The sequence below is a fragment of the Mustela lutreola genome, chromosome 6, assembly GCF_030435805.1.
Source record: "Mustela lutreola isolate mMusLut2 chromosome 6, mMusLut2.pri, whole genome shotgun sequence".
In the NCBI taxonomy this organism is placed as follows: Eukaryota; Metazoa; Chordata; class Mammalia; order Carnivora; family Mustelidae; genus Mustela; species Mustela lutreola.
In genome coordinates, this window is record NC_081295.1 from 123,939,930 (window position 1) to 124,012,018 (window position 72,089).

At 45.5% G+C, this 72,089-nt stretch overlaps 2 pseudogenes; both read right to left on the reverse strand.

Annotated features, from left to right (window-relative positions):
• Positions 1–6,791: 6,791 nt before the first annotated feature.
• Positions 6,792–10,810, reverse strand: LOC131834387 (twinfilin-1-like; annotated as a pseudogene).
• On the reverse strand, positions 9,160–17,177 carry LOC131834382 (DLA class I histocompatibility antigen, A9/A9 alpha chain-like; annotated as a pseudogene).
• Positions 17,178–72,089: the final 54,912 nt, after the last annotated feature.

Genomic DNA, 72,089 nt, shown 5'->3' on the forward strand with positions numbered 1-72,089 from the left:
GCTCTCTGTTCTGTTCCACTGCTCTATGTGTCTGTTTTTGTGCCAGTACCAAACTGCCTTGATGATGACAGCTTTGACATAGAGCTTGCAGTCCAGAATTGAGACCCCACCAGCTTTGTTTTTCTTTTTAACATTCCTTTGGCTATTTGGAGACTTTTCTGGTTCCATACAAATTTTAGGATTATTTGTTCCATTTCTGTGAAAAAAGTGGATGGTATTTTGATAGGAATTGCATTGAATGTGTAGATTGCTCTAGGTAGCATAGACACTTTAACAATATTTATTCTTCCAATCCTTGAGCATGGAACTTTTTTCCATTTCTTTGGATCCTCCTCAATTTCAATAATGAGTGTTCTAGTTTTCAGAGTACAGATACATTACCTCTTTGGTTAGGTTTATTCCTAGGTATCTTATGGTTTGGGAGGCAATTGTAAATGGTACTTATTCCTTAATTTCTCTTTCTTCTGTCTCATTATTGGTGTATAGAAATGTAACTGATTTCTGTGCATTGATTTTATATCTCGCCACCTTACTGAATTCCTGTATCAGTTCTAGCAATGTTGGGGTGGATTACTTTGAATTTTAAAAATAGAGTACCATGTCATCTGTGAAGATTGAGAATTTGACTTTGTGATTGCTTTGTGATTTGGATTTTTTTTATATATATCTTTTTGTTGTCTGATTGTCGAGGTTAGGGCTTCTATTACCACAGTTATGAGAGGGAACATCCCTGTCATGTTGCTGACCTTAGGGGAAAAGTTCTTCCTATTGAGAATGGCATTCACTGTGGGCTTTTCATGGATGGCTTTTATCATATTGAGGTATGTTCCCTCTATCCCTACAGTGCAGAGAATTTTAATCAACAAAGGATGCTGTACTTTGTCACATGCTTTTTCTGTACCTATTGTGAGGATTATATGGCTCCCATCCTTTCTTTTATTAATGTGGTGTATCACATTGATTGGTTTGCAGATGTTGAACTGTCCTTGCAGCCCAGGAATAAATCTCATTTGGTTTTGGTGAATAATTCTTTTAATGTTCCAGTGGACCCTATTGGCTTGGTAAGAATTTTGGCATCCATGTTCATCAGGGACATTGGTCAGTAATTCTCCTTTTTGGTGAGGTCTTTATCTGGTTTTGGGATCAAGATAAGGCTGGCCTCATAGAATGAGTTTGGAAGTTTTCCTCTGGTTTCTATTTTTTGGAACAGTTTCAGAAGAATATGTATTAATTCTGCTTTTAATGTTTTGTAGAATTCCCCTGGGAAGCCATCTCTTGTTTGTCAGGAGATTTTTGATTACTGCTTCAATTTCTTTCCTGGATATAGGTCTGGTCTTTTCAGGTATTCAATTTCTTCTTGTTTCAGTTTTGGTAGTTTGCAAGTTTCTAGGAGTGCATCCATTTCTTCCAGATTGTTCAACTTGTTGGCATATAGTTGTTCATAATATGTTCTTATAACTGTTCATAATATGTTCTTATAACTGTTTGTATTTCACAACTGTTGGTTGTGATCTCTCCTCTTTTATTCATGGTTTTATTTATTTAGGTCCTTTTCCTATTCTTCTTGATAAGTCTGGGTAAGGGCTTCTTGACTATTGTTAATTCTTTCAAATAACCAGCTCCTAGTTTCATTGATCTTTTCTACTGTTCTTTTGGTTTCTATGTCATTGTTGTCTGCTCTAATCTTTATTATTTCTCTTCCCCTACTGGAATCAGTCTTTAATTGCTCTTCTTTTTCCAGCTCCTTTAGGTTTAATGTGAGGTTGTGTATTTGAGACCATTATTGTTTCTTTTTTAATTTTTGTGTATGTGTGATTTTGCTTGTTTTGTTTTGTTTTGTTTCATTTTTTCAGTATTCCAAGATTCATTGTTTATGCACCACATCTGATACTCCATGCAACATGTGCCCTCCTCAATAACCACCACCAGGCTCACCTAACCCCTCCTCTCCTCCCCTCCAAAACCTCAGTTTCTTTCTCAGAGTCCACAGTCTCTCATGGTTTCTCTCCGCCTCTGATTCCCCCAACTCACTTCTCTCCATCTCCCCATGTCCTCCATGTTATTCCTTATGCTCCACAAGTAAGTGAAACCATATGATAATTGACTCTCTCTGCTTGACTTATTCAACTCTGCATAATCTCCCCTAATCCCAACCATGTTGATACAAAAGTTCAGTATTCATCCATTCTGATGGGAGCATAATATTCCATTGTATATATGGACCATATCTTCTTTATCCATTTGTCTGTAGAAGGGCATCTTGGCTCTTTCCACAGTTTGATGATTGTGGCCATTGCTGCTGTGAACATTGGGGTACAGATGGCCCTTCTTTTCTCTACATCTGTATCTTTAGGGTAAATACACAGTAATGTAATTGCAGGGTCATAGGGTAGCTATATTTTTAATTTCTTAAGTAATCTCCACACGTTGAGATACCACCTTACGCCAGTTGGAATGACCAAAATTAACAAGACAGTAAACAAGTGTTGGAGAGGATGTGGAGAAAGGGGAACCCTCTTACACTGTTGGTGAGAATGCAAGTTGGTGCAACCACCTTTCTTGTTTCTTTTCTCTCTCTTTTTTTTTTTTTTTTTTTTTGACAGACAGGATTACAAGTAGGCAGAGAAGCAGGCTCCCCACAGAGCAGAGAGCCTGATGTGGGGCTCGATCCCAGGACCCTGGGATCATGACCTGAGCTGAAAGCAGAGGCTTAACCCACTGAGCCACCCAGGCACCCCCTTTCTTGTTTCTTGAGAAAGGTTTGTATTGACATATATTTCCTCTTAGGATTGCCTTTGCTTTAACACAAAAGTTTTGAACTGTTGTTTCCATTTTCATTTGTTTCCACGAATTTTTAAAGTTCTTTTTAATTTCCTGGTTGTCCCATTCATTCTTTAGTAGGATGCTCTTTTTCCTCCATGTATTTGTGTTCCTTCCAGATTATCTTTTATGATTCAGTTCCAGGTTTAAAGCAGTGTGGTCTGAAGATATGCAGGGAATAATCTTAATCTTTTGCTACTGGTTAAGACCTAATTTTGTATCTATTCTGGATAACATATTATGGACATCTGAAAAGAAGGTGTATTCTGCTGCTTTGGGATGAAATGTTCTGAATATAACTGTTTAGTCCTTCTGGTGCCATGTGTCAAGGAAAGTCATTGTTGTCTTATTGACTTTCTGCTTAGATGATCTGTCCCTTGGTGTGAGGGAGATGTTAAAGTCCCCCAGTATGACTGTATTATTATCAATTTGTTTCTTTACTTTGGTTATTAATTGCTTTACATAATTGTCTCCTTCTATATTAGGGGTATAAATATTTACAATTGTTAGGGATTTTGTTGTATAGACCCCCTTATTATGGTATAGTATCCTTCCTTGTATCTTATTACAGTCTTTGGCTTAAGGTCTAATTTGTCTGATAGAAGGATTACTACCCCAGCTTTCTCGTGCTATTCATTAGCATGATAAATGATTCTCCCCCGCTCACTTTCAATCTGTGGTGTCTTTGGGTCTAAAATGACTCTCTCGTAGACAGCATATCAATGGGTCTTACTGTTGACCCAATCTGATTCCCTGTGTCTTTTGACTGGGGCATTTAACCCATTTATATTCAGAGTTATTATTGATATTTATGAATTTAATACCATTGTATTACTTTTAAATTCACTGTTTCTGTATATTGTCTCTGTTCCTTCTTTGTCTTTTTTACTTTTGAGCTCTCTCTTCACTCAAAAGATCCCCTTTAATAATTCTTCCATGGCTGGTTTGGCTATCACAAATTCTTTTATTTTCTCTTTGTCCAGGAAGCTCTTTATCTCTCTTATTCTGAATGACAGCCTGCTTGATAAAGCATTGTTCGCTGCATATCTGTCCCATTTCGCATGTGTAATATATCATGTCAGTCCTTTCTGGGTGCCAGGAGCCTGTGGACAGGTCAGCTGCCAACCTTGTGTTTCTACCTATTTAGTTTAAGGACCTCAGGTTCTGAGCTGCTTTCAGGATTTTTCTTTATCTCTGAAATTTGCAAGCTTCACTATTATATGTCAGGGTGTTGGCCTATTTTTACGGATTTTCAGGGGGTTCTCTGTGCCTCCTGGACTTGAAAGCCTATTTCCTTCCCCAGATTAGGCATATTCTCAGCTATAATTTGTTCAAATAAACCTTCTGCCCCTTTCTTTTTCCTCTTCCTCTGGGATCCCCATTATTCTAATATTTTTTCACTTTATGGTAATGCTGATTTCTCAAATCCTACCCTAGTGATCCACTAGTTGTTTATCTCTCTTTTTCTCAGCTTTCTTATTCTCCATCACTTTGTCTTCTCTATCACTGACTCTTCTACCTCATTTATTCTAGCAGTTAGAGACTGCATTTTTATTGTGTCTCATTGATAGCCTTTTTTATTTCACCCTGACTCAGTTGTAGTTCTTTTATTTCTCTGGTAGAGATACTCTAGTGTCTTCTATGACTTTTCAAGTCCAGCTATTGTTTTTATAGTTATTGTTTTGAATTATAGTTCAGTTACCTTACTTATATCCATATTGATTAAATCTCTGGCAGTGAACACTGCCTCTTGTTCTCTTTTTTGGAGTGAGTTCCTCCATCTTCTCATTATTCTAGAAAAGAACAGATGAAAGATAGAGAAAATACAAAAATACCAACAACAACACCAGGAAAAATATACATTAAACAAATCAGAAAAGAACAGAAACCACAAGGGGGAAAAAAAGTGAGAATAAAATCAAACAAGAAGTTGAACAGAACAGAACAATAAACTAGATCCTGGGTTTACATTCATCTGTTTGTTAGAAAAAAACTAGATCCCAAAATAGGAAATAAAGAAAAAGTTATATGTATATACAAAAATAAGTTGAACGCGGGGCGCCTGGGTGACTCAGTGGGTTAAGCCTCTGCCTTCGGCTCAGATCATGATCTCAGGGTCCTGGGATAGAGCCCCACATTGGGCTCTCTGCTCAGCAGTGAGCCTGCTTCCCCCCTCTCTCTGCCTACCTCTCTGCCTACTTGTGATCTCTCTCTCTGTGTCAAGCAAATAAATAAAATCTTTAAAAAAAAAAATAAGATGAACGCAATGAAAGGAAGCCAAAAATGAAAAATATATATAAACATAAATGTAAAAATGAAAATTTTAAAAAGACTTAAAAATACAATTGGTAAGAAAATAGCTGAAAGGGAAATAAAATTTAAAACTGAAGGACTAAAGAATAAGGGGAAAAACCACAGATGGTATATATTTCTTTCTCCAAGGGCTGGAGTTTTGCAGTTCTGGATGATCAATAAACCCGGTATTCACCAGAAGTTCCTGCTGGTGTTCTGGGGGACGGGTCTACTGCACTGATTCTCAGGTGTCTTTCCCTAGATAAAACTGCATCCCCCCCCCCACCCTTTGCCAGGGGGCCAGGGCTCAGTGTAAGCAGTTCTGGAGCTGATGTGGGGGTATAAGTGGAGGCACTGTAATGTCTAGATCTGGAGCTGAAATTTTGTGTCCCTGCTCTTCAGTGAGTTCTCACAGAAAGGCAGTCTGTCATTCTTATCTCCCTGGTTTCCATCGGAACTCTGTGTTCACCCAGCCTGTGACTAGTCATTTCTATATCAGGCATATGACCCTGTTTTGTGCCTCCAAACTTTACAGATCCTTACAGAGCACACCAGCACTGCTCCTCCCAGGGAAGGGAGACTGGCCTCCATGGTCCTGCTGCTGGCTGGGCCCCTGCTCAGACACTATCACCCAACTGTGCCCAGGTGGGTGGTTTATGACAACACTCCTGGGCTTGCTGAGTGCAATGGGCTTCCCAGTTTAGTATCTGGGAACTCTGTTCCACTCAGGCACCCCCATTCTTTCTGTGTCCCTGAGATCCTGAGGCCACATTGTCCCACCTGGGATTCCACCCATCTTCGCTCCCTGAGCACCTTTCAAACAGGGATGTCCCTCATCAGAGCAGACTTTTCTGAAAGTTCTGATTTTACGATCTGCTGATATATCACTTTTCATTAGCCAGCTAATGGAGGCTCACTCCCCCAGTGGATTACCTTCCCATGTATTCCCTCAAAAAGTGATAACTTTTCTATGTGTAGACTTGTAGTAATTCTTTCTCGGATATCCAGTGGATTCCACAAATGTTCAGAATGATTTGTTAACTGTCTAGCCATTATAAAATGAGGCCCAATACTCTCTAACATTATTTACATATATGTTTCCCTATAAATATATATATTCATAATATATAAATACAATTTATATTTAATATTCCATATTACTTTAATCTTAAAATACATATTATTTATTTTATATGTAATTTATATTTTGTATTATATATTAAAATTTATATATATAATTCTCCTTGACTATATGTATGTACATATATATTTCCATATAAATATATATAGTTTCAATTAAAACAACTTGGATTCTGTTGTTGAAAACAAGGAGTGATAAATCCATGATGGAATACTTTTGAAGAGCATGGATTCAGAATTGTTTTCCAGTTTTATTGAGATATAGTTGAAATAACATTTTATAAAGTTAAGGGCACAACCTTTTGATTTGATATATTTATGTACTGCAAGCTGATTACCACTATAACAGCTAAGACCTGCATCAGTCATTTACGTGTGTGTGTGTGTGTGTGGTGGGAACTTTAAGGACTTCTTTTTAGCAATCAGACTTTTTTTTATGTTCATCTGATGATGACTTCCTTCATCTGCCACCTGGCTGTGCCCCACAGAGGAGAAAATATGTATCTCCCAGCTTACCTTGCATTTTTCTTCCTCAAAAAAAAAAAAAAAAAAACCAATAAATGTGTCTGTAAGATGTCTTCCCACAATGAGTGCTCTCCTCAAGGACTTCAGTGCTTCCCTACCTGTGGAACCACATGATGACTTGTGACTTTCTTACCAAACACTCAGGTCTCTCCACAGACCCACCACCTTAGAATGTTGGGCATGGGCCCAGGACTCACTGATGTGATAAGCCCTACAGGAGAGCTGATGCCCGGCCATGTAGGGATCCTGCTTCCTGTGCTCACTACTGTGGGATCTGAAGACCAGCAGCAGCAGCATCAACCGTTATCAATCCAGCACCTCATGCCCTACCCCTGACTGTCTAGATCTTTATAGCCCAGGAAATTCCCATGCATGCTGAAGGCTGGGTCTCCCCGGTCTCTGTGCCTTCTAGATGCAGAACCAGACTGTGCATTGCACTCTGGGTGTGCGCTCTGGTCAGCCTGCTTAGCCCTGAGCAGTCCAGGGATGGTCTTATTCATTTCTCTTCTATGGTTCTCACCCCCTGGTGACCTCATCTCTGATGAAGGCTCTAATCATCATGTATATGCTGTCGCCTCCCAAATCTATTTCTCCAACCCAGATATTTCTCCTCTCCTGCACTATCCAACTGCCACCTTGTTTGAATTTCCTTCCTTTTTCTTTTTAAGACTTTATTTATTTATTTAAAGAGTGAGCATGAGCAGGAATAAGGCAGAGTGAGTGGGAGACAGATTCTCCAGCACACTCCATGCTGAGTGGGGAGCCTGATGCAGGGCTCAATCTCAGGACCCCGAGATCATGACCTGAGCTGAAATCAAGACTCAAATGCTCTCTGGACTGAGCCACCCAAGCACCCTATTTCAATTTTTCTAATTACATCCATTTGTAGTTGTCTTTCAACAGTTTCAAGCAGAGAGCTCTTGCAGCTAAAATACAGCTTCCGTTCTCTTTACTGCATGTGTATCCCAGCATTGAATAAATAAAAACTACAGACTTCAAATCGTCTCCTTCATGGGAATCTTCCCACAGGAAGAAATGGTAGCGTGCTGAATCCTTGGGACTCCTCCTTGGCAAGTCTTTCAGTTCTGTCTTTGTTGTGTTGGCCAAAATTATAATTTCATCTTTCATATCTATTTCCAGTTGCACATAGTTGAGCTGTTACTTAATGTTTCCAAAGCTTGAAAAGCTTCTCAAGAAATAGGAAATGTTACTCCTTGTAGTGTTTGATGCTTCATGTCCACACCCATGTCAGTTTGTGCCTCATTAATTTTAATCTGTCGTGATTCTTCCTCAGCTGCAGTCAATGGGGCAGGAGAAGATTGTGACAGAAGACTGTTTTTTATATCCGTGTAATGATGCATCTTCCTTTACTGTTCCAAACACTTCATCTGTAATGTGGACCCCTCCAAACTCCTTTTTCAGAGTTGCACTAGTTCCTACATACAACATATATTGATGATCATGAGAATATTCTGGAGACCAGGAAGTGAATATCCATTCATATCCTTGGGCATTCTGAGAGTTTAAACTGAACACTATGTTGCATGGCTGTTTGTCCTCCAGGAGGGGTAAAACAAAGGAATCATAATCCTTACCCCAGGAACTGGAAGGCAGACTACATGATGCAATCACAAGTGTCTCTTTTTCAACAGATATTTTTAGAACTCAATATTTTTCATTTCTTCTCTGGCAAAAGTATCTTTAACATCTTCACTTGCTTGGAGGTGGGACTGATGGGATGTGGCAGCCGTGGGCTCCCAGATCTGGCACTAAGTCTGTGCAGAGACATTTCAGCTTGAGTGGCATGAGTGTCACCCAGGTGTCAGGAGCAGCAGAGACAACAGTTCCGACCAAGGCTCAGATGTCCTGCATCAGAGGAGTCATGACATTAGCACCCTCAACTGACAACTTCCCCAGTTTGCTGTTCAGGGAGACAGTGTTTTGGGAAATATCCTGGTGTTTTCCTTTACTTGTCAGTAGAACCCTTCATTTTCCTATTCTTTGGCTTCATTGATTTTTTGCTTTGAACCCACCAAGACGTGATCCCAGTTGTGGGTAACACAACTGTCAACCTGACAACCTCAATTGCATTTTTTTTAAGATTTTTATTTATTTATTCATGAGAGACAGAGAGAGAGAGAGAGGCAGAGGCAGAGGGAGAAGCAGGGAGTCTGATGTGGGACTTGATCCCAGGACCCTAGGATCATGACCTGAGCAGAAGGCAGATGCTTAACAATCTGAGCCACCCAGGCACCCCTCAACCACATTTTTAAATGACATCTCAGATTAAGCAGGTCTCTCTCTTTTTTTCTTTTTTGAGATAAAGAGCATGTGTGTGTGCAAGCTGGGGGGAGGAACAGAGAAGGAGAGGGAGAGAGAATCTTTTCTTTTTAAAGATTTTATTTATTTATTTGACAGAGGGAGAGAGAGCACAAGCAGGCTCCCCACTGATCAAGGAGCCTGATGTGGGGCTGGATCCCAGGACCCCAGGATCATGACCTGAGCCAGGCAGACCTGAATGGTCTCAGCTATCCAGGCGACACATGGGAGAGAGAATCTTAAGCATACTCCATGCTCAGTGAGATGCTGGATGAGGGGCTCGATCTCACAAACCTGAGATCATGACCTGAGTTGAAATCAAGAGTTCCATGCTTAATAAGTTACCCAGGTGCCCCTCAGCTTAAACATCTCTTAAACTGAAAGTCTATGGTGTCCCTTCTCACATATGCTCCTTCCTCTCAAGGACTGAGTGAGAAAGTCCCTCACAGTTCTCAAAGCCACTGACAATGAAGCAACAGGTACTTCCAGTTGGTTATTGCATGGATGGTCTCCCCTTCCATCCCTGGCTGACTGGATCCCTTAATAGTTTCTGAGAAAGGCTGGTCCCCTAGACCAGTCACTCTTCCTGTAGAGGATCTGAAGAGCCAAGATTTAATTAATCCCCTGTCTCCTGAGCCCTGGGAGAGACAGCAGGTATTCAGGAATCTATTCCATTTACCCCCCTCCTTATGGGAGTGCAGCCCCAGGCTGTGCAGAGATCTGGGAAGTGCTCAGGTGTCTCCTAACTGTGCACTGCAGCATCTCCTTCCGGTTCTCCAGGCACCTATGGGGCCACTCCATGCACCTGCCCTCCACGTAGTTCCTCTCATGCTCTGTTGCACCTGCCCAGTGATCTGCGCCACCGTGTCCACCACAGTCCAAGAGTGCAGGTCTTCTTCGGGGCGAGATAATCTGTGCCGTCATCAACCAACTGCCAGTGTCCACCAAGGAGAGGCCCTTGAGACCCCACAGCTCAACTATAGGTCAACTGGAAAGTAAGACCCTGGCCTTGCCCCAGAGGCAGCCCCAACCACACAGCCTCCCCACACCCCTCCCACTCCCCTCTGCTCCACACTTCTGGGTGGTGACTGGTCACAGCCAGTTTCCAAAGGTACAACAGAGAGAATTCCCTGGGTGGAGACTCCCGGTGGGTTCTGAGGCCTCCAGATGAAGCTCCAAACCACAGCCAGGGAGACCCGGCTGGCCGGTGGGAAATGGGGAGACTTGTGACCTGTGGTCTGCCCAGCCTCACTGGATTGGCCTCACTCTGGTTGTAACAGTTCCTGTGTGGCTTCAACCTACAGCAGGATGGTATATCCCATTCCTGCCTCTGTAGCCTCAAGCCTATTCTGTGGCCATCCCCTACATAATACCAAAACATAAAAAAGTTAGATTCCATTGTTTGCTCCAAAAAGTTGATTAGGGGAATAGTTCCACGAAGTAAGCATTCAGAGATGTTCCTTACACTAAACTAAGAACCACTTCCACTCCTCCCACCTGACTATATATACCTCAAGGTAAGAAAATGACATGTATCTCACATCACATGTCATATTGACAAAAAACATCCTCCCTTTTCTCTCCACGGCGGGAAAAAACCCACATTTAAATGTGATTTAAAATCCCACCCTGCCTTCTCTCCTCTCCAACCTCAGCAGTTCCAGATCCGGCTGAGCACCAGACTCGCTCCGAGGGACTTCTCAGAACACATGGCCCTCTCCACAGACCCACAGACTCTGAGGATTTGCACAAGGTCAGGGAATCACCTATTTAACAAGCTTTATGAGCAAGGTTGAGGCACAACCACGGGGTATCCTAATCTACATTCTTGCTGCTACAAGTGTGATGGGAAGACTAGCAGCAGCCACACCTTTGGAAAACACAGAATCTCATACTCTACTCCACACTTTGTGAGCCTTAATAGGATGCCTGGGAATTCTCTGAACAGGGAGGTTTGGGACTCCCTGGTCTATGCGTGGAGCCAGGACTATGCAGACTGCTCTGAGTGTGTGGTCTGATCAGATCTCTTAGCACCGGGGGGTCCAGGGTTTGGTCCTTGTCCCCTTCTCTTCTACGGCCCTTGCCCCCTTGGTGACTTCATCTATGCTAAAGACTAAATATCATTTACATGGTGTCACTTCAAAATCTATTTCCCAGCTCAGACCTTTCTCCTAAATTCCACCCTCATCCACATTTCTCTGATGGCCAAGCCAACTCCTTCACTTACATTTCTAATAGATATCTCACCTCATCATATCTTCATGGAATGCTTGTGACGTCCCCTCCTCAAAATGCTCCTTCCAGAGTCTTCCTCATCTCTGCTGACAACAGCTCCATCTTTCCACTTGCATAGTCCAGAATTTGGGGGGTCCTCCTTGACTCCTCTTTCTCATACCCAAGATTGTGCTGAAAAGCCCATCTACTGATTGTATCCAGAATCCCATAACCTCCCACTCTTTCCACTGCTCACACCCCAGTGGAAAGAACAGATCTCTCCAGCCTGGAACATTGTACCCTTTCCTACTGCTCTCCCCAGTGCCTCAGCTGCCCCCTTCCTCCCATTCTGTTCCTAACACTGCAGACAAAGTGATCCTTTCAAAGGACAAGTTGCACCATGTCCCTCTTTTGCTCAAACTGTATTGTAATTCCCATTAGAGCAAAGCACACTTAAGCAAAGCTTGACATCCTCTAAACTTAGTGTCTGGCCATGCCTGTATCTCGTCTTGGTTACTCTCTACTCCAGCCATACTGGCCTCCCTTCTCTTCCCAGAACACCCAGACACACCTGCCCTCATGCATTCACACTGGAATTTCCCCTGTCTAGAAAATCTTGTCCCAGACAATCTCATGGATAATTCCATCAAATCTTTTCTCAAAGCTCACCTTTTCAGGGACACCTACAGTGAGCCCCCAAGTGAAAACAGCCATCTTTTGATAGAAGATATTGTTCTAAAAAATAAAGACAGTCAACAGACACATGAAAAGATGCTCAATATCACTCATCATCAGGGAAATACAAATCAAAACCACAATGAGCTATTACTTACACCTGTCAGAATGGCTAAAACCAACAATGCAAGAAATAACAAGTGTGGAGATGATACGGAGAAAAGGAACTCTCATGCACAGTTGGTGGGAATGTAAATTGGTGCAGGCACTATGGAAAACAGTGTGGAGGATCCTCAAGGAGTTAAAACTAAAATTATCATATGACCTAGTAATCCCATTATTGGGTATTTACTCAAAAAAAATGAAAACACTAACTTGAAAAGATACATGCACCCCTATGTTTACTGCAGCATTATTTACAACAATAAGAAAGCAACCCAAGTGTCCACCGATAGTTGAATGCATAAAGAAGATGTGGCATATATACACAATGGAATATTATTCAGCCATCAAAAAGAATGAAATTTGGCCATTTGCAAAAACACAAATGGAGCTGGACAGTGTTATGCTAATTAAAGTAAGTCAGAGAAAGACAAATATCATACGATTTCATTCATATCTGAAACTTAAGAAGCAAAACAGATGAACAAAAGAAAAAGAGACATCCAAAAGAAGAGACTCTTAAATACAGAGAACTGGTGGTTGAGGGGAGGTGGCTGGGGGGAGGGGTGAAAGGTATGAAGGGGATTAAGAGGACACTTGTTATAGTGAGCACTGAGAAATGTATAGCACTGCTAAATCACTATATTGTTTACCTGATATTAATATAACAGTCTATATAAATTATACTTAAATAAATGCATAAAAGTTTTAAAATTTTTTTTAAATTTTTAAGTTTCTTTGTTCATGTACTACATTCCCATATATATTTTAAAAAACAAAAGCCATTTTTCCTGTCCCCACACCCCAACTCTGGATCACCTACCTTCTGCATTTTCTCATAGCATTTAGGACTTTCTGACCTAACTCCTCCCTCATTTTCTGCCTATGATGGATAGTCTGCCTCTTCCCGCTGGAAGAGGATCCCAGACTCTGAGACCATGAAATGAGCCAAAGGCAGACGCTTAACTGACTAAGGCACCCAGTCATCCCTTTGTAGTTTTTTTTAAAGAGATGCTTTTGCTTTCACCATTTTTCTACATTTTCAATTTTGTGATTTTTTTTCTTTATATGACATCCATAATATATATTCAATAATATATATTTCTATATTTATATGATATCCTGGTTATGTTATAGTTTATGTCTTATGATTCCAATACTGAATTTTATGAGCTTCTTTATACTCTCTATTCTTTCTAAAATGATTCGCTCGTGTATTTTTTCCATTTAATTTTTATCTTTTTCTTTCTGTAATTATTTGTGAAAATTTTTGGTACACAGGTTAAATACAGATTTCTGTAGAGAAATTTGTTTCTTTCCCTTTTTTAAACATTTATTTATTTGAGAGAGAGAGAGGGAAAGAAGGACAATGGGAGAGAATCTCAAGCTAACTTCCTGCTGAGCAGAGCCCTACAAGGGGCTCCATCTCAGGACCCATGAGATCATGACCTGAGCCAAACCCAAGAGTTGGACACTTAAATGACTGAGGCCCCCAGGTGCTCCTGCTTCTTTCTCTTTTAAAGGATTTCTTTTTTAAAAACTTACTCATTTTTGTTTGTTTATTTTCAGTAAGCTATATGTCCAACATGGGGCTTGAACTCAGGACCTCATATTCAAGAGTCACCTGCTCTACCAACTGAGCCAGTCAGCTGTCCTGAATTTGTTTCTTTCTTACAATTTTTGGATCATCACCAATCCAGGACAATTATAAACTAAACTAATGACTTGAAGTTATTTTGCCCCAAAATGGTAAAAAAATAAAATAAAATTTTGACTACAAATCACAAAAGGGTTAGTCTGTGACTGCAATTTTTTTGCAATAACTGTTTGCTCACTTTATGCTCTCAAAGGCAAATTTCCTTAGAATACTCTTGTACTTGAAAATAGAGAAGATTTTAATATGTTTCACCCTTTTCTGGTGATATGAACTTAGTTTTCCATATTTTCAGAGAGGCAGTGTTTCTCATGCTCCTTGCATGAATAAGCTCTGGGTGTCATTTCCTGTCTATTAAGGTCACGAAACTGAGAAACCAAGCTGAGACTTTCCAGATTTGAAAAATGTCCTAAGGATCAGAACAGTATTTCTCCCTGTCTTATCACCCACTTCAGGGTCTCCAGGGTCTCACCTTTAGGAGCCGTGAGAGACACATTAGAGCCCTGGGCACTTTCATCGCCTAGGAGAGAACAAACAGGATATGGTCAGAGACCACAGGTCAGGAGACTAAAGGAGGAGCTATGGGGTGAGTGGGCTCCCCATGGGGTCCTGTCTACACTATCCCAGGGTCTCAGGTATCACCCCCTTCATATTTACCTGCAGCATGAGAGTAGCCTGGTCTTCTTCTTTCTGTGGAAAGAAAATAATCATGTCAGAGGCCTGAAACAGGCCCGGGCCATGAGATCCTAGAGGAAGCTTCTGGCCCTGGTTCTAAATGAAGTTTGCAGAATTCTGGCTGAACACCCAGGACACAACATGAAACATGAAGAACAACATGTGGGCTCACTGGGTCTGGGGTCACAGAGACCTTCTTTTCTGTCCTGTGACTGCTGGGCATCAGGTCTCCATCACCAGAATTAACAAGATGAAAATGTGTTCTTCATTTTCAAAAGTGTTTGCTACACACTGAGTGTAGTGATCAGCTCCAGATTGGGCAAGTCCATGTGTGAGGACGGTACTTCCCAGTAACAAGGCAGGACAGTCTCCTACCTAGGAAACCACCCCCCCCCAGGGACAAGAAATCCCAGATCCCCTCACTCCATTCCCTACCTGAACACATCTTCCAGCAGATCACAGCTCCAACTCCAATCACTGCAATCACTGCAATCAGACCACCACTGATCCACGTGATGGGGTTGGTAGGAGGAGGTGGCTCTGGAAATGGAGGGAAGGTGAGGGGTCCAGAGCTCTGGTAAGTGTCCTGACCCTGCTGAAGTTCTCCAGAAGGCCTTCTGCTTTCCCTGAGAAGAGGCTCGACCCCAAACCCTCCTTACCCCATTTCTCGGTGATGGGTTTGGGCAGTCCCTCATGCTGCACATGGCATGTGTATGTCTGCTTCTCTCCAGAAGGCACCACCACAGCCGCCCACTTCTGGAAGGTTCCATCTCCTGCAGGCCTGGTCTCCACAAGCTCTGTGTCCTGAGTTAGGTCTTCCCCATCCCGCTGCCAGGTCAGGGTGATCTCCGCAGGGTAGAAGCCCAGGGCCCAGCACCTCAGGGTGACATCACGGTTAGAGATAGGGTGGTGTGTCACACGTATGTCAGGAGGTTCTGAGGAAGAGAATCAGAAAATCCACACTTGGGTTTACCTCTATATGCCACTAAAACGGCATTCATGTGACCATTCTGAGGGAGACTGGGCATTGGTTCAGATGGAAGAATAAAACCCAGTTACCAACCCAGCCTTTGGGATCTTCTAATCCTGGGAAGTTCTTGAGTAGGAAAACCCAGGATAGGAGGTTGTAGGTCTTAGGGGGAGAGCACACTAAATGGTCCTGACTGAGGTGGAGGGTGACTGAGTCAGAAAACCAGGATTCAGACCCGCAAAGGGCTTTTTAAAAAAAGTCCTTGAGAGGGAAAATCATGGTTCCCAAGGTGGCTGCCAGGGTCAAAGGGAACCAGTGATGGGTTATTGCAGGGATGGTCCCCACCTGCCTCCCAGGAGAGACTGGATTCCTCAGTTGTCCTTAGAGAAAAGCGGCCCTCTGGGTGAGTCACTCTCTAGTAGGAACCTGAACACCCAGGCGGACTTCCCTCTCCCCACCCATGGGAGAGCGGTGTTCTGCCACTAAGTCCATTTTCCCTTCCTGGTGAGAAGACAGCCCCAGGGGAGGGGAGATCAGGGAGGCCCCGAGGCCCCTCATACCTGCGTGGAGCAGCATCTCCTTCCCGTTCTCCAGGTACCTGCGGAGCCACTCCACGCACGTGACCTCCAGGTAGTTCCGGTCATGCTCAGTGTAACCTTTGGCCTCCCACTTGCGCCGGGTGATCTGCGCCGCGGTGTCCGCCCCGGTCCAGGAGCGCAGGTCCTCATTCAGGTCGATGTAATCCACACCATCGTAGGCGAACTGACTGTACCCGCGGAGGAGGCGCCCGTCGGGCCCCACGTCACAGCCATACATGCGCTGGATGGTGTGAGACCCTGGTCCCGCCCCGACGGGCAGGGGGTTAAATCCAAATGGAAAGTAAAACCCCCCAAAAGTTCCCTCGGGTTCCTCCCAGTTTGGGGATCTGGGGACGGGAATTTCCTCAAACTCGGGGTGATGCTCGCATCAGGACACTCGGGGAGATCCCGGACCGTCGGTGGGGATGGGGTTCGTGACCTGGACCCGGGCCCTGTCACTCACCGGCCTCGCTCTGGTTGTAGTGGTCCCGCAGGTTGTTCAGGCTCACCCGGTAATACATGCATTGTGCTTGGCGATTCGGGTCTCGTCGTCCCAATACTCCGGCCCCTCCTGCTCCACCCACGGTGCCCGCGGCTCCATCCTCCCACTCCCAGAGCGGCTGTCAAACCGCACGAACTGCGTGTCGTCCACGTAGCCAAGGGCGATGAAGCGTAGGGGCCGGGACGCGAAGGTGTAGAAATACCTCAGGGAGTGGGAGCCTGTGGGTGCGGAGGGGCTGAGACCCCGCCCGACCCTCCTCCCGGCGCGGGGTCGAGGACCAGTTGGAGGCGGCAGGGAGGGCAGCGGGAGGGGGCATCGAGTGGGGGGAGAGCAGGGCACAGGCGGGGAGGAACGGGGGAGCACAGGCTGGGGTGGGGCCGGGGCGGCTGGGGTCTGGGGCGGGGGCGGAGGAGAGGCGCCTTCCCCGGGGGTCCCGCGTCCCCGCCCGGCGGTCCCCTCGCTCCAGTCCCGCAGAGGCCCTTTCCTCCCGCCACGCACTCACCCGCCCAGGTCTCGGTCACGGCCAGGGCCCCCGACAGCAGCAGGAGGACGGTTTGGGGCATCACGACCTGCATTTCCGGGGTCTGGGCAAACGGCTGAGTCGCAGCTGGGCTCGGTGGCGGATGCGGAGACTTTATAACCCAGAATTTAAGTGCCGCTGATTGGTCACTCCAGAAACCTGATACCCAAGGGGAGTGCGAGCTAGGGCTGCGTCATGAGTATCTAGGCGGAAGCACCTGACACAGGTGTGAGAGCGAGAAGTGAAACCTGGGAAAATGGGAACTCCCCAACACAGGATTCTCTTCTCCAGTCACAGCCCTGGGGCCAGAGAGCCTAAGAGGCAGGCCTAGGGTCCTGGGACTTTGCCGCGACACGTCACATATGGCACAGAGCTCTCTTTGTCACACTGTCCCTGAGTCGTGGCCCAGGACCTATGTGTGTCAGTGATTCTCAGAAGTTTTGTTCACAGGGTATCTATACAGTCTCAGAGATGACTGAGGATTCCAAGGATAATCTTGTGTTTGTGGGTTATCTCTATCAGCATTTACCTAGTAAGGTAACAGATTAAAAGATTTATTAATTCGCTTAGAATCATATTAACCCATAGCATGAAAACAGAAATATTATTTTTATGAAAAATAACTATATCTGCAAATAAGCAGCATGGTGAGAAGAGTGATGTTGTTGCATTTTAAATTTTGCAAGTTTCTTTCTTGTCTGTCTCCTTAGAAAACCTCTGGATGTTCAGATTTATTTCTGCATTTACTGTGTTGTTTTGGCTGAAGTATATGAAAAAAATTTACAAAACTTGCACAAACAGGGGAGAATGCTATGTTTCATAACTTTCTAAGATAATTACAGATAGTCATCTTAGATACTATATTCAGACTACAAGGGTTGTACCTTCTCTAAGGTTATTTGCAAAGTGGAACCTGAAACAGTATCATCGACTCTGTTCTTCTCTGTTACATTAAAACCCACGGGCCCATCTTGCACACTGAACAGATCTTGTACTAATGCATGATTGTTTGTTTATTTATTCATTTTTTCTTTGAAGCATGATTGTTTTTAAAGTAATTGTTGTTTTACTAAGTTATCTAAGGCTTCCTGTGTTGATTAGACTAGAATGGAGTTATCAAAAAGTCGTATTTGTTTTACCATTACTGCAGATCCCAACAGGAAAGTTTACCAGTAGTGAGAAGCTATCAAGTTTATTGGTGGATCACAAGTTTTCCAAAATTCTGATTTTCTCTTCAAAGCTTATATTTGATTGATGTAACAAATACTATTTGCTGTTATATGTGAGTTGATTTTCATAAAAGGGTAGTTTCCTGTTCATTTTCCAGAAACTGTTGGCCAACTATCCTAGTGTAAATAATCCAAGTTTCTGTGTCATTCATTCCTTTAGGTAAAAATGGTATTCTGTTAAAAAAAAAAAGGAGGCCAGATAATTTCACACAAATTATTTTCCTTGGAGCTTATGCATGTAGTGGAATTGCTATACATCCCACGTTTTCATATAAGACATGTTTAATATGTGGATTTGAGAATAATTAATAGATATAATAATCTTGAATACCTTAACAAGGACATTTTAAAGTGTGACTAGTTTTCTTTTGTTCTGTTTTATGGTTTGGAGGCATTTTATTGGCACGTAGGTATTACATACCTAGAAAAAGAATCCCAGGATTTTCCCTTGTGTGTGATTTCATCTTGCTCCTTCATGGTCTATGGTGCCGGCTGACATTGTCAGGACAATGAAACCAAACTGGAGGGTTTGGATCAGAATTTTCTGCCAATTTTGGTAGATCTTTGAATTGTACACCAAATCTGGGGCTGGCCACTCCACACATGTTCCCAGCAATGTTCCCAGTTAGGTAATAAACAGTGATTTCAGATTCTTCAGTGTAACCGTGCTTCATCATCACAGTTAGAAATGGGACATGACTTTGGAGCATGGCCTGATAAGACCTGCCTTTTGCGTCTCTTTCTAGCATTGAGCATCTGCCAAGGTATTCATGTGACTGTTATGGTGGATCAGAAAGAAGACAGAAAGAGTGCTTCTGGTTTTTTATGTAAGTAGTGGTGAAGAATAACAGCTATTGCTGTTCACACCCATCACCTCCATTCTTGCTAAGTTTTACCTCAGTGTGAATGTCAATATGGTGAAAACACAAATAATGTCTCAGTGATGTTATGAAAATAGTTTAACCTCGTGGATTCTGCAAAGAGCCTCAGTGACATCGGCTGCTCCCCAGAACACACTTTGAGAGCGACTGCTCTGAATAATCCTGGGAGAGTCTCCTGCTGGTCCTGCCCTGGCCTCCTCCTCAGCAGAATCTCTTTCCCTGAGCTGCACTTCCTGCCTCTGAAAACCCAGCTCTGACTTGAGCCCCTGGGTGCATCTAGAAGAGACATCACCTCCTGGAAATGTGATGGCAGAGAGGGTCCCCAGTCTGGGAAGCAAGGTGCAGACACAGGGATTTCCCTTTTGTAAGTGGAGATAGTTTGCCCCTGAAGGTATCAGACTCATACAAGCAACTTTGATTTTGTGATGCATCAGCTTCACGTGTATTCCCCCACGACAGAAATCTGATGTCGTCTGTAAGAGAAATCACGTTGGTCTTCTCAGTTTACATGTGTCTCACGCATCTGACTCCAGATCCACAAAGCATGAAGCACAGCACCTTCCAGTGCAACAGTCTGTGCAGAAGGAATTGTTCTGTATCCGTGCTGTCCAGTATGGTGGCCACAAGATGCAGATGGTTCCTGAGATGCAGGTGGCACTTAAAATGGGGCTGGTGTGCTGAGCAGTTGCATTTTTAATTGTTTTAAATTAGTAGGAATTTAAGTAGCCACAGATGGCTCATAGCTACTATTCAGACAGTACATATGTAGAACGTAGAACGCTCTTAGTTGTCAGGATCCTCCTCAAAGAAGAGACTTTGTGACTCATGGGTGTTATGTGTATTAAATTTACCTTTAAATGGAAGTTATGAATTTGTCTACATGGGTCTGATACATATGCTTAAATATGCTTAAAATGCAGCATGAAAGTTTAATTAATTTGCATTATAACAGCTAAAGTGTATGGACATTAGCCAAAACATGATATATGATGTCTAGGTCATAGTGTTGGAAAATACCCATTACTGGAGCTAATTGATGTCTCTATAACTTTGGCTGTCTTCTTGGTGTTGTTTGCATTCAGCTGGTAAACATAAGCAAGCACATAAGTCTTCATTGAGCCCAAATGAGAGGATTTATTGAACACACATATATCAGATACCTCGTAGGCTCTGTAGGTACTTGTAAGAATCATAAAGCAGAAGATGGACATCTTAGATTCCACCACCTTAGAAACCTTATGCATTCTTCTATCTATATTTTTGCCCAAATTCAGACAATTCTCTGTGTTTCCCTTGTCCTCTGAAACCCTCTGCTCTTCATTTCCACTGAGGGGAAAATACACATGAAATGTTTACAAGGGTGGGATGAAGAATTCTCTAAGCATGGCCTAATGATGAAAACCCGTAAAGAAGTACATGAAATTTCGGCTTGTGATCCAAACACTCACAAAAATACAAACACATGTCCATGATCAGAGTAAAAAACAGAAAAACAATTGTGACACACAAAAGGGTAACATGGTTCAATGCTCTTCAGCTCAAAACCACCAGGAGCACCTGTGGGCAATTCAAGTTGGATCTATCACCTGTTGCAGTGAGAGAGAATGCACCCCTTTGGGGGCCACAGGACATCTTAATATGAAGGTGTTGGAACCTATGGAACATGGGCTTTGGATGGGAGTTTGGGAGAGGTTCCATGGAAGTGGGGCCCACTCCCGACTGCATGTTGTCAGGACGTATGGGTAATCCCATGGTTGAGCATCTCAGTGAGTCTGCTCTCCAGCAGGCCAGACCATATTGAAGAGAGAGCAGTTATGGTGAAGAAGCAGCAATTGCTCACATTGGCTGACACAGGGAGATGCGTGTTACTTTGTGGGGTATGCGGTGCCTTGTTTTTGTCTGTATTGACATAAAGTGAAGTCATGGTTTCAGAGTGTCCTTGTCTGATGCTGATATTCTGTGAGGCTCATGTCCCACAGGAGAAGAATATGGCCAAATGGACATTCACCAGCTTCTGACCACACTGAATCCAGCTGTCAGTGTCAGACCAGCACCTAATGTTGGGGGCAGCTGTTTATTCTTTGTTAAATTTCATATTTTAAAAACAGCTACAACTGATTCAACACATAATTATAGAATTGGTGTTTCCATTTTCTATGACAATTACCCAAGAGTGGAATTGGTGGATTATATGTTGAACACCTTAAAGGAGGGTAACATTGTGTATCAAATGCACTCAAATAATAAAAAAAAAGAATTTTGAAATGTTAAAAAGCAACTTGGAAAGGAGGAAATTAAATGTCAATCAAACTGTACTGGTAATAAGTAAACATAAACAAATATGAGATTATGGGATAAGTAATGGGAATAAAACTTAGAATCTATGAACTTGGCAAAGATTAAAGTAAAGCATGAGAGTATCCGTCAGAGGTTTGAGGAAAACTCACCATCATAAAGGTTATGGGAGTAAACACTGAGATACAATTGTTTTTTAAAGACTTTATTTATTTGAGAGAAAGTAAGAGCGGGAGTGGGGTTAGGTGCAGAGGGAAGGAAGAAGCAGGTTCCCACTGAGCAAGGAACCTGATGTGGGGCTCAATCCCAGGACCCTGAGATCATAACCTGAGCTGAAGGCAGGCACTTAACTGACTGAGCCACCCAAGAACTCCTGGTATATAATTTCTAAATGGTGCTATTAAAAAATGTCTCCACAAATGAAATGTTCTTACATTGTGACACAAACATTTGCTTTAAGTTTATCTTGAGGAGATAATCACACATGTTCTCAAGTATGTCTCTTGACTTGTGGTTTATAAAAACAAAGAACAGAAGTTATATAAGTGCTATAATCAATATGATGATGGTAGATATAAATAATAGAACACATAACAGTCTCAGGGATTATCACCATGTGATTTATACAGAGGGTCAAAATTCATCATGAAAGCAAACCCATGAGGCATCTCATAAGGGATCCCTTTGTGCAGACAGGGAAAGGAAGACTCAGAGAGGAGAAGGAGGTAGTAGGGCCAGGGTTCACCCCAAAAGGTTTATCTCAGAGGCCTTGATGACTTGTTCTTCATTGTCTTCTGTCCATCAGGAGGTGGGTATGATGTGTACTCCATGCGAGTGAGCTGTTGCAATGTTCCAGAATGTTCTGTGATGGAAGGCAGCTGGGCTCAGAGCCTAGGAGCACATTAACGAGCAATATGACTCAGCTGCTCAAATCACACTAAAGTCTGTCATCCAGTGGACATCTTGAGGCCTCCAGGGATTCAGGATCAGTTGGCCTCTGGAGCTGAAACACAGAGCAAGGGCAACACCCTGGTGACAGGACACTGGCAGGGTCATGTGGGAGATGGACATGGAGCAATGACAGAGGGAACACAGGTCGCTCCTGAGATGAGTGCTGTGTGGAGACAGGTCTTGATATCACAAAAGCAGACACCAGGAGACCTAGGAGGGCCCCTACCACTGGGATCAGTCACATCTACAGGATGCAACAGGCATATGGAAGTTAAACAAAAACACAACTACACAGTGCTGTACGATCATAGAACAGGAAAGAGCTCTGGGAAACTAACAATATGACCATAGAAATGAATAATTGAGTGGATACACTGGATGATTATAGTTGTCCTTCTTCAAAGTCGTGCAGTCGGGAGAGTGATGGCAGCAGGAGAGAAGACCTGTTTGCTTCTCAGTCAAGTGATTCTAACAAGTTAATTATAGTTGTTTTAAAAGAATGTCAAGTAGGAAGTGAAAACAATTTCAAAAAATTTTCTCCGAGTTTACAGAGCTAAACACACATGCTGAAAGACCCACCCAAATTCTTACCTAGAGCAGAGGAGAGGAGACCCACACCAGGACACATCACAGTGAAATGTCAGAAAGAGGGTGGGAGGGCAGACTCCGTGAAGACTCCATGAGGCAACAACACAGGCCTGGGGGCTGGAGGACATGAGACAAGGCCCCCAAATCCTGAGGACAACTCTGTCCAGCACAGTGTCTGTCATGTCACTGTGTGACTCGGGGTGAGGGCAGCTTAAAGTCACCTCAGATATGAGAGTTGCTGTTCTACTTTCCGTGTTCCCTTCAACAAGTCACCAGTAGGCAAATTGGGCAAATGAAAGAGAAAACCAAACAAGGAGAACACATGGGATCCTGGCCACACGGAGCCAACAGGAGAGTGACCAAGGACCCCCAGGAGGAGTTTCAGGGGAGGAAGTCAGGGGGTCAGCCCTGCCCCAGGAGTGCAAGACTGGGGCAAGACTGAGAGCTGCAGGCCAGGTGGCTCATGGACATGAAGATGGGAGAAAAGTGGGTGGGCTTGAACGCGTTCATGGAGATTAACAGAGAGGAAGTGGGGGAAGGATTTAAAAGGAGCACAACAGAAACTAAGAAATTAGGGGATATTTATTTCCTCTGGGGAAAATAAAAAGTTGATTCAGAAAAGGAAACATAATCATAGTCTATAAAAGTCCCAGTTGTGACTAGCATTTCATGGTCATAAATATGCAAACACTGCACAATAAGCTCATCAAAATTATCAAATATTTATATGGGACAGATGGGAGAGTGTGAAAGAGGAGTCAATTCAGGAAAGATGGCACATAAGCCTGAAGACCAGGGAAGGCATCTGAGAAGCAGGGAACCTAGAGGCACAGAAGCAATAATCAGAGAATCAGCCAGAAGAACTAATCCAGGTGGTCTCTGAGATTCAGGAAATGGGGACATGAAAGCTTCGGGACATCTGTCTTGACATCAAGGACGGTGGAAGGATTTGACTTTTAGAACTCTGTCTTTGTCCATTTGCTGCAAAGACAACAAGGGGGGTGAGATGCTGGGTCAGGACGAGTTCTGCACGGAGGCCATAGAGATGGGGCAGGAGCTGGAGGAGTCTTGGGAGCAAGTGTTGAGTTTTTGTGGGATGATTTTGTTTTGGTTGATTTAGTTTTGCTTCATGTGGCTGCATGGGAGTCATCCCAACATGTTTGTAGGAGGAATGGCTGAGTCAGGAGAGAGGGGTTAATGCATGATGGAGATGAGTGAGGGACTATGTGTGCCCACATGGCGGGACAGCCTGAGACAGGAGAGGTCCCTCCCCTCTCACTGCTTACACGCTGTGGACACAGGTGGGGAAGTGAGTGAAGGAGATGGCGGGAGTGTGCAGTTCTCATCTGAGTTCTTCTTTTCTGATTGAGGAACAAATGAGCTCACCACCTCAGAGAGGGGAGCAGGGATGGAGTGGAGGAGCCTGAGGAGGGAGTAGGAAGTGAGAGGCAGCCTTCTCAGGAGAGTGACAGGGAGCTGACTGGGGAAATGGCATCTGGATAGAGCAGGGCTGGGGGCCCCTGAGCTCTGTGCTCTTACCTTAGAGAGAGAGAGATAAGCAGCAGGACGATAGATAAGAGACTAGAAGAAAAGGCGATAAAACAGCTCAGGTGTGAGAATTACAATCTTTTTACTTTGTCATATATCACTTTTCCATTTTAATAATTTTTTACAGTAAGTAGACATGACATCATATGTTTTACATCATACATTACATTTTAAGTCATCAGAATCAGAATGTAAATGCTTTATGTTCACTTTAAAAGGGAAAGAGATGCTGGGAAAGTCAGCAGCTCAGGGCACATAGCTGGAAGCACTGGGCCTGCCTGTCTGAGCTCTGGGCAGGGAACACACAGAGCCTTTTCTCCATGTCTCAGGACCCTGCTCTGTGGGGGGCTAACTGGGGTCTTTTCCTTCTTTTAGGGCATCAACTTTCAAGGTTTCAGTGCAATGTTATTTCTTCTATTTTTAATTAATTAATTAATTAATTTTTTAAAATAAACATATAATGTATTTTTATCCCCAGGGGTACAGGTCTGTGAATCACCATGTTTTACACACTTCACACAGTGCAATGTTATTTCTATGTTACATGGCATTTCAAGCTGTTTTACTTGGAGAATATGTCCATACAATTTATCCCAGCTGCTTCAGAGATAGATATTCAAAGATAGAATAGTACAGTGAAAGATAATGAGTCCTAAAGTAGAAGAGCAAACCTGGGACTTCATTCACGGTCTGAGGATGATCTGTCAACTGTTAGGGATTTTAAGCTAGTTTATTGTTTGAAAAATTATTCATTCACATACAAGAGAATTCAATAGATAGAAATATTCAAAAATAAGGAAGTCACATGGTAACCCCTTATCCTTTAGTAACTCAAGTTCTCTACCAAAAATCCAACACAGTCAACCATTGGTCATGTCTCTTATCAAAAAAATACATCTGTGCATTATGTCTACTGTTATATCAGGAAACAAGCTCAGGCCACAGACTGGTAGAAAATATTTGCATATCACATATCTGATAAAGGACTTGTTTTAGAATATTCATAAAATCCTTAAAAAGTAGCTATAAGAAAATAACTCATTAAAAAATAAGGAAAAACCTGGACTGCTCAAGAAGATATACTTTTGGGTAATAAGCAGCAGGTGTCATCAGGGAAATGCAAGTGACAACAGTGATCTGCCATCACACACCTGTTAGATGGCAGGAATCCAAACACTGATAGTGTCACCTGCTGACCAGGACAGGGAGCCACAGAAAGCCTCAGTCAATAATGGTGAGAAGACAAAATAGCACAGCCGCCGTAGGAGACAGCAGGTTCTTATAAAGTCAGATGCACTAAGCACCCAAGCTGCTGATCCCCCTGTAAAGTACTTACCCAAGTCATTTGAGAACTCATGTTTGCACAACAACATGCATGCAAATTGTCCCAGCGGAACAGCCCTCACCTGTGGGCTGCACATCCTGACTTCCTTCCAAAGAGTACTTTATGGAAAGGGACAAAGCCAAAGAAGGAACTTCACAGGGAGCATCTGGGTTAGATGAGCTTAGCCAGTGGGTGAAGGTGAACTTCATCCATGATGAGCGAGCAATCACGGTATATTCTGGCTATGTTGTTCCCAAACCCTACAGCCTCAGTCAGCCTGATTCACAATGAGAGACAGTCTACAAAGTACCCAAACCATCTCCTCAAACATGTCAGGGTCATGAAAAGCAAGGACAGTCTGAGACATGGTCACAGCCAGAGGAGCCTGAAGAAGCCATGATGGGACTCAATGTGGTAACGGATGGGATCTGGGGAGAGAAAACAAAACCATGAAAGTAAGTCCCATGTGGAGATCAGTAGTAATGTGTGAATATCACGTAATTAGCTGTGACAAATGCATGACAGTGAGATTGGTGTTAAAGACAGGATGGGGTGCCTGGGTGGCTCAGTGGGTTGAAGACTCTGCCTTCGCTCAGGTCATGATCTCAGGTTCCTGGGATTGAGCCCCGCATCGGGCTCTCTGCTCAGTGGGGAGCCTTTCCTCCTGCCTCTCGGCCTACTCACGATCTCTGTCAAATAAATAAATAAATAAATATTAAAAAAAAAAAAAAAAGACAGGACACCTGAATGTGGCGTACACAGGACTCTACACTAACATTGTCACTTCTCTGTAAATCTCCAACTATTCTAAGATAAATGAGTGTCTCTTGTAAAATAGCCCTCGGAGAGGGAATAAATGCTGGAGGAACAAAAATCTACTCTCCAGTTTTCCGGGACTTGCCATCCAGGGGCTAGAAAGAGAGGTTGTGGGGAGGACAGACAGAAACTCAGACTCAGGACAGGGCTCCAGAGCGCTCCTCTCCTCGGATCCCTGCCTTACCCCTGTCCTTGTCCCCAGGGCTGCTTCAGAAGGCCTCCTCCTGCCCCCCAGGATGCCCAGTCTACAGGTCCTCCATCTGGACCTGACTCAGCTCAGCCCAACTGCGCCCCCTGGCGGTGCAGGGCCGGAGCGTAGCAGACCCCCGTGTGGCCACAGGGCTGAGGGCAGGAGACCTGAGGGCCCTTTGGGCTTCTCCCTGCGGACCTCCCCAGGGTCTCCTTGGGCTCCCAGCAGGGCACAGGGCTGTGCCCTAGGGGGAATCCCCATATAGGGTCAGGTCCCCAGTCTGAATTGTCTCCCCAAATACACACTGACACAGGTGCTTTCTCCCCATTGAAGGACCACGGACTCTGGCCTCAGGGAGGAACCAACCATCAGGCCACAACAGCTGGCTCCCAGGTCCACAGTGGACCCCACACACATACCGGGTGCGCTCAGGCTCCTCCTGGGACCTTGACCCTGGAGTCCCTGTCACTTGTTCCTGCTGCTGCTTCAGGGCTAACGGGTCCTCCTCCAGGGAACAAAGTCTGGAGTGTCAGTTCCTAAAATCAGGTAGGAGGGGAGCAGGAGGGGGAACTGCCCCCCTGGGTGATGGCCTGGAACCTGGGATGCTCCTGGAGGAGTGAGCAGAGGGAGGAAGTAGTGACATTAGGGGTGGAGGCCAACAAGAGTGCTGGAGGAGGAACCAGGGACGAGAGGGTCAGGGGAAGGAGTCATCTTAGGGAACTCTTGTGGGGGCAGGAGGGGTCCTGTTTGGAAGAGGCACAGAGGTTTCTGGCCTGGGCTTTGGTGGAATCAAGGAACTGAGAGAAGGGGAGAACGAGGCCCGTGCACCCTGAAGGGCCAGCCCTGGTTTCTGATTCTGGAGTTTCCAGATTCCCACTCCCTGGGCTATGGTTTCGTAGTCATCTGCCATCCACCCCTGTTTCACAGCCTCTGCCACCTGGAAACATTCTCCACTTGTGAAGACAGCGGAAGCCCTGCTCCAGGAAGAGCAGTCACAGGGTCTTAGACAGGGAGGTCCCAGCACTGGAGCTATGGAGATGCGATCCTGGAGCTCAGGGGCAGCGCATGAGATGAAGGCTGGATATGGCTATGGTACAAGGAGATCAGCCAAGACTCAGAGCCCAGGGTCCTGCCTCACATTTCCCCCAGGACCCAGACGTGTCCTCTCCCCTCTCCCCAGGCCTGCAGAACCCATGCATCTGAACACCATGCCCAAGGTGGCCAAGGAGGGAAGTCCCTGAGCAGGGTCAGATCCCACCTTTTGGAACCTTGAAAGTGGCCCCCATCTCTCACCTGGAGAGCCCAGGACCCTTCTACCCCTTGCTACCCTTGTAGACACAGGACCCTGCTGTTTGCCTCCCTCAGGCCTGGCTTCTTGCCCCTGCAAACTGGGAAATGACAAACTCTGCTCTTGCTGCATCTACAGATCCCACATTCTCATTTCTGTACATGGTCACTCAGGTGAAGAGAATCCTGACATCTCCTGTGATTGCTTCTCTAAGCCATGAGGACCCACGGGTTTGATGTGTGTTACTAATCTCCAAATATTTGGGGACTTTCCAGAGATCTTCACGTTATGCATTTCTAATTGCATTCGCAGAGTATAGTCTATGATCTCACTGCCTTTACATTTATTGAGGTGTACTTTATGGTCAATCCTTGGTCTATTTTAAGTCACAGTATAGGTAAAGTCCTCTAATCCTTACTTGTTCTCTATCCTTACTTGTTATTTGTCTGGGGGTTGGGGGGGGGGGGGGGTTTGAAATTCTGTTTCATTAGTTTCTCTCCAATCTTTTTTTCTGTGATTTTTGGACTGGGTAATTTCTATGGATTTACATTCAGCCTTATTCATTATTCATTCTCCCTTCCCAGGCCTTCAGTGGAGTTTACCCACCAAACTTTTATTGCATTTTTTTTTCCTTTTCAGTTCTAGAATTCCTGTTTGGTCTTCTTTGTACATTCCACTTCTTCATTCAGATTTCCTTTCTCCTCACCATTTAAAAATGAGATTTTCTTACACTCTTTCAATACATACTTATTCAATTCTTTGAACATATTTCCTGAAATGCATGGGAGTCTTCATTCCTGATTCCAACATATGAGCACACAGGAAACAATACATTTGTTTACTTTCTCAAGATGCGTTTCTCAAATGTCTTTCTTTGTATGTCTGCTAATACGTATTTTCAAAGTGGACATGAGTTTTATGTTTTAACAAATGGGGAAACTACTTTATTTTTTAATGTTTGAGTGTTCCTTAGAAGTGTGTCACTTGCATGGACCCCACTATGACCTGACCCCCTGCAGAGCTGACAGCTGTAGTCTCTGCCTGTCTCAGCTGCTTGAGCAAGTTGCCCTCCATCCTGGTGACTTAGCAGTCAATCCAAGACGTGCAGTTTGTACTCAGATTTCGGTTGCCTTGTTCCTGGGATTTCCCTTAAACTTCCAAATGCCCTGCCAGCCACCAAGTCTGACCTTTGATACCATCCAGTATGGTTTTATTTTTTAAGTAAGCTCTATACCCATCATGAGGCTTGAACTCATGACCACAGAACGAAAGTCACGTGCTCCATCCATTGAGCCAGCCAGCCACCCCTCGTCCAGGAGAACTGTGTCTTTAATGCTCAACTTTCCTTTGGTTCTTTCGGCTTTTTTGGCAGTGTTTCCTGAGAGTCCCCCAACCCTGCAGGGTGTAGTGGTCATGCAGGGACTTTGTATTCAACTCTCTGCTGCTCCCTCACTTTCAAATTTTCCCTTTGAATTGTCTAGCTCCTTGGCACCATGACTGCTGTCATCAGCCCCCATGAGCTACTGGGAATGCATGCTTGGGAAGGGGCGACATCTATAGGAAATAAGGCCACAGACTTGCTCTTTTTGCCCATCCAAGTGGTAGTTATTCAAGATTAAAGTTCTCTCATATTTCTGCCTGTCTTCATTTATCTCTCAGTGACTTCAAATATTTATTAAATTACTTAGTTTTTAAGTAAGTATGATGCCCAGTGTGGAGCCCAACCTGGGGCTTGAACTCATAACACTGAAATCAAGCCATGAGTTGAGATAGAGAGTCAGATGCTTAACTGACTGAGCTACCCTCAGATATTTATTTTTAATGTTTTTTCCCCGGTTTTCACAATTGTCTTCTGGGGAAGAACTGAGTCAAGCCCTTCCTCCTGCCATTACCAGAAGTCTCACCTGAGAGAGGATTTCGGGTGAAAATGTCACAACCCATGATGTGACCTTGTGAGACCAGTGAGGGTTCAGGCACTTGGGATTCTGTATTCAGTTTTCTCCAACTGAAATACATGGTGGCCTGGGATCTGGGCTCACAGCTGACCTGACAGAACCCACAATGACAAAGAAGGATGAGCCCATCCCACCTCCCATCTGACTGCTTCTTTATGGTGGAAACAACACGTACCACACATGAGAATTTTCTTACATTATCTGCATCAAGTCCCCAGAGAAGCAGCTACATTTAAAGGGAGGCCTGGAGGTGCCTGGGTGTCTCAGTGAGTTAAGCCTCTGCCTTCAGCTCAGGTCATGATCTCTGGGTCCTGGGATCAAGCCCCTCAGCAGGGAGCCTGCTTCCTCTGCTTCTCTCTCTGCCTGCCTCTCTGCCTATTTGTGATCTCTCTGTCATAAATAAATAAAAACTTAAAAAAAAAAAATAAAGGGAGGCCTGGGGAGTATTGACTTAAATCTGAAACAAGCTCTGCCTTGTTCTCCATCCTTCTCAGAACAAGGAACTGACCATGACTGTCCCCAGTCTGACAACTGCTACAGCCTTCCTCAGTGAGATGCCTTATTACTCCGTGTGCTCTGGGCATTGGAACTGACAGCTTTTCTCTGAGTCTGACAGCTCGAGCCCTTGGAGATGTACGTGCATCTGAGTGACCAGATCCTCCTGAGTACCACTTGTTCTGCCAGAGAACAGCTTGGGATTTCTCATCTCATCAGGGTCTTCTCACATTCTCCGAGGGTGCAGAATGTCCTCTGTGGGAAGTGGAAATGGCACATCTTCTCGAGGGTGCAGCTCGTATCCTAGGCCTTAGCAAACTGCACAGACCATGGGTGGGTGGAGGGGGTGCTCATCGGCTGCTCTTCCCAAACCACTGGCCACGGAGGGACTGGGCCACCGATGTGCATGGTTTACTGCTCGAGCAGCAACGTATTCCCACAGGGGAAATGCAAGGAAACCCCCAGCCCTGCACTGTGGATGGGAACGTGCTCACAGCCCATAGGTGGGGACACTCTGTGCAGCTATGGTGACACTGAGACACAGAGGACACACAGAGTGATGGGGACTGAAGCACAGTGGTTCCTGGGCTTTCATGAATGGAACTGCCTGACTAACAGGCCATTTGCTTGGATACTGCATTCTGAAGGGCACGTCATCTGGTGAAACCCCTTATAGAGAAGGTTGGGAAAATGAGACTAACATTTCATCTTTATGTCCTGGAGAATGGACTCCAGGAACAGAAGCAGACTCACAGGATCCTCACAGAGTGGGCAAACCTGCTAGAACTTCAGCAGCTGCCCCGGGACGTTGCTCCCCAGAGTGTGATCTCCAAGCACCTGGAGCACCACTCAGAACCCAAATTCTCGAGCTCTGCCCCAGAGGACCTGCAGCGGGTTCTCTGTGGGTGGACCAGGAATCCATACTGTCATCAAGCACCTGGGTTCTTGTGCCTGTGCAGTGTCAGAACTGCTGGAGGGGGTGGGAAATCTGGGTGGGACTGTGGACTGGAAATGAAATGATGATCCACAGCACCTAGAACACATGTGCTGAGTCTTCTACCAGGAACCAGGGGCAAAACCACTAGATATGCAAGATCACAGATGTCCTAATGTCCTTGAGGATCCTCTGATTGGATGGCAGGGAGTCAGCCACAAGGGTTTCTTCACGAATGCCCAGTATAGGCCCAACACAGTTCTGGAGAAGAGCACATTTCTGAGCAGGTGTCAGGAGAGGCCACGGGGAAGCCTGTCCAGTTCAGAGGTGCCAGCTCAGCTGATCCTTGTACCACTGAACCTAAAGAATGAGACTATGTTCCCTGAGAAAGAATGCTGACTAGTAAATGATGGCCTCTTTAACTTTTAAAGAGCACACCTCCTCCTCCTTGCTATTCAAATTCACTCCTTCCATCTGGGGATTTTCATCTGGGGAAGTTTGGTGGCTGGGATGATGAGTGTCCAGGACTGTCACCTGGTGACACTCATAGCCCAGATGCCCTCCTTCTGGCAGAGAAATCCTCACCTGTCTCCTCACCAACCCTCAAGCCACCTTCAGAAAGCAGTGTCCCTAGTATGGCTGAGCCACCATCCAGTGGTGGGTCCCAGAGGAGCAGCCCTCCTGACCTTGCACACAGAGGCTGGAGTTGAATCTCTGGGGATGAGCAGATGGTCCCAGCAGAGAGCCTCTCAGAGTCCCATGTGTCCATCCTCAGGGACCAGGAGCTTGGAGTGAGCAGCGTTCCTGGTCCAGAAACCCATCTACTGCTAGAGAAAGAGACTGAAGGTCAGAGCTGCACCAGATGCAAATCAGAGCCCCAGATCCTACCCCATTTCTACTCGGAGCAGAGCACCGCAGCAATGAGCTCCTCTTTGTTCTCCTCCACAAGGCAGGGAAATCATTCGTATTAATAAGTATTATAAAATAGTTTCAATTTACCAGCATCTGACAATTCAGGAAGAACCCATTTCAGGCTCCAGACGATGGTGGAGGCAAAGAGAGAATGTGCCACTTCTCCTTCACGGGAGAGAAGCTGAGTCTCAAAAAGGTTACTGCATTTGTGTCCATTGTTTCGCCATCTCAGGTAGAAGAGCAGGTGTAACGTGACCCTTGGAGGTGACCTGGTATCTCCTGCTTTCTGCATTCCCTGCATGAGGCAGGGGGGCTTTTCCAGAGGTTTCTATCTTTGAACATTTCATGATTCTATAGCTCTTCCCCTGGGACCTTCAGCCTTGGTCCTCTCTCCTGGCACAATGGAATGTGCCTTGGACCAGAAGTCAGGAGGCCTGGGTTTGCACCCACATTCCACTACTTAATCATCTGAATGGCCTTTAAAATTGTTGCCCTCATGTGGACAATTAGAATGAGTTTTCGGGTCTTTACTGGTTCTTGATCCTGGCATTTTCTGGCTGTCTTGAATTTCTGCAGCATCACCTGCCTTATTTAGTGTGAATCTCTCAGGTCTGAGCACAGCAGGAAGGTGTCAGGGCACCCACCTTTTGGAGGGGGTCCCCACTTGCAACATCTAGTCGTGTGGCCTCAATAACATTGCCTGTGCCCACAGTCTACCCCAGAGTGGGGGCAGCTGAGCCACTGGGATGTACATCAGGCTCAGCCCCTGTGTGGGGACACTGCTGAGTCTCACAGTACAGTGTCAGCAATGTGGCCACGTTGACTCTTCGTCCTTCTGGTTCGCTTGGTGTGGGCTGCATTACTTTACTGCCATTCTGTGGGGACCTTGCTCTCCCCACCTCTGCCTCAGCCTCGTGTCCATTCCCACTGCTGTCTCAGATTATTCCTCAGCCCTGAGTGCAAGACAGAATCCCATCAGCAGGAATTCCAACCCTGGCTCGCTGGGGTCTGGACACCATGCAGCTGCGCGGTTGTTCTGAAGAGTCCTGTGGGGGTGGCTCTTGGCCCTTGTTCTGAAGCTCGTCTGTTTCACGTCTGTCACACAACATTGCCAGTGGATACGGGGCCTTCAGGGAGGGAGAGCATGGCCCCCTCCCCCACCAGACATCTCCTCTCCCAGGCCTGGTGGTGCCAGTGGCTGCTCCACATCCAGGGACCCCGGGGACCCAAGCGCTGGGCAGGAGGAAGTGCTGGGGTAAGTAGCCTACAGCAGCAAAGATCCCCTAGGCCATGCTGGGTTCTGGCCAAACAGCCGCCAGGCAGTGTGATAGGAAGACCGGAATTGTTTTGCCTGAGTATCTGTTTCCTCGTCACAAGGTCTGTGTGCTAGAATCTGCCTTGAATGTGTCATCTTTAGGAGCACGTGTGATTGTGCACGGAAGGACCTGGTTCCAGAAGCTGCCGGTGTAGTCTCACCACTCTCACATGGCCACATGGAAGAGTCACTCTAGCTGTCCTTCCCTGTCCCTGCTGTGGCTGTTTGTGCTTTCTGTTGCCCCTGGTCACCTGTGTCCTGGAAGCAAGGAATCCTCCTGCTGACATGAAATCAAAGGTCAATAGTGCCTAATGCTAGATCCTAGTGCTGAGCTCTCTCCCATCCCTCAACTCTTCGGTAGGCCTTTTATCATCTCCCATCCTCACAAGAAGGAGGATGAGCAGTATAGTCAGAGTAGTTAAGATTCAGAGAGACAGAGGGGCAATGCATAACTTTTATTACTCTATATTGTTATATTTCTTCTGTTTTATTAGTAGCAAGTGTTGCAAATTTATTACTGTGTCTAATTATAAATTAAGCTTTTTCTCAAGTATGTATGTAGAGGAAACCTCCTAATAGGACTGAAAAACATGATTCTTGCAGTGTTTTTATGTTTAGAATATAGCAGTTTACTATTTTATAATGCTTGTGCTCATGGAAAATGAATAAACATTTTAGAATTTCTTGTTTTTTAATTTGTTAAGTTGAGAGAGAGAGAGCTTATGAGAAGGGGGGAGGGGCAGAAAGACAGGGAAAAGCAGGCTCCACGCTGAGCAGGGAGACCAACACAGACCTTGATTTCAAGACCCTGAGATTATGACCTGAGCTAAAGGCAGATGCTTAAATGACTAAGCTTCCCAAGTGCCCCATCCTTCAGAATTTCTAAAAGGAAGGAATAGAGTTTCACTAGAGCCCAAGTAAGGATAGCTGCTGGGGACATACAATCCTCACAATAATGAGAGTATGGGGGTGGGGAGAGGAACATTCAGGGCAGGGTTATACATGTTTTTACAGAAAGAATTACAAGCCATCGTGATGAAAAACATTCCAGAATGTTACAAACTTGGGGCGCCTGGGTGGCTCAGTTGGTTAAGCGGCTGCCTTCAGCTCAGGTCATGATTCCAGGGTCCTGGGATTGAGCCCCGCATCAGGCTTCCTGGAAGCAGGAGAGACTGCTTCTCTCCCTCCCCCTGCCTGCTGTTCTGCTTACTTGTGCTCTCTCTCTCTCTCTCTGTAAAATAAATAAATAAAAATTTTTAAAAATGTTACAAACTTGAACTATTCTTTTAGGATGTGCAAGGCTGCAACAGTCTAGGTATAGGAGCAGAACTTAGGGAGATTTTTGCCCATTTTTTCCCCAAGTTTTTATTTGAATTCCAGTTAGTTAACATACAGCATAATATTAATTTCAAGTGTGCATGTAGTGATTCAATATTTCCTTTCAACCCTCAGTGCTCATCACAAGTGCCCTCCTCAATCCCTATAACCAATTTAACTCATCGCCCGACCTACCTTCCTTCTGGTGACCATCAGTTTGTTCTCTTTAGTTAAGAATTTTTCTTTTGCGTTATTTGCTAACAAATTAGATGCACGATGTGTGGTCAGGCAGAAATAGAGCCCCTACTTTGAAGTTCGGTTAAGTCCTTCTGACCTTAGCAAATATTAGACAAGCCTAGAAATGAGCCCATGATTATTAAAAGTTCCAAGTTTCCTTTATCAGTAGTTCTAAAATCAATAATAGTGCAAGCCACCAAAGATCTGTCCAAATTAAGACAAGACAGCATAGGGTTCCCCGCCTCCTAAAATCCGGCATCTTTCTCCCTCTGCAGCACGAGGTGGCATTTTGCTCTATGAGATACTACAAACCACACACAGGAATGCAGGTCCTCCCAACAATAGCGAAAGGCACTTTCCTTGTGCTGCTCACAGAAGCGCACTGAAACCATGCCCCAAAGCGATCCTGAGGTGGCAACAAGCAGACAATCTGAAGCTGGATTTCCAGAGAACTGCTTCTCCCCGGGGAGCTAGTGTTTCTTTGCAGACCCCACTCACACATCCACCAGCTGTCCTGCAGAAGCCTGGATTCAAGGTGTGAATACGGGAGGTAGGCTACACGCATGTCTGTTCAGTGCGCATGCGCCACCTGTTCGACTGGAAGCTCGTTGGCCAGGAGCGACAGAAGGATGGACCTTAAATGTCTGGGGTCTTAACGGAGAACCCCCACAGAGGAAGAGTCAAGTTTGTTGGGCCTGCAGAAAGCAGTGGCTTGTCCTGATCTGAGCTGTGTCTCTAAAATAAAAATAATTCTGAGGTTTCCTTCCCCTGTAGGCACTCCGAAGCATCATTGGAGAAGACATGCATAGTTGACTGAATTTTTTTATTTTTATTTTTATTTTTTTTTTGGACAGAGAGAGATCACAAGCAGTCGGGGGCGGGAAGGAGATGCAGAGCTTGATCTCGGGACCCTGGGATCACAACCTGAGCTGAAGGTAGAGATTTAACCCACTGAGCCACTCAGGCGCCCCTAGTTGACTGATTATTATACTACCCAGGCCTGTCACTCCAACGCTGGGACCTCAGGACCCATCCAAAAGAAAACATTGATATAGGTCCACACTTTGAAGTTACTGAGGCCTTAGTGTCTGTTGACGCTCTCCCTCCCCTGGAGTGACTTTAATAAAACCTCGCTCTGCTTTACTCTGCTTTCACTGCCCTGTGCTTCTACTGTGGCAGCAAAATGAACTGAGGCTTCTTTCCTTTTCCAAGTAACTCTCCCCAACACAACTTTCTTCATGAACAGTCATGTTTCCCCATCCTTTCCATCAATATGCATATAATCTCAACCCCCAACGATTATTTAAAAACAAAAACAAAAACAAAAAACTTGTTCTTGCCCCTTCCAGGAGGCCAATATGAAGCTCTCCCTCCCATCTGCTCTTTGGCTGCTCTTCAAATAAACCCTTTCCTGCTGCATCCTGACATCTCAGGGATCGGCTCTGCTGGGCTTGGAGCAGACGGATGTGGGTTCAGTGACAAAATGTCCAGTGCTGGACTCTTCTTCCTGGGCTCCTGTGTTAGGAAGCTGGACACCAAACTGTGCAGAGTCCAGTCAGTCAGGCCTGATATCCCCTCATAAAATGGCTTTATTCAGGATGGACAGCCCATGGATCCCTTGGTTGCTTTGGGAGTAATACAGCCCTCGGTGATTCAGGCTTGGAGATGCTGTGGCCAAGAAGATGCTCCCAGGGCCCTTCCTGTTCTCCAAGCAGACACTGCAGGTCACCTCTTCCAGAAGGTTCCATCTAGCTGGCCCAGTCACCCTGACTTCCGCCCAAGGTAATTCTTTCATGCTTCAGTAGTTCTCACCTTGCATTGACCTGTGACAGGAGGACGATGTGGTGAGGATTATGAAAAGGACTAGAGAGAGCAGAGGGGTCGTTCAGGAAGGAGAAGGTGGAGATAGGCCTCCAGTACAGAGCCCCCCAGCTGTGGTCTCCTGACCTGTCCCTGCATGCACTCTCCTCCTGCCCCATCTCTTCTCCACACGGCGCCCCAGAGCCTTACTCCACAAGGGCTCTCACCCTCACTCTGTTTCCCACACCAGGCCAGGAGGGCTCCCCCAGATGGCCTCTGGCCTCCACTCCCCTCCCTCCCACCTGGCTTCCCTTCAGCCACAAGAGCAGGCAGTGGTTCAGCCATAGTCACATGCCAGGCATGGTTCTGAGCACGTCACAGCTGATCCTTAAAGCATAAACCATGGGACAGGGGATGAGGCTGAGGCGCCCATGGGTAGGGAACGTGTTCAGGTCCAGCAGCTCAGCAGGTGGTTGGGAACATTCTGGAATCCAGGTGGTCTAGGTACAGGCCTGCCCAGTTAAGCTCCATGCTGCCAAAACCGGCCACTTCCCTGTGCTCGGTCCGTCCTGAGAACCTGACTACTGTCCAGTAGGCAGGACTCTCCCCAGCTGCTGGCCTCGATCCACCATTCCTCCTCTGTCAGCTCCTGTTCATCCTGGGGGCTCAAATGACATGTCCCCTGTTCAGGAAGGAGGTCCTGAGCAGCTCCTAGGTTGGGGTCCTTGTTCTAGGTTCCAGCTGCCTGTCTCCTCAGGCCGAATATTGAATATATAAACACACTGAGCCTGTGTCACCTGCTCACGGCTGCACCCCCTTGCCTGGAGGATATCAGGCCCCAGATGGAGACCATAGGTCCATAAATTAATCAGTCTCATCAGAAAGGACTCCAGGAGAACTTCACATTTCAGGTGATGGTGGGCTGGAGGAATCACATCAGCCTTCCTACTGAAAACAGTCATTTTGTGTTTGTTTTTATGCTGGTGGGATACACCTTGCTCATGACAAGAGTTCAGATATTTGAAGGGCGCCATGTGAAGACTTGGACTTACTCTGTTTGACTCCAGGGGTCCATAAATGGGTCATTTCCCCAGAAGCTTCAGGGAGAAAATGAGGCATCATCATAGGGTTTTTTTTTAAATTTTTTTATTTAAAACTCAATTTAATTAACATATAGTTTATTATTAGTTTCAGGGGTAGAATTTAGTGATTTGTCAGTTGTATGAAACACCCAGTGCTCATTCCATCACGTGCCCTCCTAAATGCCCATCACCTGGTTACGCCATCCACCCACCCACCTTCCCTCCAGCAACCCTCAGTTTGTCTCCAAGAGTTAAGAATCTCTAAGGTTTGTTGCTTTTTGTTTTTCCTTTTTGTTTTCAAATTAGACTTAGCACATTCAACATACTACTAGAGGTCCTAGCCTCAGCAATCAGACAACAAAAGGAAATTAAAGGCATCCAAATCGGCAAAGAAGAAGTCAAATTATCACTCTTCGCAGATGATATGGTACTATATGTGGAAAACCCAAAAGACTCCACTCCAAAACTGCTAGAACTTGTACAGGAATTCAGTAAAGTGTCAGGATATAAAATCAATGCACAGAAATCAGTTGCATTTCTCTACACCAACAACAAGACAGAAGAAAGAGAAATTAAGGAGTCGATCCCATTTACAATTGCACCCCAAACCATAAGTTACCTAGGAATAAACCTAACCAAAGAGGCACAGAATCTATACTCAGAAAACTATAAAGTAATCATGAAAGAAATTGAGGAAGACACAAAGAAATGGGAAAATGTTCCATGCTCCTGGATTGGAAGAATAAATATTGTGAAAATGTCTATGCTACCTAAAGCAATCTACACATTTAATGCAATTCCTATCAAAGTACCATCCATCTTTTTCAAAGAAATGGAACAAATAATGCTAAAATTTATATGGAACCAGGGAAGACCTCGAATAGCCAAAGGGATATTGAAAAAGAAAGCCAAAGTTGGTGGCATCACAATTCCGGACTTCAAGCTCTATTACAAAGCTGTCATCATCAAGACAGCATGGTACTGGCACAAAAACAGACCCATAGATCAATGGAACAGAATAGAGAGCCCAGAAATAGACCCTCAACTCTATGGTCAACTCATCTTCGACAAAGCAGGAAAGAATGTCCAATGGAAAAAAGACAGCCTCTTCAATAAATGGTGCTGGGAAAATTGGACAGCCACATGCAGAAAAATGAAATTGGACCATTTCCTTACACCACACATGAAAATAGACTCAAAATGGATGAAGGACCTCAATGTGCGAAAGGAATCCATCAAAATCCTTGAGGAGTACACAGGCAGCAACCTCTTCGACCTCAGCCACAGCAACATCTTCCTAGGAACAACGCCAAAGGCAAGGGAAGCAAGGGCAAAAATGAACTATTGGGATTTCATCAAGATCAAAAGCTTTTGCACAGCAAAGGAAACAGTTAACAAAACCAAAAGACAACTGACAGAATGAGAGAAGATATTTGCAAACGACATATCAGATAAAGGACTAGTGTCCAAAATCTATAAAGGACTTAGCAAACTCAACACCCAAAGAACAAATAATCCAGTCAAGAAATGGGCAGAGGACATGAACAGACATTTCTGCAAAGAAGACATCCAGATGGCCAACAGACACATGAAAAAGTGCTCCATATCACTCGGCATCAGGGAAATACAAATCAAAACCACAATGAGATATCACCGCACACCAGTCAGAATGGCTAAAATCAACAAGTCAGGAAATGACAGATGCTGGCGAGGATGTGGAGAAAGGGGAACCCTCCTACACTGTTGGTGGGAATGCAAGCTGGTGCAGCCACTCTGGAAAACAGCATGGAGGTTCCTCAAAATGTTGAAAATAGAACTGCCCTATGACCCAGCAATTGCACTATTGGGTATTTACCCTAAAGATACAAACGTAGTGATCCAAAGGGGCATGTGCACCCGAATGTTTATAGCAGCAATGTCCACAATAGCCAAACTGTGGAAAGAACCTAGATGTCCATCAAGAGATGAATGGATCAAGAAGATGTGGTATATATACACAATGGAATACTATGCAGCCATCAAAAGAAATGAAATCTTGCCATTTGCGACAACATGGATGGAACTAGAGCGTATCATGCTTAGTGAAATAAGTCAAGCAGAGAAAGACAACTATCATATGATCTCCCTGATAGGAGGAAGTGGCGATGCAACATGGGGGCTTAAGTGGGTAGAAGAAGAATCAATGAAACAAGATGGGATTGGGAGGGAGACAAACCATAAGTGACTCTTAATCTCACAAAACAAACTGAGGGTTGCTGGGGGGAGGGGTGTTGTGAGAAGGGGGTGGGATTATGGACATTGGGGAGGGTATGTGCTTTGGTGAGTGCTGTGAAGTGTGTAAACCTGGTGATTCACAGACCTGTACCCCTGGGGATAAAAATATATGTTTATAAAAAATTAAAAATTAAAAAAAAATTAGACTTAGCACAGGAGTGACCTTTCTTTGCAGGTGGTGAGTCCTCCATCTCTGAGAGGATTCCACTCTGTGGGGTTGGTGCTGCACAGGGAACTGTGGTGTCATGAGGGACCCACCGCGTGCCCTCCAATGCCACTTCCTCCCTGGAGTTGCTGCAGGAGATGGGGCCCTGGATGGAGGTCACAGGCTTGGGCTCCACGAGCTCTGTCATCGGGCACTTCAGGTCACATTCCTCACATGGGACAGTTACGCTATGAGAGGAACATCAGCTGACATCACAGAGTTAAACATGGTTTAAACTCCATCACGCATGTGAATTCTTGTTTGTTTCTTATTTTGTTTTCATGTCTCTGCCTTATGAGAACCTCCATCAATTCTTCCCTTCTCCCATTTCCCTTTTTTTTAAAAGATTTTATTTATTTTGAGAGAGAAAGAGAGAGAGAGCATATGCAAGCAAGGGACTGGCAGAGGACAAGGAAGAACCTCAAGCAAACTCCAGGGAATCGGAGGGAGAGCTAGGTCCTAGGACCTAAGCAGAAAACAAGAGTCAGATGCTTAATGGACTGAGCCACCAAGCGCCCACCGATTTCCCTTTTCTGACTGCTCCATATTGTGTAGCAACATAGGAAAGAATTTTAAAATGGACAAAACCAAACCCTCCCCCACAACCCTTCTACCTAATGGTGTTCAAGGTTAATTGGACACATAGGCAGTCAGGGCCCGGGTCCCCAACAAGAAAACAGGGAGCAGAACAGCTAAGACAAAACCGCACTAGCATCCTATTTTACAGTTTCAAAAAGGCCACAGTAGCATACTGTCTAGCAGCCTCTGCAGGAGTGACTTTTGTAAAACATCCTGAAACAAAGCAGTTAATCACGAAATACTGGTCACTATCACAAGCTGAGGCAGTTAGTCTCCAGATGTCAGCTCCAAAGACCAGCAGCACATGAACAGTAATCAGATAAGTAGACAGGGCATGATCACAACCCTGATTGGCACAAGTTAGCAGCCAATCCACAGGGGCCCACATTCAAAAAGCTCTAGACAGTTACTCCAAAGAGCTTATAAAAACCTTGATTTAAATAACAAAACATCAACCCTCTTGGGTCCCCTCCCTCTCTGGGAGCTTTGTACTATCGCTCAATACACTTGCTTTGCTGCCCACCACTCTCCCTCTCCTCCACCTCTTCATTTTTCACAGAAGCATGACCAAGAATCACAGGCACTCAGGGAACAAAAATCCTGTGACGACAGGATAGTAGCACTTTCTCTGCTGCATTCCTGTGTGAGTGGGGCTGGATGGTTGCTCCGGCTCTAACTGGAACAGTGCATGATGGCCCCCTTGCCCTGAGCCCCTGCCCCACCCCAGCTCCATGAACTAGAACATTAAAAGTGCTGGTGCTCTGAAGGGCTGCAGGGGAACCCGAAGTGCAGGTGTGCTGGGGTGAGAGACGATGAATGCACATGTTTCTTCTCCATCGCAAGCCCACTGAGCAATAGCAATTATTGCCTCCCCTCCGCTCTGCTCCTGTCTGCTCTGCTGCTACGTGGTGATATGTGCTGGGCTCCAGGACCATCCTGTCTGCACTTCTCCCTGAGAACATGGATACCAGGAGAATTCATCCTGAACAGGCACAGGGTGGCGATGGAAGGGCAAGCCTGGGTTTTGCCTGTGACCCTCTCCCTGCTGCAGCAGGAGCCCTTAGCCTGGGAGAGATGGGAGAAGCCTAACAGGGAAAGCACACAAGTCTCTTCCCCCCTCATCCTAAAGTCTCCTCCAGGAACTGAAGTAGAGGCTGCTCCCTCTCCCCTCCCTTCCCAGAGGGTTGGACAGAGCTTTAGCGCAGTGACAGTTAATGGCCTTGTGTTCGTCCTGAACCCTGGGAGCAGCTCAGCCAAGACACACTGTACTCCGGTCCTCCACCCCCCTCTTCCTCACCTCTTCCCCGCGCAGGGGGAGAAGCCAATGCCAGGTGCGGGGGGGGGGGGGGGGGGGCGGGGGGGGGCGGGGGGGGGTCCTGCAAGGACTGTGGGAGCTGGGCTGGGGGAGTGGAGGGTGCCCCTGTCCGCCCCTCTTTGGGAGACGCTCTGCCTTCACTTTCCTTTCCCAGTATGGAGCCCATCCAGACCCTTCCTCGAAGATGAACGTTTCTTTCCCCATAGACACTCAGCAAGTGATTCCCTTCCTAACTAGAGCTGACCAGTCCTGGTCATCCTCCCGAGTCAGCCCCTGAGCAGGCGGTCACTCAGGGCCGTCACCAGCCCTTCACTCTACTGGGAGCTGCTGGGGACTGAGGTGTTCATGACCTCTGCCCACAGGGGTGCAGCCCTGCAGCAGAGCATGCAGTGGCCACCGAGGCCTAGGAACAAGGCAGTTCATTCACTAATGAGCAGACAGAGAAGCCCAGCTCTGCGGCGCTGGGGCTCCGGAGATCACGTGGAGCTGCGCTGGTGCCTGAGTCCGCAGGTTCCCACGCGGGGGGAGGGGCAGGGGAAGCCCCAGCAGGGCTGCAATTGTGTTCCTGTGCCTGCGTGTTCGCTCTGGTTCTAGACGTCTCCGCTGACACACCGTCAGCCCTGCACACTCTGAAGCTCCCTGAACGCTTGACTCTGAACCATCCGGGGTGTCGCCAAGGTCCTCTCCATGTACCTGTCCTGTCAGACATGCTGTCAGCCAACGATTCGCACAGGCAAACTCCATGTCAGACAAGGGTGTTATTTAAAAACATGACCATCAGTACAGTAATACCATGTATAGGAGAAGGTTTAGTTATAGCCTTTCTATGTTCTAACAAAACTGTGTGTTATAAAAACTGCTTCCGGATGATAGAAGTTTTAGTAGATTTTATTTCTTAATGCATTATAAAAGTGTCTCAGTTGTCGAGATTCCAAACTATTTTGGAGTGATTCTATTTTACAAAGCTGTCATTAGTGAAATGAGAGGCCCATGTAAGCCCTGGTTTCACAAGGGAGCCCCATAGAAAGTGTTCAGTGGGTTCCCCATTATATTGTTTTTTAAGTAACAACATACAGAATGTCAACTATATTGTTCATGGTCCTAGGTCTTCCCTCACTGTAACAACTGCATTTAGATTTTCCCTTGTAATATTGTCAGAAATTCTTATATGTTTAATGTCTCTGTAGTTCACTCAGTCCCCAAAATCATTTATTATTAAATATTTGATCCATGTGATTGATTTTAATGGATTTAACTAGTTAAATCTATATAGCTTTGTAAATAATCAAGGTTAATTAAATTAAAACTTAAAACTTCTTTATGTGTGTATTTTATTCAAATTGTAATTGCAATCACAGAATTTATTAAATAATGTCTTTTTTTTCCTCCTAATATGGACATTTTTCTTTAAAATGCTATGCCAGGAGTACCTGGGTGGCTTTGTTGGTTAAGGGATGCGTGGCTCTTGATTTTGGCTCAGATCATGATCTCAGGGTCCTGGGACTGAGCCCTGTGTACTGCAGTGGGCTCAGCAAAAGTCTGCTTTAGCATTCTCTCTCTCTCTCCCTCTGCCCTTCCCTGGGCTCACAGGGTTCTGAGTGCTCTCTGTCTGAAATAAATAAGTCCTTAAAATTAGAATAAAATAAAATAAACTGCTATGTCATATTAATTTTTGAAAAATAGTATCCTCTGCTTTTTCCTATTTGATATCCTTATTACTTTTATATGCTCACTAATTCTTATTTTCTCAAATTAATCCAGATTCTGTAATTAGTAACATACTGCTCTAAGACAGTATTTACATCACTGTTCATAAAAAAGTTATCGAATCGAACTCTCTAAAAAGTTTATTTCCCAAACATTTACTTTCTCCATTTGCATGACTTCTTATAAAGTGACTATAACAGATTTGACACCATGTTCAGCAGTTTTGCTGTCTTAGCCCTGCTGGAGGCCCAGGTCTGCCCAGTGTTATCCTTTCCCTCTGAATATTCAAATACATTATTTAATCATTTCAGATGTTTATTTATATTTTTAGTCTTTGTACCTAATTTTGTGTAAGTTACATGTGATCATTACACATTTTATTTATCAATTCTCATACACAAGACCAGAATTTGCTATGTATATTCACTTAATGTAAAATGTGAAAAACACCTTGCCCAAACTGTAATAGAATAATTTTTTAAAATATTTAAATTCTAAGTATAGTTGACACATAATGTTCCATTAGTCTCAGGTGTACAAAGTAATGATGTGACGAGTTCGCATGTCACGCTCTATTCCTCACAGGTGTCGCTCCCATCTGCCCGATGCAGCCCTATGACAGTGTCATCCCCTCTCTTCCTCGTACCTTTTATTCCCATCAACTTATTCATTCTGGAACTGGAAGCCTGTGTTCCCACTGCCCCTTCCCCATGTTGCCAGACCCCACCCCCTCCCCTCTGGCAACTGTCTCAAATGATCAGTTACTGGAAGAGTAATACCTGTGAACAAGAGAATCCTGTGAATAGAAAGTGCACTGTGTAAATATTCAAAGTGACTTATTTAACACTTTACTATTTCATCCTGAAATCACTGACTACAGAGACTTCTGCAGGACCAAGTGAGAACATCCAGAAATTTCTCTAGAACTTTGTCTGAGGCCCAGAACTTTGCGGCAACACGGGCACCATCTGTCCCACCATGTAATGGTTTCCCAGCTTCTTTGAGCCCCGGTGATGACACCTGAGGCAGTGAACTCCTCACATCAACAAAGCCCTCATTCTTACACGTCTTAAACTGAGTCTTTAAGTAAGTGATTAGAACACATTCTTGTGACATACTTGAAACGACACAGATAAGGAACTGATAACTGTTCCCCCCCCATGTGTCTCACTCTAGTAGATGCAGGGTTCCACCAGCAGAAACAGGGACAGCCCGCAGGGACAGGGGACAGTCTGGTCACAGCCTAAGTCACCATGTATGACACTCGGCTTCATGACTCAGAGGACAGGGCGAGCTTCTGATGACACTGTTTCCATGTTTGATGCTCTTATCATCAGTCAGTACTATTATAGAAAGTTCTACTGTTCCCAGGACGTTCCTATATATAGTTCATTTATAATGTTCTTCAAGACTATGGCCGATGATTTCCGTTGCATCCTGAGTGCGGACAGCATGTGCTCACACGTTCAGCTCTCACACAGCTTTGGGGTATGATCTGCCTGTCATCTTTACATGGCTGGCAAGAGCAAGACGAGTGAGTTTCAAAAAAGTAACAGAGATTTTTTTTTTAATTGTAAAAATGTAAATAGTGCCTCCTTTGCAGGAAATCATACATAATCACTGCATTCTGTGGGGACACCATGGGTGTGGGATTGGAATATGACTGTCACAGGGGGCGGAGACAGGGAGGGTTGTTGTGTTGTTGTCTCCCATTGTGTTATGTTGTGTGCCCTGTCTCTCCTGTCATACAATACACATGTACACACACACACACACTCACACACACACAGACATACACATGCATTCCCCACACGTGCATCACTAGGTCCTCACTCAGTGAATCCTGGAGCTTCCTCTGAATCCCCTGCTTCCTCCCTCAGACATCACTCTCTGCAGTATTGCCCCTCAGCTGGGTCGGAGCCGCCCCAGGAGGCCCTGCGTTTCCTGCCTTGGGCCCCAAAGACCAGCCACCTTCCCCTGCCATGACTGTGAGGAGACAGACACAGAGTCTGGAGTCCAGTGGTGCATGCAGGAGCCAAGTTCTTCAGACAATGAGACCAAGATCTTCACGAGCCAGATGAAGAGTCACCCCAAAACCTGAGGAATGTACAGCCATCCTACCGCCAAAAACCAGGACTCAGTCTGGACAAAGAGCAGCCATGACAGCCAGCAGCTTGGGGCCTGGGAGAAAGAAGAGGGAGCCAAGCACGCCCCTGACCCTGACCCCCAGGGGCATGAGACCTTCCTGTCAGGTGCCCCCCCCCCATGTCAGGCTGGGGCAGGCAGATGTGCACAAGCTATCATGTGAGAGTGAAGGGGGTAAAGTCCGCTCAGGCAGACAGGGCCCTTGTGTCATTAACTGGTTAACTAAACAGACTCAGTGGTCATGGACACAGTTTGGGTCCCTGTAGGGAAAGAACCAGAAGGCATAAGCTAGTGTTTGTCCTCACAGAGCCTACAGTGAAGATGGGGAGGTGCCCACACTTCTGAGAGCACGTGACTGAGCGTATGAGGCAGACTGAGAGCTACTGAAGACAGACGCCTCCTTAGATGTCACATGAGAAGCAGAGACACAGTTTACAGGGTTCATAGGCCAGACTCCCAGTGGTTGGGGGAAGGTTCATGAATGAGCTGGAACTCTGTGTAGACCCTGATGTGTGTGTACGATCTGCATTGATGGGGGGTGAGGTTCCAAGCAGTCAACAGTCAGGCTGGGCAAGGTGTGGGTGACATTGGACACAGGGAGGTCAAGACGTAGGTGTAGTTAATCATTTCTAGTTAAGGTTGAGGATTTAGCATATGAAACAGTCAGTGGAGGGCCTTGCATGTGGGATCCAGGCATAAACCAGTGAGAGGCACGATTAGAGCTGAAGATGGAGGCTGCTCAGACTTTCCCAGCTGATCTATACAGGAGCATGAATTCCACAGTTTGCCAGATGGTTCTGTTTCAGTCCCTGACAGAGTCCTGCCTTCTCGGGGCTCACAGCATCAGAGGAGAGAGACGATATGCAGTGAGGTTTGGTACAGTGTATAAGGATGGGGCAAGATCTTTTCAGAACTTTTTTAGGATCTGGGAACAAAATCTAGGAAGAGATGTTCCTATGACTCCCATCACTCAGGCCGTTACAGAGGTGTTAAGAGCTGTGCAGGAGGAGGAAGACCAAATACGTCCTTCTTACTGTGTCATACTAGCACAGTCTAGACAGTAAATGTTCCCTACAGAGAAGCTGGTGGGGGTGGGGTGCAGGGAAAAATGCTGGAGGGCTCTGGAGGCTTGCTCTGCCCTGACAGACACTGCCTGGTCCTGGGGAGGAGGTGGGCAGGCCCCCAACCCTGCAGGTCACCATGGCTGGGAGCTCCAGGAGGATAACAGGACCCTGAGGTGGTGACAGGATGACTAGGACAATGACAGTGACTGAGTTTCAACATGGAACCTCTGCCATCCATGGTAGTATCATCGTTGCAGCTACCCCAGCAGAGACAGGAGGCCAGTGGGCACTTCATGGAGGGATGAGACGGACTCGAGAAGCCGCGCTTCCTGTCGCTACAGAGACACTTAGGGTTGGGGACAAGAACATCAGCCGCACTGGTAAGGACTCCCTACAGCCCAGTCCTGCAGCTCTTCCCAGCCCAGCCTGGGGCCGCCCTCTCTCCAGAGCTAATCACACACAGGGATGGAGGACATCTAGTGTGGGACGGGGAGGTGGAGTGGGGCAATGCGCTGAGGACGGCAGCGCATCATGAGTCCCCTGGGCAGTGCCATGGCACACTCTTCTTAGGCCCACGCTGGGGACTGTTCTCTCCAGAGAGCACGGCAGTAGCTCTGAGGCTCATGGAGGTTTCTCACACTTCAGGCTCTTTCCCACCAGAGACACAGTAGCTGTGAGGACCTATCAATACTGAGCTAGAGATACTGAGTTATAGGCTTCATAAGCAGGTGGAGAGTCTCTGAAAAGGCTCTTCCCTTGGAGGAAAATGTCAGAGGCAGTTCCCATCTTCTTGTCTTGGGCCTGGGCCTGGCCAGTGCTGGTTCCTTCTGCCCCTGAAAGGGAACACTCCCTGCCTCGCCCTGGCAGGCAGCCAGAGCCTCAGCAGTTATCTCACCTTGGTCTGTGGAATTGATGCTTTTCTAGAAGGCCTTGCCTTAGCGCTCCCTGTTTGCTCTTCCACAGAGCCTCCCAGAACACATGTGACCCATCCCCCACCCCTCTGACTGTGGGGTCACCCTGAGGAGCTGTGTGCCCTAGGCTCCTGCCCTGCAGAGATGACCATGACCTGGCAGTGGGCCAGAAAGCACCAGATCTAGTACACGGTGCTTGTGGAGACGAGGCAGAAGGGGCTGAAACCATCCAGAAGTGGGTGGTCATTGTGCTGCCTTCTGCAGATGAAGAGAGACACACATGCTGTGTGTAGGATGAGGGGCTGCCTGAGCCCATCACCATGAGACGGGGGTGGGGGATGAGGAGTGGAGCCCTGTATCAGGGACACAGGAGTCTTCTAGAGACTTCAGCATAGTCAGGGCACAGGGGCACCCCTCAGTTTTCCTTTTCACCTCTGACCCATTTGCCCAGCCCACATGCTCACCAAAGGGGCATTTGCTGCCCAGGTTTCTCCTAACGTTCTCATCACTGGGATTGTTTTAGCAGGGGTTTAGATGGTTGGAACTGTAGTTGCTAGAGTTGTGTTCTAGAACAACAAGAACTCAGGTGTAGGAGGATCTAGTTTCCTCATTCTGATCTATACCTGTGTCACTTCAAGGGCTCAACTGAAATTCCTGCTCCTGTTAATTCTGAAGGAGATATGAAGACATCCAACTGTGCAGCAAGCCTGGGGTGGGGGGGTAAGGGGCACTAGTGGGATCCCTGGCTGGTGGGAGGGCAGGCTAGGAGAAGGTGGGAGGCTGGAGATCTGCTGGACCCGAGCCCCAACACAACCTGGGGCAATGCACGTGGCTGTCTCTGGATTCCAGGATCTTGAGCTGAGGACACATCTCCGGCTCCTGTATGAGGGTTCCAGGAGCAGGCATGCATGAGATCCAGATAGTTTCAGAGTTTCTGGGGAGGGGAGGGTCTCTTTTTGGTGGGAAAAAAATTCTTAGGTCCTTCTCCCTCAAGATCCTAATTTTTTTTTTTTTAAAGATTTTATTTATTTATTTGACAGAGAGAGATTACAAGTAGGCAGAGAGGCAGACAGAGAGAGAGGAGGAAGCAGGCTCCCTGCTGAGCAGAGAGCCCGATGCGGGACTCGATCCCAGGACCCTGAGATCATGACCTGAGCCGAAGGCAGCGGTTTAACCCACTGAGCCACCCAGGCGCCCAAGATCCTAATTTTTTAAAAAATATTTTTATTTTAATTCAATTTAGTTAACATATACTTTATTATTAGGTCCAGAAGTAGAATTTAGCAATTAATCAGTTGCATATAACACCTTATGCTCCTAACATCATGTACCCTTCTTAATGCCCATCACCAAACTATCCCTTCCCCCACCCATCTCCCCTCCAGCAACCTTCATTTAAGAGTCTCTTACAGTCTTTTTCCACCATCTTGGATCCCGTGGAGGCCTGCTGGAAACAGGACTCCTCAAACGCCAAATAATATCTGGAAGGCTGTGGTCCAGGGCCATTTTTGCTAGCTATAAGTGGGGTCTCCGGAATCAGAGGGATCATACAACTCTTCTTAAAATTGGAAGTGTATATGCTCTAGAACTCTACCTAGGCAAAAAATGTGCTTATGTGTACAAAGCAAAGGACAACACAGTGACTCCTGGTGGCAAACCAAACAAAACCAGAGTAATTTGGGGAAGAGTAACAGTGGCATGGTCCGTGCCAAATTCCAAACCACAGAATCCATGTGATGTTGTAACCCTCAAGGATTTAAATTTAATGGAAAGTAAATAAATAAATGTGTAGATTCACCAGTCTTCCATAAGGCTACTTTTGTCTGTGTGACTACATTCCAGCCATTATGGTAACACAGAATGAGGTAGTAGGTGTTGCCCTAAATGGAGAGAAACTTCCTCTTTTTCTCCTCTCCCTTGCCTGCTCATGGACCATAGACATGGTCCTAGGTCATGCTAATAAGGAAAATTCCCAGGGTCATCATCACCAGTGTCCGGACATCCCCGTGGTACAGAGCGACCCTATAGCCCCAGACAGCTCACCTCACTCATGGGACACACACAAGCTGCTGTCCCGTGGACAACCACTGTTAGCTGGGTTTCTGTTGCACACAACTGAGCATTAGCATGTGGAGAGGGGAGGGCTTCCTGGAGCGGGTGGCCATGCTGGTCTGTTCTGGAGATGAGCAGAGACAGATACACAGGGAGCAGCACTGGGGACTCCCTGGGACACTGTGTTGGAGGAAGGGAGAGCTGGGCCCCAGGGGCAGCACAGGGAGACTGGAGACTGTTTTCCTCTCACCTTTGTAGCCACAGGGCTGTCCTGGGGCGTGCATGGACTCACCAGCTGTTACAGTTGGGGGCCTGTGTTTCTTCTCTTCCCTTCCTGTACTTTTTACAGAATTCCCCTGTTGACTGCAGCCAGGATGAGAATCCCTGCTGGTTACCTTTCTTTCCCCTCCTCCTGTCTGAGGGCAGTGGCTGTGGGGGTTGAGATCTGGAAAAGAAACCCCTCGAAGGGAAAAGGAATGCAGGTTCTTTGGTCATGAGGTTCCACCATAAATCTGCACTTATCCAGGCTGGCTTGGACGGCCCACCTTGAGACTGTGGACCCCAGGCCCCTCATATTTTGTGTCCTGGTGATTCCAGGTACTCACTGCATGACTTTACTCTATTCTGTGTGTCACCAGCAAGTCATTATGTCCAGCTTCTGTTCCCAAAGTGGGTATTATTTCACAAGGGCATGATACTGGAGGATGGGAACACTGGAGCCATCTTGGGATCTGCCTACAGCAGGGGTGACTTTGGGAACCACTTGAATGTGTGGCCTCCCACAGGCCTGTGGCTAGGAATGCAGAGACCAGACTAAATGGAGAGCTCAAGTCCGAGGATGTTGGTGATCACTCCCCAGGAATCCAGATCAGAGTCGGGATGTCACACATAGTTGCAGGGGGCCAGGGCCTGAGGCTCCAACCAGTCAGGTGACCACATGCCAGACTCTGACTCAGGATGGGTGACAGAGAAGCTGGGACAGTGCTGCAGGCATTTGGCACAAGTGGTGTGAGTGGCTGTCATGTCATCCTGCTGCCAGGAGCAGCAGTGACAGCAGTCCTGGCCTCAAGGTGCAGTGGTGTGAGCAATAGGACCTGTGCCCAACACCACAGGTACCTCTTTTGGGCCTTGACCTGAGGTGCGATGGTGGATTCTGTTCCTGCCTGTGCAGCCTTGGGCCTATTCTGTGGCTTTCCCTGAAATGAAGTGAGGCCAAATACTCTAACTATATATGTATACATAATACATTTATTCCACTATAAATATATTTACTCATAATATATAAATATAATATATAGTTACTTTAATCCTAAAATGTTTTATTATATATTATATTATATATAATTTACATTTTATATTATATATGAAATACATATAATCCTCCTCAACTATGCATATACACATATGTTTCCATATAAATATATATAGTTTCAGTTAAAACAACTTGGACTCTGTTGTTGAGAACAAGGAGTGAGAAATCCATGAAGGAACACTTTCAGAGAGCAGGGATTCAGAATTATTTTCCAGTTTTGAGAAATAACTGACATACATTTTATAAATTTAAGGGCACAATCTTTTTTTTTAATTTTTTATTTTATAAACATATATTTTTATCTCCAGGGGTACAGGTCTGTGAACTGCCAGGTTTACACACTTCACAGCACTCACCAAAGCACATACCCTCCCCAATGTCCATAATCCCAACCCCCTTCTCTCAACCCCCCCCCAGCAAACCTCAGTTTGTTTTGTGAGATTAAGAGTCACTTATGGTTTGTCTCCCTCCCAATCCCATCTTCTTTCATTGATTCTTCTCCTACCCACTTAAGCCCCCATGTTGCATCACCACTTCCTCATATCAGGGAGATCATATGATAGTTGTCTTTCTCCGCTTGAGTTATTTCGCTAAGCATGATACGCTCTAGTTCCATCCATGTTGTCGCAAATGGCAAGATTTCATTTCTTTTGATGGCTGCATAGTATTCCATTGTGTATATATACCACATCTTCTTGATCCATTCATCTCTTGATGGACATCTAGGTTCTTTCCATAGTTTGGCTATTGTGGACATTGCTGCTATAAACATTCGGGTGCACAAGGGCACAATCTTTTGATTTGATATATTTATATGCTGCAAACTGATCACCACTATGGCATTAGCTGTCACCTGCATCCTGTCAGAGTTACTGGTGTGGGTGTGTGTGTGTGCGTGTGTGTTGGGAACATTTAAGATACTCTTTTAGAAATCAGACATTTTCTTTATGTTAAGCTGATAACTACTTCCTCCATCTGCCACCTGGCTGTGCCCCACAGCAAAGAAAATATGTATCTCCCAGCATGCCTTGTGCTTTTTTTTCCTACCAAAAAAAAAAAAACAGTAAATGTGTAAGTAAGACCCCTTCCCACAACGAGTGCTCTCATCAATGACTTCAGTGTTTCCTTATCTGGTAAAGTCACAAGATTGCATGTGGCTTTGTTACCAAATACTCAGGCCTCTCCCCAGACCCACCACCTTAGAATGTTGGGCGTGGGTCTGTGGAGAGGCCTGAGTATTTGGTAACAAAGCCACATGCTTATTAGGTAATAAGCCCTACAGGAGAAGCTGATGCACAGCCATGTAGAGATCCTGTTTCATGTGCTCGCTACTCAGTGTGGGTTCTGAAGACCAGCAGCCATTGCACAAACCTTGCTATTAACCCAGAATCTCACACTCTACCCTAGACTGTCTAGATCTTCCTAGTCCAGGAAATTCCTGTGCACAGCTGTGGCTCCGTGGTCTCTGTGCCTTCTAGATGCAGAACCAGACTGTGCAGTGCGCTCTGGGTGTGCACTCTGGTCAGCCTGCTTAGCCCTGAGCAGTCCAGGGTTTGGTCCTGTTCCTTTCTCTTCTATGGCCATCGCCCCCCTGGTGACCTCATCTCTGCTGAAGGCTCTAATCATCATGTATATGCTGTCACCTCCCAAATTTATTTCTCCAAGACAGATATTTCTCTTGCCCTGCACTCTATATCCCACTGGCAATGTTGTTTGAATTTCTTTCCTTTTTTAATTCATTAATTTTTTATAAATATGTTATTTATTTGTCAGACAGAGGGAGAGAACACACACAAGCAGGGGGTGAGGCAGGCAGAGGGAGAAGCAGGCTCCCCACTGAGCAAGGAGCCCAATGTGGGACTTGATCCAAGGACCCGAGGATCATGACCTGAGTTGAAGGTAGACATTTAGCTGACTAAGCCACCCAAGGCATCCCTCTTTCCTTTAAAAAAAAAAAAATTGTTTTTATTTATTTATTTAAAGACCATAAACAGCAAAAAGACCTAGAGAGAGGGAAAGACAAAATCTCCAGCACACTCCACACTCAGTGGGTAGCCTGTCGATTTTGGGACCATGAGATCATCACCAGAGCTGAAACCAAGTCTCAGATACTCTGTGTACTGAGCCACCCATGAGCCCCCTCACTTGCATTTCTAGTAGACATCTCAGATTTAATATTTCTAAATTGGATGCTTGTGTTGCTGCTTCCCCAAATGTCCTGCTTCCTGAATCTTCCCCATATCCAAGGAAGAAACTCCACATTTCTACTTGCAGTCTGAAATACTGGATGCCCTCCTTGATTCCTCCTACTCACCACCCTGAATGGATCCACTAGGAAATGCAACAAAGTCCATCTTTAAATCTCTAGCACCCAACCACTTCCTATTATCGTCCCTCCTCATACCCCACACCACACATACCCCTCCTGGGACACTGCACTAGTTTCTTTCTCTCTCCCTCTTTTTTTTTTTTTTTAATTTTATTTATTTTTTTAGAAAGAGAGAGAGCAGAGCAAGAGAGCCTGAGCAGGGCTAGATCCCAGGACTTTGAGATCATGACCTGAGCCAGGAAATACTTAACAAACTGAGCCACCCAGGTCCCCGACACTGCACTAGTTTCCTACACTTTCTCTAATGGTCGCTCTCCCTGCATCTCTCAATTCTGCACAGCAGCAAACAGGTGCTTCTAAGACAAGTCCTACAGGTGGATCATCTGTTCAAAACCATCTTGCAACTCCATACCTTACTCAGAGAAACTCAAAACACTTCTAAGGTCCTCAGACCTCCACGAAGAGACTGACATCTGACCTCATAACCTCATCTCACCTGCTCTCTGCTCCAGCCTCAGTGACCTCCTTGCCCTTCCTTGAACACAGGACACATTCCTGCCCTAGTGCGTGTGCACTGGGGTTCCCTGACTGAAAAGAACTCTCTCTAGACATCCTCTTGCACAATTCCTTCATGTCCTTCAAGTCTTTCAGAGGTTAACCTTCTCAGTGAGACACACACTTACCACCCCAGTAAAGTAGCCATCTTCCTTGTTCCCACACAGACGGTCTGCCCCTCACTCCAGCACATACGCCCCACCAAGCAGGCCCATTTTGTCTGTTTTCACTTCACTAAGGTGTCCTAGATGCTACAATAGTGTTCCTGTGTCTGACACTCAATTATCACTTGGAGAAATGATCCACAAAGAGCACCTCTCTCTTCTAGATGAGACTCACACTACAGTTGTTTGTGGCAGCTGCCACTTTTCTCACCCGTGGTGTCTCCTCCACGTTCCCATGCCCTTCTTCTCACACCATCACTCCTGTCTTATGGGTCCCATATTCCAGACAAATGTGGATTCAAATTAGGCACTGCCTAATGAATTAGGAGTGGAACAAGAACAAGTATCACTAGACCAATATGGGGTGGGGTGGGGGGAAGAGGTGAGCAGAGAAGATAGAAAATAGGCAAAATTTAATAAGGATGAGAAACTATCAGATCCTATCTCTAATTCATAATCTGCTTTCTAGAAGAGATAGGGAAAAGATGGAAAGAATGATCTAGAACAATCCTAGGAGAAGGGATGGATGGGTCTGCAAACTCATCTTTCAATTCCACAGAGACCTCTGTGTGCAGGGATTCACTGGGCCTTGTGCGGACAATCCAAGCCAAAGGACCCCTGGGGTACATGAGACTCATACAGCAAAAGAAGAACTGGCCCAAGTCTCCAAAGGAAACAGAAAAAAAGAAGAAAAAAAAAAAAAAAAGACATGCAAAACATGGGGGCGGAGCTCTGACCCAGCTCTGAGCCTTGGCTGTCCTGGTCACAGGAAACTCTTGCTACACAAGGTCCTGAAGACAGGAGAGATCCGAGGCCCTGTGACCCCAAGGCCTAGTGGAAGAAGGTTCCACTGAAGGGACAAGTACAAGGGAGGAGCGATGATGACCCAGCAGAGGTGTGACCATGTCAAAACCCAGGATGCACTGAGCACAGGCTGGGCACAGTCCTCTCCACGCTGGCTCTTCACAGCCTCTCCTCTTCCCACACCCAGAGAAAGTCCAGCAAACATGGAGATCCTGGAAGATTCTCAGTGCTTCTGTTGATTTTCATTTCCTCTCTCACACTTTAGGAATCCTTTTTTTTTTTTTTTAAAGATTTTTATTTATTTATTTGATAGAGAGAAATCACAAGTAGGCAGAGAGGCAGGCAGAGAGAGAGGGGGAAGCAGGCTCCCTGCTGAGCAGAGAGCCCGATGCAGGACTCGATCCCAGGACCCTGAGATCATGACCTGAGCCGAAGGCAGAGGCCTAAACCACTGAGCCACCCAGGCGCCCCCCCCCCTTTTTTTTTAAAGTAACCCATCAAGCCCTCCTGGCAAAAGCTGAAGAAAACAATTAAAGCTTTCACATCGAAAGCTTTAATTTCAATGACAGAGCAAGAGCAGCAGCTCCTCTGGACACGAAGCCCACGGGGATGGACAGGGCCCACGCCCCCTCTGCTGGTACTGGAGAGCAGATGAGGGAGGAGAATGCAAGAGGGGGTAGGGAAAGAGATGGGGGAGAGAGGAAGGGAGGGGGAGGGGAAGAGGAAAGGAGGGAGGGCAATGGCGACGACGGAGTGGGGCTCCCTGCAGCCGGGCCAGGGCACGCAGGTGGAGAAATACCTCAGGGTGTGGGACCCTGCCGGCGCGGAAGGGCTGAGACCTCGCCTGACCCAGCGCGGCGCCTGGCCGGTGGCCCAGGTGGAGACGACCAGAAGGACAGGGCACCTACCTAGTTGGGGCGAGCAGGGCGCAGGCGGGGAGGGGGGCGGGAGCACAGACCCGGGCGGGTCGGGGGCAGCTGGGGGGCTGGGGCTGGGGCAGCGGAAAGGCGCCTTCCCCGGGGTCCCGGCGCCCCGCCCCTCAGTCCTGTCGCTCCGGCCCCACAGAGAGGCCCTTTCCTCCTGCCCAGCACTTACCCGCCCAGGTCTAGGTCACGGCCAGGGTCCCCAGATAGGCAGGAGGGCCCCTGGGCCCAGACCCTCAGCGTCTGAGATGTAGCTGAGTCCCTGTGGCTCTGCGGAAGACTTTAGAACGCTGAACCCCGGTGCTGCTGATTGGCTGCGTCAGAAACCCGACACCCAATGGGAGTGCGAGGTGGGGTTGCATCATGAGTATCCAGGCAGGAGGACCTCACAGGCTGTGAGAAGAAGTGAAACCAGAGGAGACTGGGACTCCCCAGAACTGGAGCTTCCCTATACCACCCCTGCTCTTGCTCCTGGGACCCTGATGACCAGTCCCTCCAGAGAATCTGAGACTTTGCCCTGACCCCTCTCCTCCTGCAAGGTAATCAGGTGATAATTTTGCAACCCTGTCTTCCTGAGTCCTGGCGCAGGGGCTCTGGGGAAACTTGGCAGAGACCCTCAGGCTGGACTCAGCCCCTTTTCTCAGCTCTCTGCTGTCCTTTACGGAATATTCACTGAACTGTACTTTTACCTCTTACCCCATACCTCTCTCCCCCTGGACTCTTCAAGAAGAAAACTCATCCCAGGGCACCTCTGCTACCAGAGACTGAGCTGCCCTGGGACCAGAGATGGAGGGACAGGGCTTTCTCTTTACACCTAGCGAAGCTGTGTCTGGTGCACCAGCTGAAGATTCCCACTGAAACCAGTTTCTTTTTTGTGGATCCACGGTAATAGTAGCACAGTCTTGATAACCCCTGAACATCAGCAGTCTAGTCTGTGAAAGTGATTTTGGTCCCTTCCCACAGAAATGGGACCATACAGCACAGCAGTCAGACTCACAAAGCTCTTCAGTTTCCCCAAACAATAGATCATTGACTGCTGTGTTCTGAAATAATCTTCATTCCCTGGCACCGAGATTGTCTGTGCAAGTCCTGGCCATACCCTTAGCGCAGGGACACACAATTGTTATTGTGTATTTCAGCTGGAAGACTGTCCAAGGTTGGATCACCTGGAAGTGGCAAGTGTTCAGTGCAGTAGAAATGCCCTTCCCCAGTGCCCATGCATTGCCTGTGTGTGAGCGCAGACCTAAAGCATGGTTATTGGGCTCTAGGTATTATCAGATTATCATAAGGAGGCAACTGGTTTTCAGGCAGCCTCACAGAGAGTAGTTAATACCAAATACACAGAATATCTTGCTAAGCCCTTTAAATAAATAGGTATTAAAAATCTATATAACAATCAATTTAAATCTGAGAATTCCACTGTTTTAGAATTTGTTCCCTCTGCTTCTCTCCCTCATCCTGCATCTCCAGCCCTTTCTGTGTCTCTATCATCCTTCAGGCCCTCTCCTCCTCTTAGTGTCCACCATCTCTCACTCCTGAACTGGGGCCCTGGTGCCTCCCCATCACTTGCCACCCAGGGCCCTTGTCCCCACAGGGGTCAGTGATCCTACGATGTGAGTCAGCTCAGGTCATGTCTTCACTGAAAATGCTCCAGTGGCTCCGTCTCATTCCAGGGAAGCCTCTAGAATATAAGACACAAGAGCCCAAGGACTTTGGGCTGTTTCGGTGAAATCTGTATCCTCAACATAGAAAGCCATTCCTGATCCATAGTAGGCACTGAATTAATTGTTGTTGAATGAATGAATGAAATATGACTGTATTTGAACTTAATTCACCACATAAAAATCACAAAGGGGAATATACCAAGAAATCAGAAAAGGTTTTAATTCATGCAACTAGTGTGCACAGTAGTTCATAAATTCATTTCAGGGGAAAAAGTGCTACCTGTTTATTTGTTGCAGAGTGAGCCTGGGTATTCATTTTCTATTTCTGCACAGCTAATTACCACAATTTAATGGATCAAAAGAACATCAATTTATTTACTTACTGTTCTTTAGATATAAATCCAGGCATAGGGGACTCCTGGCTGTCTTAGTTGGTAGAGTGTGTGACTCTTGATCCCAGGGTCATGAGTTCAAGCCCCATGTTGGCTGTGGAACTTACTAAAAAAAAAAAAAAAAGGCGGGGGGGTTGCGGAATTCAGGCATAGTGTAGATAGGTTCTCTGTTCAGGGTTTCACAAAGCTGTGCTCTCCACTTGACCTGAGCTGCACCTTCAAGTTCATACAGAGCTGTTGGTAGAATTCTTTTTTTTTTTTTAAGATTATTTATTTATTTGACAGAGAGAGAGATCACAAGTAGGCAGAGAGGCAGGCAGAGAGAGAGGAGGAAGCAGGCTCCCTGCTGAGCAGAGAGCCTGATGCGGGGCTCGATCTCAGGACCCTGAGATCATGACCTGAGCCAAAGGCAGAGGCTTAACCCACTGAGCCACCCAGGCGCCCCTGTTGGTAGAATTCTATTTCCTACAGTTACAAGGCTGAGTTCCCCCATTTCCTTGCCAGCTGGAATGATCCCCAGGCCCACAAAAATGGCATTTTTGCCAGTCTGTCCTCCATTTTCAAAGCCAACAATTCAGATTGAGCCCTACCACACTTAGAATCTTTTTCCTTAGGAAGAACTCAGTCCTTTTAAAAACTCACTTGAAAGAGGAAGGCAAAATGGCAGAGGATCAGGGGACCCTATTTAAACTGGTTCCCTGAATTTAGCTGGATATCTACAAAGCCATTTTGAACAAGAAATCAACCTGAACTGTAAGAATATATATATGGATTTTTATAAGCAAAAAGCATCTGCATTTGGCAAGGTAGGAAGGGCAGAATCATGAATCTGTGGGGTGATATAGGAAGATAAACAGAAGGGGAAGGGAGCCACCATAAGCTGGTGCCTGGAAAGTGATATAATACCTGCGGGCAAAATCGGAGTCCTTGGAAATCTGCTCTAGTAAGAGACACCGTTACCTTAGGGAGGCTTTGGAAATGAAAAGGCAGAATTCTAGGTAGAGCATTGTGGTCTCAGGATACAGGGTCCACAGAGCAAAAGGGGATTCCTGAGATGGTGGAGGGCTGAGCACTGAAGCCAAGAAGTGACCAACAAGAGCAGGAAGGGACTTGCAACTAGGATCCCCAGAAACCCACAAAACTAGAACCTAACCAGGAGGGTCGATAGCCTCTCTTGCCTTAAATATCATGAAAAATTCTGGAAACAGTGCCCACGAAAGGGCAAAAACTTGAAGAGCAGTAGGACAGAACCAGACCAGACTCTGTAGCCAAACGCCCCCTCCCCTCAACCCTTTGCGAGCACAAGCCCACAGTTGTTTGTGGTTTCAAAGTACAAAAAGCATAGATACACCCGGGCCCTGAAAACACTTCTGAGAGAGTGGGTGTGGGTGCTCACTGTGGGAGGCTACGGTTTTCACTGGCACAGGCAAAAGTGGAGACTGTTTGCCCTTGAAAGTTTACTAAAGAGGGCAGACTGCAATGTTTCTGCTCTGTGCCAGAGGTTTGACTGCAGCCATTTTTGCTCTGATCCCCTGAAGAAGTACAGAAAGCCCCCAGGGAACAAAAGAGGCCCAGAAGACTGGTTTCCACTAAGCCTATTCGCAGACTGGGGTTGGGGGGCAACTCTGCCCAGGCTGGGTTACCTGGGAAACTGCATTGGCAGGCCCCTCCCCCCAAAGAGAACAGGTGGATGGCAATCCTATGGATCCTATAAGACTATAAAATCCCCCCAATAAAAGGGAAAATTATACATTGAGCTCCAGGTGTGGCCTCACCATTTGTTTGCTTTTCAGATATAATTTTCCTTTTCTTTTCTTTCTCCCCCCCCCCTCACTTTCTCATGCCATTTTCCCCGCTATATTTTTCCTTATAACTTCGTGTTTCAACTAGGTGTCTATTAAACCAACTCATCTTTTCATAGATGCTTCTTAACTTGTATTTCTACACAACTATTTTTTTATAGAAATATGCTTTATTTTAGCCCATTTTTCACTCTACTCAGGTTTTTTTTATATATATACAAGTTTTACATTCCTAGTGATTTGGGGACTTAGTGTCCTCTAACACACAGACCAACATACACCCAGGAACAACCAAAACTCCCGGTTTTGTCCATACTGAGAGATAACAACTCCCCTCCCCCACTTTTTCCTTTATTTACTAGTTATGTGTGTGTGTGTGTGTGTGTATGGTCTGACTACCCTGGATTTTGCTAGGATGCATCTGCCTTGGATTGTGGTTGGTATTTGGTATTTGGGGCTCTGTCCATTTATTCAACCATCCAACAACAGAATGACTAGGAGGAGGAACTCCCAATAAAGAAAAGAACCAGAGGCAAGGTCCTCTGCCACAGAACTAATAGATATAGATATAAGCAAGATATCAGAGAAAGACTTCAAGATAGGAATCATGAAGTCAATAGTTGGGCTTCAAAAGCATTAGTGACAATATAGAATCTCTAAGGACAGAAATGAGATCTAATCAGACTGAACTAAAAAATGTTATGAATGTTATGAAAAAATGTTATAAATGTTCTAACAGGGTAAATGAAACAGAAGAATGAATTCATGAGCTAGAAGATGAGCTGATAAAAAGGAAGGAAAGTGAAGAAGAAAGGGATAGGCAGCTAGTGGAACATGAGATTAGATTTAGATCAATGACGCCATGAAATGTCAGAATTATTGGGATCCCTGAGAAAGTGTAGGGAGAGAGAGGACTAGAAGGTATATTTGAGCAAATTGTAGCAAAGAACTTCTATATGTTGTCTACAAGAGACCCATTTTGAACCTAAAGATACACCCAGACTGAAAGTGAAGGGATGGAGAAGCATCTTTCATGTCAGTGGGCCTCAAAAGAAGGCCGGGGTAGCGAATCTCATATCAGATAAATTAGATTTTAAACTAAAGACTGTAGTCAGAGATACAGAAGGACACTACATAATTCTTAAAGGCACTATCCACAAGATGATCTAACAATTGTAAATATCTATGCCCCCAATATGGGAGCAGCCAATTACATAACTGAGAACTTCCCTAATCTGGGAAGGGAAACAAGCATTTGAGTCCAAGAAGCAGAGAGGATCCCTTCCAAAATCAATAAAAATTGATCAACTCCCCAACATGTAATAATGAAGCTTGCAAATCTTAGAGCCAAGAAAGCTATCCTTAGAGCACTCCTTATGTACAGTGACAGGAACATCAGAATAAGATCAGACCTGTCCACAGAGACCTGAAAAACCAGAAAGGGCTGGTAGGAAATATTCAGGGTATTAAATGAAAAGAACATGCAGAAACTGAAAGAATAGTGACCACCAAGCTAGCCCTACAAGAAATATTAAAGGGGATTTTGTAATCCAAGAGAAACCCCAAGAGTCACAAAGACCAGAAAAAAAAAAAAAAAAACCTACAGAAACACATAGGCAATACAATGGCACTAGATTCATATCTTTCAATAGTTACTCTTTATTTATTTATTTATTTATTTATTTATTTTATTTGACAGAGAGAAATCACAAGTAGGCAGAGAGGCAGGCAGAGAGAGGAGGAAGCAGGCTCCCTGCTGAGCAGAGAGCCCGATGTGGGGCTTGATCCCAGGACCCTGAGATCATGACCTGAGCCGAAGGCAGCAGCTTAACCCACTGAGCCACCCAGGCACCCCTCAATAGTTACTCTTAATGTGAGTGAGCTGAATGCTCATATCAAGGGACACCGAGTGTCAGGTTGGATAAAAAACCAGGACCCATCCATATGCTATCTATAAGAGACTCATTTTGAACCTAAAGACACATCCATATTGAAATAAGGGGATGGAGAACAATGTAGCATGCCAATGGACCTCAAAACAAAACTGGGGTAGCAACTGTCATATCAGAAAAATTAGAATTTAAACCAAAGACTGTAGTAAGAGGTGTAGAGGGGCATTATATCATACTTAAAGAGTCTATCCAGCAAGAACAGCTAACAATTGTAAATACTATGCCCCCAACATGGGATCAGCCAATTATATAATCCAATTAATAAATAAAATAAAGATGTATAGATGGCAATACATTATTAGTAGGAGACCTCAACACTCCACTCACAGCAATGGACAGATCATCTAAGCAGAAGGTCAACAAAGAAAGGAGAGCTTTGAATGATGTATTGGACCAGATGGCTTTTGTAGATATACACATAACATCCCATCCTAAAACAAAAGAATATTCATTCTTCTCGAATGCACATGGAAATTTCTTCAGAATAGACTACATACTGGGTCACAAATCAGGTCTCAATGGATACCAAAAGATTGATATTATCCCCTACATATTTTCAGACCACAATGCTGTGAAACTGGAACTCAACCACAAGGAGAAATTTGGAAGGAACTCAAACACTTGGAAGTTAAGGAGCATCATGCTAAAGAATAATTAGGTCAAACAGGAAATTAAAGAAGAACTTAGACAATTCATGGAAACTAATGAGAATGAAAACACATCAGTCCAAAACCTATGAGATATTGCAAAGGCCATCCTAAGAGGGAAATACATAGCCATCAAAGCCTCTCTCAAAGAATTAGAAAAATACCCAATGAACACCTAAAGGATCTGGGGAAAGAACAGCAAATAAAGGCTAAACCAAGCAGGGGAAGAGAAATAATAAATTTTAGACAGGAATCGATGAAATAGAAACCAGAAAAACAGTAGAAACTAGAAGCTGGTGAGATTTATTCCTGGGCTGCAAGTATGGTTCAACATTCAGAAATCAATCAACCTGATAGATCACATTAATAAAAGAAAGACAAGAACCATATGATCCTCTCAATCGATGCAGAGAAAGCATTTGACAAAATATAGCATCCTTTCTGATTAAAACTCTTGAAAGTACAGGAATAGAGGGACCATATCTAATATCATAAAAGCCATCTATGAAACACCCATAGTGAATATCGTTCTTAACTGAGAGCTTTTCCCTTAAGGTCAGGAACTTGTCAGGGATGCCCACTCTCACCATTATTGTTCAGCATAGTACTAAAAATCCTAGCCTCAGCAATCAGACAACAAATAGATATAAAAGGCATTCAAATTGGCAAAGGAGTCAAATTCTCTTCACAGATGACATGACACTTTATGTGGAAAACCCAAAAGACCCTATCCCCAAATTACTAGAACTCATATAGCAATTCAGCAATGTGGCAGGATACAAAATCAATGCACAGAAATCAGTTGTATTTCTGTACACTAACAATGTGACTGAAGAAAGAGAAATTAAGGAATGGATTCCGTTTACAATAGCACCAAAAACCCTAAGATACCTAGGAATAAACCTAACAAAAGAGGTAAAGGATATATACTCTAGAAACTACAGAAAACTTATGAAAAATTTTGAGGAAGACACAAAGAAATGGAAAAACATTCCATGTTCATGGGTTGGAAGAATAAAATTGTGAATATGTCTATGCTGCCCAGAGCAATCTACGCTTAAAGCCATCCTTATCAAAGTGCCATCGACAGGGGCACCTTGGTGGCTCAGTGGGTTTCAGAAGGGAGGAGGGTGAGGGGATGGAGTGACCTCTGCCTTCAGCTCAGGTCATGATCCTAGGGTCCTGGTTGAGCCCCACATTGGGCTCTCTACTCCATGGGGAGCCTGCTTCATCCTCTCTCTTTCTGCCTCTCTGCCTACGACTTGTGATCTCTGTCTGTCAAATAAATAAATAAAGTCTTTTTAAAAAAAGATATTTGCAAATGACATTTCAGATAAAGGGCTGATATCCAAGATCTATAAAGAACTTCTCAAACTCAACACCCAAAAATAACCAAATAATCCAGTCAAGAAATGGGCAGAAAACATGAACAGACCCTTCTCCAAAGAAGATATTCAAATGGCTAACAGACACATGAAAAAATGTTGAACATCTCTAACTAACGGGGAAATACAGATCAAAATCATGAGATACCACCTTACACCAGCTAGAATGGACAAAATTAACAAGACAGGAAAAAGTGTTGGCAAGGTTGTAGAGAAAGGGCACTCTCTTACACTGTTGATGGGAATGCAACCTGGTACTGCCACTCTGGGAAACAGTATGGATGTTCTTCAAGATGTTAAAAAATAGAGCTACCCTATGATCCAGTGATTGCACTACTAGGTATTTACCCCAAAGATACAGATGTAGTGAAAAGAAGGGTCACATGCACCCCAATGTTCATAACAGCAGTGTCCACAATAGCCAAACTGCTGAAGGAACAAAGATGCCCTTCAACAGAGGAATGGATAAAAAACATGTGATACATAAATAGAATGGAGTGTTAGTCATCAGAGAGGATGAATACACATCATTTGCTTCCACATGGGTGGAACTGGAGGGGATTATTCTAAGTGAAATAAGCCAAGCAGAGAAAGACAATTATCATATGGTTTCCCTCATATGTGTCATAAGGAATAGCATGGAGGGAAGGAAGAGAAAACTGGGGAAGGGAGAGAAAACTGATTGGGAAGAGATCAGAGAGAGAGACAAACCATGAGAGATTCTGGACTCCAGGAAACAAACTGAGGGTTTCAGAAGGGAGGAGGGTGAGGGGATGGAGTGACCAGGTGATCGGTATTAAGGAGGGCACATGTTGGAATGAGCACTGGGTGTTATACACAACTAATGAATCATTGAACACTACAAAAAAAAAAAAAAAAACCTATGATGTACCATATGCTGGCTAATGAACATAATTTTAAAAAATTAAGGGCAAATAGATAAATAAATAAAGACTCACCTGATCAGGAGAGTCTAAGACAGGGGAATCTCTCTGTCTTAAAGTCAGCTGATTTGAAAACTTATATCTGCAAGGTTCCTACCCAAGCAGCACCTACATCGGTGTTTGATTGAATAACTAGGGGAAGAGGTACTTATTGGAGGTCCTTCATCCAAACTGCCTGCCACCCACCATGTAGTGTCTGTCTCTTCATTGATATTAATGTTATTCCCATTGACATTAATGAGCCAACTCTAGGACTTCTGTCCCTGCCATGACCTCTGCAGAGATCTCTATAGAGGAAAATACCCTCAAATTTCTTAGTGATGCCCTGTTCCCTATTGCCAGCACCTTGCTGATGACTTTCAGGAAAGGTGAGTCTTCTGGATCCTCCTGTGGAACATAATCCTTTGGGGGTCTTCTGGCATCACATAATACATGCATTCTCCATGTCCACCTCCTCCAGGTTCTTTATCCCATGTTTTACTGTCTCTTTACTAGGGCAACTAAGTCATGTCTACCTTGTGGAGAGTTGGACACCACTTTCGCAGTCCATGTAGAGCTAACCCAATGGTGAGATAGCCCCATGTCCTGGGCTCCTGGATAAACCCACATCCTGAAAAGTGCCCCCAGTCAATGCATTTTTCCCTCTCCAGCATAATTTTCTGGTCCCTTGATCAAGCACCCTCAGAATCCAATCCCAGAGCTGCTGCTCATGCTCTACACATGCATGCTGGGTAGTTCTTGCAAAGCTGCTGAGTGTATACCATTTGCATCTAGGGATGAGACTTCTGCACCATCTTCCAGCACAGGAAGTGTTAATAGAGAAGGGCGAGCCTCTGTGTGTCCAGAGGATCCTGAAGGACATCTACTGGGAGAACCTTGATCTAGTTTGCATGCTTTTGGATTTTCCCTACAGGGGCACTGACTGTAACATCACAGGTCTTCCATGGATGACTGTCCAAACCTCTCAAGAGTTCTTCTACTCTTCCAATTATATCTTCAGCTGCCACTCAACTCTGTATGCTCTTCCTCTGCAGGAAATGTTTCTGTGGCTGTGAGGAGCAGACCCCAGTGCAGCCTGATAATGCCAGGAATTTGTTAGGAGAAAGCCTTCTGAGAAGACATGGAAAAGGAGCCAGAAAGGCTGGGAGAACATCAAATCTTGATGCAATTCTGAATCCAAGGGAAGTAGACAAAGAGGGAAGGTTGGCTGGAAACTTCCTAGACCCAGTGCAGAGTCAGGATAATTCATCACGGTGTCAGGCAGCCCTGGAGCCTCTGTCAGCCTGCTGAAGAGGAAGAGTCCTGCCTCAGTTTCCTTGCTGTTCTCAAGCACTTGCTGGAGGAATTCTACAGGAAGTGTCCTCTAAGAGCACAGATGGCATCAGATTTGAGAACACACTGCTGGGACTGAAGATCAGTTACATACTCTCAAGCCAAGTATCAGGGATGTGTCTTCTTGTGGCCACCACCGTAATCTATTTGAGAACAAATATTGATGAAGAAAAAGAGAACAGGGGTAGAATTGCTGGACAAGTACCTGTAAGCAGACAGAAGGGATGAGGTCTAGGGCAGCAACAGAGGGACTGCTCTGGCTGGCAGTAGCATGGATGGGTCACCTGTGCTAAAGGACTATCACGTGGGGACAGATGCTAGGACATGTGTAGATGGTGGAAGAAATCTGTATAATTGTCCTCTAATGTGTTCGGTGCACTTGATGACATAGGAAACAAGATAATTAGCAGAAAGAAGAATGTGGAAGTGGGGTTGGGGGTCCTGAGGGCCCACCCACCCAGGGGAATCAGGTCCATGGGAGAGGAGAAACTCCATGGGAGAAGACTGCAGAGGGAACTGGGTCCTCAGGGGGACCTGATTTCTGTCAGAGTTGTGAGGTAAAGGGACTGTCCCAAGAGGACTCTGAACATTTGCTCATTATGGGCTGAACATTCCAGGAGGCACAGTGGAAGGCTCAGGAGGAAGGAGGGGCCGTGAAAGGAGACAGGATACGGGTGTGCAGAGCCTTGTAAGTGAGAGTGCAGGATATCTGGGGGACAAGGAATAACCAACACAAGTGAGGAAAAGGACATAATAACATTAGTCCTGGTAGACTCCGGGCACATGGTGGTGGGGAGTGTGTTAGAGATGATGGGGAGGAGCAGGTGCTTGGGGCTCTCACTTAGGCTCTTTTCACTGGGACAAGGAGGTTTAGGGTGGGTCTTAGTTCGAGTGTGTGGACGTTTTCTCAATCCCTGGATTATGGGGGGCAGTCACTGGGGTGAAGAGGTATTAAACGAAGTCCATGGGTTCACTCTTTTTTTTTTCCAGTGTTCCAAGATTCATTGTTTATGCACCACACCCAGTGCTCCATGCAATACGTGCCCTCCTTAACGCTCACTACCAGGCCCTCCCAACCCCCCACATCCCCCTCCAAAACCCTCAGTTTGTTTGTCAGAATATACAGTCTCTCATGGTTCATCTCCCCCTCTGATTTCCCCCAACTCACTTCTCCTCTCCTTCACCCAGTGTGCTCTGTATTATTCTTTATGCTCCACAAGTAAGTGAAACCATATGATAATTGACTCTCTCTGGTCGACTTAATTCACTCAGCATAATCTTCTCTAGTCCCGTCCATGTTTATATAAAAGTTGGGTATTCATCCTTTCTGATGGAGGCATAATACTCCATTGAATATATGGACCACATCTTCTTTATCCATTTGTCTGTTGAAGGGCATCTTGGCTCTTTCCACAGTTTGGTGACTGTAGCCATTGTCGCTGTGAACATTGGGGTACAGATGGCCCTTCTTTTCACTACATCTGAATCTTTGGGGTAAATACCTAGTAGTATAATTGCAGGGTCATAGGGAAGCTCCATTTTTAATTTCTTAAGGAATGTCCACACTGTTTTTCAAAAAGGCTGTACCAACTTGCATTCCATGGGTTCACTCCTGAGTTTTGTGAGATGGGAGTACACTCACACCAGATGTCAGCTCTGTCTGACACCTGCATTGGGAGAGAAACTTCTGGGGCATCATGTGGAACCCCAGCACAGAGACCCCTCTTATGCCTTTCCCAGGGTACAGGAGGCCTAAGGAAGCTGGGATCTTAGTCTTATAACACCATTGCTCATATCCACACCATGGAGTAAGATGTATTGAGATGCTGTTTCCAAATAAGAAAATTTTTAACTGCATTTTGAAAAATTTAGAAAGAAGGAGTCCAAAGAAGAGTTTCTACTTTGAGGTTTTTCCCTCCTACTACCATCAAGGAGCTGGAGAGAGTAGCTGCAAAGGGATACAGAATCCTCCAAAAAGCACCAGGATTCCTAAGCTTTCCTCTCCTGAAACCCTTGAGCTTTCCTGTCTTGAGCCTGACCCTTGTGGAGTCCAGGTCTGTCCAGAAGCTTCTTCATCATCCTGCTGACGGGGCCTCTGCTCAGACATCTCTACCTGATATTCAGTGCAGACCCCACTCAGGCTTCTCCATCAAAACCCATCTGAGAGCACAACTGTGGTGGGGCCTCTCTTACCCTCCTCCCTGTGTAAGGCCTCAGGACCAAGGAGAGAACACCCAGCAGTCCTCTCTCCTCCTCAGCCAGGCCCCTCCACAGGGTCTTCCTCAACTCCCAGACAGCAGGGGATGCCCTCAACCCAGATGATGTTCAGAGTGTGACCTTTTTTTTCAAAAGTGACACTGATATAACCTGTGCATATCTGGAGACACATGGACAAGGAGGATGTGGCAAATATACACACACATAAATATACACACACTAAAATATTATGCATCCATAAATAAGGATGAGATCTTGCCATTTGTGACAGCATGGATGGACCTACAGGGTAGTATGTATGCTAAGTGACTCTTGGTCTCAGGGTCATGAGTTTGAGACTGGTGTTGGGTGTAGAGATAACTTGAATAAATAAAACTTGAAAAAAAAAAAAGAATTTGTTAAGCAGAACATGGAGGACATTTGCAATAGAGAAAAAATTCCTATACATTATTAGCTTAAAACTAATAACTGCTGTTCATCAAAAGACATCATTAAGAAAGTGAAAAGACAAGGCATCTGGGTGGCTCAGTGGGTTAAGCCTCTGCCTTCCGCTCAGGTCATGATCTCAGGGTCCTGGGATAGATCCCTGCATCAGGCTCCCTGCTCAGCAGGAAGCCTGCTTCCCACCCACCCCTGCCTGCCTCTCTGCCTACTTGTGATCTCTGCCTGTCAAATAAATAAATAAAATCTTAAAAAAAAAAAAAAAGAAAGTGAAAAGACAAACCACATTAGAAGAAATTCTTTATGACACATGTTAACAAGCAAAGACCAGTCCACAGGATATGTAAACACTGCTCAGGTCAGTAAGCACCAGACAGACTACCTATAGAATAAATGCCCTAAAGTTTCCCATTTGAAAACTCACGTGGCAGCCAGAAGACACAAGAGCATTTGGAGATACAAGAGTCCAGTCCATTTGTGGTTGATGGACCATGGTCTCCCAGGGAACAGAGCATGGTGAGCACTGGGAAGGGAGATAAATGAGAAAGGGACAAAAAGAAATCTAAATAATAAACACACACATGGAAATGTGCTTTCTCTCCTTCACTGAGGGAAATGCAAATTAATATCCCAATGCAGCATGAATGCACCTGACCAACGTGCTATGGGAAAGAGCTCATCACAAAGGACCGTGTGTTGTACAATTCCAATTTTAACAAACGTCTTTATTTTTTTTTAAAGATTTTATTTATTTATTTGACAGACAGAGATTACAAGTAGGCAGAGAGGCAGGCAGAGAGAGAGGAAGAAGCAGGCTCCCTGCTGAGCAGAGAGCCCAATGTGGGGCTCGATCCCAGGACTCTGAGATCATGACCAGAGCGGAAGGCAGAGGCTTTAACCCGCTGAGCCACCCAGGCGACCCAACAAACATCTTTAGAAGGCAAATCGACAGACAGGAAGTAGATGAGTGGTTGCCTAGGGCTGTGGAGAGGTGATAGGAGAAGCGGGGAGTGGCTGCTAATGAGCACAAGAGTTCTTCTACGGCTGATGAAAATGTTCTGAAATTGGTTGTAGTGATAGTTGCACAACTCTGTGAATATACTGAAAACAACTAACTGTACCCTTAAATCAATGAATGGTAAGTGCGGGACGGCTGGGTGGCTCAGTTGATTAAGCAGCTGCCTTCCGCTCAGGTCATGATCTCAGCGTTCTGGGATCGAGTTCCACATCGGGCTCCTTGCTCAGCAGGGAGCCTGCTTCTCCCTCTGCCTCTGCCCGCCACTTTGTCTGCCTGTGCTCACTCTCTCTGATAAATAAATAAATAAAATAAAATAAAATAAAATAAAGAATTGTAAGTGAATAAGATCTAAGTAAAGCTGTAGTAAAAAAACCCGTAATGAGATAGTGCGCTGAATCTACTAGAAGTTCTAAGTTGAGCTGACTGACTGAGAAGGGCTATCAGGGCAGATGGAGAGGCAGGAAGCATCTGTGATCCATCTCCTCCTGGACAGCAGGTGCACTGGATCTGTCTGATGTGACTGTCATGGAAACCTGAGTCTATTGAAAGCTTGCAGCTTGCAGGGGGTATCTGCCATTCATTTCAGTCATTTTCAGCCTGGCCCAAGAGATGAGGCTACCAACTCCCAGCCTGTTGCAGACAGCCATTGTGAGTCCCTACAGCAGTTTGAACACAGCTTGTGGAATCTAAGGTGAGCAATTAGGACACTGTCTTCTAAACATCAGGAATGAGTGTTCTGATTGCCGTTTGTGGCTTTTGGTCAAGAGGATGCAGGGAAGATGCAGGCAAACATATTAGCAAGCCCACTGCCAATAGGATAAGCCTTTCTTCCTCTGGTCAAAGCAACTTCAAGAGTATTTAAAGCCCCAGGGGGCTTCTTCCTCCCTTCATTTCCCCCTTTTTCCATTTTGGGGGGCAAACATATAAACAGTAGAACATGGAAAAGCAACGGCAGATACAGGAACATTTACAAGATTACCCGTGCCCAGGGCAGGCTCATAAATGATCTGACCGGTTCTTAAGTTGACACCTTAGGTGGATTCCTGGGCCAGAGACACTCTATATGACAGAACGACAAAAAAAAACAAGAGCAAAAAATAGCAACCAACAAATTTCTGCAAACTCTGGGAAAGGGGAAAATCTAATTTCCAGAGTTATCACATAAGGTTCAAATATCCAATTTTCAAAAATTCACAAGTCTACAAAGAATCAGGAAAGTATGACCCCTGAAAGGGAACAAAATCAGTCAACAGAAATGTCTGTGAGAACAAGCAAATGAAAAACCTGCTAGACAAGGATGTTAAGGCAACAGTCTTACTGATGTCTCAGCTGAAGTCAGGTGATGGTTGACTAGGAGCTTCCAATGCTGGTGTCTCTAGAAAAACAACAAACACACACACAAAAAAGTTAAAAATATCAATCTATCAATCAATTAATCAGGTACAGCTCTTGCTTCTGTAAAAACATCAATAAAAACAATAAATAAACAACACAAGTTGATGACAGTGGCTCTGGGAAAACTCTGGACCACCCTGAGGAAAAAGCAGAACCCTCTAGAACACAAAAGCCAAGGATGGCTTCACAAAAAAGCACAGGCAGCATTTTACCTGTGTCATCCATCCTTCAGTCTGGCGCAGCTCAGCCCAAGGAAGATGCCCTCAGAGGGATGATTTCACCTGCAGGGAAAAGAGACAGGAGGACTCCAGCCATCCTGCTCACCTGTGCAATCTGCATCCTTTGCCATCAAGGACCC